Source organism: Canis lupus, chromosome 10, assembly GCF_003254725.2.
Source record: "Canis lupus dingo isolate Sandy chromosome 10, ASM325472v2, whole genome shotgun sequence".
Taxonomy (NCBI): Eukaryota; Metazoa; Chordata; class Mammalia; order Carnivora; family Canidae; genus Canis; species Canis lupus.
The window spans coordinates 55,169,633-55,241,721 of NC_064252.1; the positions used below are offsets into that span (position 1 = coordinate 55,169,633).

Consider the following 72,089-nt stretch of genomic DNA (forward strand, 5'->3'; position numbering starts at 1 on the left):
ACTGGTCCCTCTCCCCAGAGGGGAACATTATCATTAAATTTGGTCTTTAATATTCCAGATCCTTTGAAATTTATTTACCAACACAGACACATAGGTATACATACTATCATGCTATTGATATTGTTATGTATGTTAAAGGAACAAAAAATGTTGCACATTTGTGCAAATGAGCACAGTAAATTTACCTCATTCTTTTCTTTTTTTTTTTTTTTTTTTTTTTTTTTTTTTTACCTCATTCTTTTCTACACAGTATTTCATAATATAGATATACTGCAGTTAATTACATGATTCTTCTATTGGTAAACATCAGGATTCCCCAACCCACAAAAGTATCTTTATTACATATAATGCTTTAATAAAGGCTCTTGTGTATATCTCCTTATGAATTAGGAAGGTGTTTCTCTGGTAACAATATAGTAAAAAGGAATTTCTAGATGGTGAACTATGTGCAGTTTAATTTTAGAAAGTTATTTTCAAATTTTCTGAAGTAATTAAGTTAGTATATCCTCCCAGCTATGTATGAGAGATGACTGTCCCCACAGCATCCCTACTAATTAAACTAATAAAATTTTAAATTGTTCAAAATCTGATGGGTGAAAACCTACCTTATTGTTATTAATTTTCTTTCTTTGATTACTAATGAGCAGGAGTATTTCAGTGTGTTTGTTCTGTAAACTGCCTATTCACTACCTTTGGCAATTTTTTTCTCTTTTTTTAAGATTTATTTATTTGAGAGAGAGAGCATGTGTATGCAGGCAGGCATGTGCATGCAAATGAAGTGAGGAGGTGGGAGGCAGAAGGAGAGGAAGAGGGGCAGCTCCAGTGGCTCAGCAGTTTGGCGCCTGCCTTTAGCCAAGGGCATGATCCTGGAGTCCTCGGATCAAGTCCCATGTTGGGCTCCCTGCATGGGCCTGCTTCTCCCTCTGCCTGTGTCTGTTTGTCTGTCTCTCTTTGTCTCTCATAAATAAAAATCTAAAAAAAAAAAAAAAAAAAAGACAAGTTTAAAAAAAAAAAAGGTGAGGAAGAGAAAGAGAAGCAGACTCCACACTGAGTGGGGAGCTGAGCTGCAGGGCTCAGTCTTACAACCCAGAGATCATGAACTGAGCTGAAATCAAGAGTCAGACATTTAACCAATTGAGCTACTCAGGCATCCCACCTTTGACCATCTTTCTGTGGGGAATGTATTTTTTTCTTAAGGACTCTAAGAATTCTTATGTTCTGTATTACTATATTCTGTTATATATAACATTATGTATAAGATTATATATATTTGTGGGGCACCTGGGTGGCTCAGTGGTTCTTTGGCTTAGGTGATGATCCTGGAGTCCTGGGATTGAGTCTCCTATCAGGCTCCCCACATGAAGCCTGCTTCTCCCTCTGCCTATGTCTCTGCCTCTCTCTTTGTGTATCGCATGAATAAATAAATAAAATATTTATTTAAAAAAATGGTTACATATATTTGTATATACTATTATATAAGCATTGCCAAAGACTAGAGTTTCACAGCTGGAAGAACCTAAAGTTCTATGCCATTCCCTTTCCTTTTATATTTGAGGTAATTAAGATGACGAGAAGGAAAATGTGTTCCCACATGTCAATAGTGAATTTAATGACAGCATCTGAGATTGAACCTGGATTTTTTTTTAAGATTTTATTTATTTGTTCCTGAGAGAGACAGAGAGAGAAAGGCAGAGGCAGAGATATAGGCAGAGGGAGAAGCAGGCTCCCTGCAGGGAGCCTGATGTGGGACTCAATCCCAGGACCCCAGGATCACAACCTGAGCCGAAGGCAGACACTCAACCACTGAGCCACCCAGGTGCCCCTTGAACCTGGATTTCTAAATGCCTGGGACACTAAATTAAGCAGATAACTTTGAATCAGTTGAATATAAACTTAGTTATAGATTACATTTAATAATCTGTTATCTAAGCAATAGAAACTTGGCTCACACAAATTTTGAAGTTGCAAAATTACCTGACTTAAAAGGCAGGGCATTTAAAATACTTCTTGAAATTAAAATAAACTACAAAAGAGGAAAAAATCAAATGATTTTGAAGAGTCTATTTTCAATAGTTCAAAGTGTTTTATCAAGTTCTAACCTGATGTCTTATCCATTTAAAGGATCAATTTTATTCTATTATTTTCAAAGGAAGGAAAAGTAATTTAAAAGGGACTAGGACCATCTAGATTTTTCTCATACTCCATAGAGGTTAGAATAACCCTTAACCTAGCAGGATAAAGCTTGGAATTAAAAGTAGTTTATACAAAGGACAAATATTCTCCATAGATTCTAATTTCTTTTGAAAGTTGCCAACTTACTTCCACTAGAATTTCTTTCTAGCAGTATTGTTGCTCTATATTTTAAAGTAACTTTGGGGAAAGAATAGAAAGAAAGCTGCTTAACATTCACATTGTTAGTTCAGTGCGATAAGTTGCACATTGTTTTGTCTGTTTTACTGAAGTTAAAACGTAGTTTGAAATTTAAGGGAGTTTTGAAGTTAAAAGGTAGCCAAGTAAATGAATATATCCAATGGCTAATACTAAAGTTATCATATAGCTTTCACATAAAGTCAATTAGAGAACATACCTATCATCCTTAATCACTTCAGTGGTTCACATCGGTCACTTTACCAGAGATATTTTGACATTTCAGAAGCATTGTCATTATTAGATGATTATAATAATAATGCAAACAACAGCTCTTATTTATCAAGGGCTTTCAGTTTGCATGGCACAGTGCATAACATGGAAACTCAATCAACAAGCTACTTACTGTAATTTGTATCATCTATAGATATGGAAGCTAAGCTGAGAAAAAACTAATAAATAGAAAAGCATTCTCTCTGTTCCTTTTGAATTCTGCAACTTGTCTGATTTACTATTTCAAATATCAAATATTCAAATATTTATTTCCTACCTTGTAGATTTCTACATTCCTCTGCTTTCCTCAATCCCTCATTATACAAAAAGCTGCAAATAGAACATTGCATATTTAACAAGTTAAACTCTTTATATTTAATAAATTCCTTCTGTGAAGATATTTTATTTTTTTTAAGATTTTATTTATTTATTCATGAGAGATGGGGGCGGGGCAGAAATACAGGCAGAGGGAGAAGCAGGCTCCATGCAGGGAGCCCGACGTGGGACCCGATCCCGGGACTCCAGGATCATACCCTGGAGTGGCCAAAGGCAGGCACTAAACCGCTGAGCCACCCAGGGATCCCCTGTGAAGATATTTTATAGAAGATAATGGCTTTGTGTTAAATATAAAAATATTCAGTATTAATAAAATCCATTTCAAATGTTATAAAGACTATAGCATACGCTGATAGGATTTTGGTTTATTTTGGTAAAGAATATACTGGAAAAAAATAATTTCTGAATGATAGTTTTCTTGGTGAATATTGTTTTCAGTAACAGAATACCTAACATGCTAAGGCATATGCATATAGGGATTTTTTGGTTTTATATAAGAATTTATGAGAGGTAAGTTATTATTGTAATTGACTCCTGCCTCCTTGCAATGTCTTTGCTTCTCCTTCATGGTAAAGGGAGGAAAAACTTTCTCAAGCCTCTGTAGATGACTCTTACTTAGACCACCAAGGCAGATGGGAATGAAGAAACCCATTGTTATAACCTGTTTCAGCCAAGTATGCATGATCCATCACCTGGGGCTACACTAAAACCAAGCATGGTTCTGTTAGCCAGGAAGAAGTGGGGGGATAGATGTCTCTCAGAGAGTTCTCTTGTTCAGAGTATTCTGACTATATACCAGCAAAAGAAAAGCATTGTGATTTACAATGCTAAAAGTCAAAAACAAGACACATATTATAGATACCACACTGTACTAATACTATAAATACTGTACTAATACTATATACCTATCAGAGACAGATATTCTTGAGTTAAATAACTTTGGACAAACTGAATTAATCTAAATGAGCCATAGTATTTATAGAAACAAAAGTACTTGCCTTACAGAACACAGTATGAATCAGGTGAGCAAATACATATGCCATTCGTGGTATCTATTACATGTTTGCATTATTGAAAACCTAGATGTTTAGATGTTATAAAAGACTTTAAAATTGAATAAAGGCTCAAAATCAGTAGATGACGATATGGTGCTCGACTAAAAGTCAGATGTGAATATTCCCAGTCGCTATGACTTCTCCCCATGAAGAACCCATAAAGGACCATGTTCCTTTTATCATTTAGCTTTACCATCTAAAAATACCTTATAATCATCAGCATCTAGCTAGTACAAGGAAAAACAGAAGACAAAGAAGACCACTAACTTCCTAAAAATTTTAGCACCCCAAGTGATACAAATTGATTTTGACCAGAACTAGTTACATGGCTACACCTAGATGTACGGATTTTCTGGGAAATGTAATCCTTGCTAGATAGCCACCTCCCAGAACATATATTCAAGAAAAGGGAATACACATGTTGATGGCAACTAGTCATCTCATCTGTAATGCTTAGTAATTTTTAGTGGTTCCTTTAAGATGTATATTCCTTTCTTACTGAACTAGATTCCAATTGAGGCAAGCAATATGAACTACTAGGGATGATCACAGCCTGAGTCATAAGGGTAGCTAATGAATATTCACATGAACATAGTTTATTAGTAGTTTCATCGACTCAAGCTGGATTGCCTGAATCCGAATTCAGACTCTACAAATTCCTGGTTGTATGATTTGGGGAAACTTACTTAACATCAGTTTCTTCCCTCTTTAAAAATGAGGATAATAAAGTTACTTATTCTATATAAATTGTTGTGAGATTAAATACGGATGTATTTGAATAAAGCACTTAGAACAATAGTTATTGACACATATATACTGTATACTATTTACATTGAATTTTGTTCCATATATACCTGTGTATATACATATATACATTCCCTCACAGATATAAATATGTAATCAACAAAGTATGAGGGGAAAAAACAAAGTTTAAGAAATAATGAGAATCATGTTAAATAGTATTTGTCTAAATGTATTTACTTAGACGATGGGAACACAGAAAATCTTCAGACATGTGGAATTAGAATGTTAAGGACTAGTGCCTGCTAGACTGGAGGGGTCAGAAAAAGGTATTGGAGAAGGCGGTTTGTGACAGAGTACTCTGCAGCCAGCCACACAGAGTTGCCTAGGGAATGGGATATTATGGCAACAATCTCTTGAAGAGGAATGGAAAATAGAGATACAGTTTAAAGAAGAAGATATTGTTGGATATAAATTGGATCACATATGAAGGAAGTAAAATGCCAAAGGAATTTTTTTGAAACACTTTTCTTTTTTCACTGAAGGGAGAAAATAAGAGGATATAGGAAAATAAGAGTATATAGGAAAATAGGAAAATTAAGGCAACTTGTAATTAAGAACTACAGACAGTTATAAAGAAGCATTGAGGACCTAGAATTTGTAATTGTAAGTGAATGCTGAATGAAAATCTTGAAAACCACCTATAATTAATGATGATAATCTTAGTAAACTCATCATCTATAGTGAATATTGAGTAAAATGTATCTCATATAGGAATCACATAACCAGGTACATCTAGCTTTTAAAAAAAATAATTCACACAATTCTTTCTGCTGATAAGGAAATCAAGATCAATACTTTGTCTTCTCAATAGTCAGCTATTTCATATTAAAATGAATAAAAAGTAATTATTAAAACAAAGAATGTGAAGTCAGAAAAATCTGGCTTTGAATATTGAGTTCAAAACTTGCATATGATGTGGTTTGTTACTTAACCTACATATTTTTATGATCTTCTATCCTTAAATTATCAGAAACTCTTACTAAAAATGTCTGGAGCTAAAATGAAAATTAATTGATCAGGGCAATATTTTCAGAGAGAAAGTAAAAAGAGAGTCAAGTACCACAATCAAGGATCCAGATTCTCCTGAATTTTCTACTTAACCATCTTCCCAGACCTGCTTTTTGTCTTCAGACTGTCTTCCCAACCGTAAAGTTGATGTAGGTTTCCAAGGCTTTCATCCCCATACACCAATGTGAAAAGTTGGAAAGGAGGCTCTTTTCTTCTGATCACTTTTAAGAGTAAAATTTCCCAGAACTCCCCAGAAGTTTGCACCTAATGTCTTATAGCTAAATTATATCCCTTGTGCAACATCACTAGCAAAAGGAATGGTAATACTATGATTGTTGAAAAATAACTCAGTTTCCCCTGGAGCATAGAGCCACTAGATAACTAACATCAGGGCACCACTGATGTAGATCTAGGGACATTTGGACATGGCCACAGTCTTTTGACCTATAATACATTCAACTTCAAAAAATATAAATATTATAGCTTCTATAGTTGAAACTATAGTTTTGAAAATATATGGAACTCTCCATAATTTTCACTTCCTATAATCTACAGGAAAAAGAAAAAGAAAAATCTATTCTATACCTCTCCCCCAACCTCATACCTGTAAGTATCTTATTCAAAGTTCCTTTAAAGGAAAAGCAGTCTCTACATTTTGCTTCACTCCCAGGGAAGAATATGCCTTTAAATTATTCATCTAAATCTGAGGGAAAGAAAAGGGAGAAACGCACACCAGGCTTCCTGTCTAAGTTCAAATCCAGTGTGTAAATGTTTTTGATTTATACCTGAATCATGGTTCAGAAAGCAGGTTAGTAATAAATGCAAAGTAATTGCTCAAAGTAATATAATGCTATTAGCCAGGAAGCAAACCATGCTGTGGAAGAAGACAGTAGAAGCCTCTCCTGTTATCTTTGTGAGCAATATCATCTAGCTTGAGCAATTCTTCTTTCTAAAAAAATTGGATAATGATACTCTTAATTCCAATGCTTTAAATTATTCATCTGGAGAAGTGTATTTTTCCCCTCGTTTAGCAAACCCTTAATTGTCCTCTCCAATGGCAGCAGCAATATATGCCAGCTTTTTTGATGAAAATAGAAGCTACTTTGAAATTCTTCTGGATAATATTGAAGACTTTACACACATTTTGGATTCTGGCACCTGTTCTGTTCTTATGGTAGGTGGGTTTTGTGATTTGGAGTGAGTTCTAAGTGTTTGACTTGTCTTAATAGTCGGGATGACCTATAAACTGGAAGGTGTTTTAGGATGGCTGATATCTCCCTGTATGTGTGTGAGTGTTTTCAAGCCTGGTAAAATCCATGTGTAGGACTAAGGAGCAATGCGAAGAACAACCTGAAGAGCACTACAAAGACCTGCGTGTGTTTAGATCAAGAGTTTAGTTTCTAACCCCTATAGATTTGGGTGTTTCATGTCTTGAGGGGAAGCTATTGCCAAGTTCTCATTTTGATAAATTCATGTTGTTCTGAGCAACCTATAAAATGGCCTTGAGTTTTACCTGTGTTCCTCACAGGACAAAGAAAGACATCAAGCGCTGAAAAGGGAGAGGGCAGCAAATAGAAACAAATAAAATGTAAGCTATTATTTTATTGCCTTACAGAGACAGAATGTTTTGCTATTGTGTGGATTAAATATACCACTAACTCTTATCTTTGAGCTTTGCCTTACCACATGCCATTCTGAATCTCTGAATTATATCTGTTATGTACTATGTCCCTCAAAATTAGGATCTCCCTGATATATAAACTGGTATATTACACAAGAACATCAAAAGGACAGGGGCACCTGGGTGGCTCAGGGTTTGAGTGTCTGCCTTTAGCTCAGGTGGTCCCAGAGTACTGGGATTGAGTCTTTGGACTCCTCTCGAAGAGCCTGCCTCTCCCTCTGCCTATGTCTCTGCCTCTCTCTGTGTGTCTCTCATGAATAAATAAATAAAATCTTTTTAAAAAATCATTAAAAGGACAAATGAATGTGTATTAATACATTATGATCACCTGCAGAGGCAGATGAACCTTTCACCCAAAATTTGGTTTTTTGGGTGTCAGGACCTAGGGCACCACATACTCATCAAGAGTGACAAAAAGGTTTATCACTTACAGCATTAAAGTCTCTAGAGAGAGCAGGGTAGGCCTTGCAAAGAGATCCAAATGGCTTGAGAGAACAAAGAAAGGAGGCCAGTCTGGCCTCTTACTGTGGCTGTGGGTTGGAGCTATTTAAGAGATTACAGTGCATAAACAGGGGTTTTCATGGTTTGAGTCTATCACCAGTGCCAAAAGGGGAACCTGGGCTTACTTGCTAGATTGTCAGATGTGGGGCACAAGGGGAAGAAGAAAGAGTGACACTGAAAAGCTGTTTACATCAAAAAATGGAGTCAGACTCCTCATTGCACAATATAAATATGGAAAAAGATTGGTTCTCTTCCTTTATAACAATGAGGAACAAATAAATGGATAAATATGGTTGACCCTCATCATTCATGGTAGTCATGGTCTATAAAGTCACCACAAACTCTGAATTAGTGGATATTGAACCATTACACCTAGGGGAAAATGTACAAATAAGTTCCTGAGAGCCTCTGGTCACAACAGACTGAGAACTACACAACCTTGTTTTATGTGTTTCTGTTTAAAGACACTTTATTTAATATATATTATTGATACATTAATACTGAACTTGGGGCCAACAGTACTATAATGCATGCCTGAATTAAGCTTAGGTAACACATATATTTTATCCATAAGGAATATCACAGCCTTCTTGCACCTAGGAACACTACACAAAACTTCAGCACTTTGCTTGCAGGCCATTTGAAATAGCAAAACCACCAACAAAAAGTACACATTGTGAAAAATTGATATTTAATAAATCATATAAAGGACTAGTTCTTACGATGTGAGAGCTGAAATAAGGCATAGCATTGCCTTATTTGACCGCTGCTGGAAATCTTTGCGTCAGGCAACAAATTTTCCACCATTCTGTGCATGTCCACCAATAACCCCACACGCCCCATGTATTGAATTTAGGGTTACAAGTAAATTTTAGCAAATAGGCAAATTTGAAAATACGGAATCCATGAGTAGTGAGTTTTTAGGATGGCTCATGGTAATGAATGATTATATATTTTTTAATTGAGCCATTTCAGAGAAGATGCACCCATTCTTTCTTCTTTCCATTTGTTGTTGTTTTTGCTTTACTCAAGAAGTTTCAGTAATTCTGAATAAGCAACATGGTGAATGGAATCATTTCCAACTGGTGGGAGAAAAGCTTTTGAGTAGTTCCCATGTAATATCACTGAAATCATTCTGTAGGTCACTGGCAGTTTAACCACTGATGAGACATGGTGCAGATTTTGAGTGATAGTAGATGTATTAGAAAAAACACAGGCTAAAGAATAAGAAAAAATGGGTCTACATTGCAGATGAACTGTTTACCAGTTGTGTAATTTTAGGCAAGTTATTTAATATCTCTAATCTTCCGTGTTCTTACCTGTAAAATGGAAATACTACTTACAGTACATCTTAGTGTTTTTGTGAGGATTAACTAAGCTAAATTAACACACAATATAAAGGAGTTTTATCACAGAGAGGTATGTTTAATATTTTTAAGCTAGCTACATTAATTTGAGAAGTATTTTTCCACCCACATTTTCTTGGTGAAATTATTAGTGGCTCTCTCTTTCACTCTTAAAATGTCCTGGTTTGAATAATGCAATCACTTTGCTCTACCAAAGAACTAGCAAGCCTTGTTTGAGCTCTGTAAGAATAGTGGCATTGGTCAACTGTTAAGTAGGTCATCACCATGGCATAGAGAACACAAAGCACATTGACATGATAGGATTAAACAATTTGTGGTAGGTCAGATTTTCATTCTTTATTCCACGTTTATGAAGTCCAAACCTATGGAAACCAGTATAGTCCTGAGAAAACTGAGATAAGTAGCCACATGAAAGAAAATATATTTCCTATGACTAGATTCGTCTTTTACCAGGTTCAGCTTCTAGGAATTAATCAAAGTTGAAAGCTGTTTACGAGTGTTCAATTAAAGCTATTTTATAATCAGTCCTTCTGGAAAGAGAAACCGCATTGGGTATCAGAAAGAATCTTGCAGTTGATAGATTTTGTTCAATAGTATCTTTAGAAGGTAGGTAAAGTGTTTGGTTGTAGTGTCTTTTCTAGGTTTTACAATCAGTTGACTGTGTCTGCTTCAGAGGGGAAGTTTTCCATTTTTGTTGAACACTTTTCTTACCATACTGAGCCAATGAGTTTAGAGATTCTATAAAGATCTCAAGGCATTAATTATATAGATGAATCCTCTTTGGGGGAACATAGGTTTTGCTGTAAAGAAAGCTTAGCATTTTAGAAGCTTTTGGTTATGACATTTGATTAACATTTTTAGAAAATTATTCCATAACAAAAGAAAACAAAATATATTTCCAATTTAAACAGCACATTGGTCTCAAAAAAGTGAATTATTTTTTAAGATCAAGTTATTAAAGGGATCTGCAAAATGAAGAGCATCTAAAAATAGCAATAATAAAATGAACTAATACCAGCATATTTATTATATATTCCATTAGGAGGTCTACAGTTACAATGAAATGTTTCTATGCTATATAAATAGTGATAATTTTTAAAATAATGTAGAGGAAAATTGTGTATACAATGTGCTATTTAAATTACAACCCCTAAATATTATATATGTATTTTTCATGGAATCATATACATATTAGATTTTTTTGATAAAATACTTTCTAAAAACAAACTTAACAGGTAGTGTAGCTATCAAATAAAGACCATCTACCGACCTCATGGGAGAAGTTCCTTTGGAGAGCAGACCATATTGAGAAGAGAGGCAAAGCATTCTTTAATTTTAAGGTATTTATTTCGTTAATGAGTGGCCTGAAGCAAATTTGAAAAACTTACCTCAGGATTTGGAGGGTAGCACTACAGGATAGGTGCTCAGAACATTGAGGACATGGTACAGAATGAGTGCTCTCTCTAGTACTTCTGAAGGAAAATACTAAGGCTGGTACTAGAGTTGCTGAAATTCAGACACTCAAGACTGGAAACAGCTGTTGTTGCTGATACCGATAGGGGTAGCCAACAGAATGGACATCCTTTCCTTGTACCACGTTGCAGCCTTCCTCTGGGAGCTCCTCATGATAGAATCTAACCAGTGCTTAACTGGAAAATGAGTCTGACATGTGGCTGGATCACAGAATGACAGGACAGGGCAGACTATAGAAAGTGTATTTATTGCTGAGTGACAATGGATAATTGACTGGCACTGCTTTGTAACTCATGTTGTCAGGACTGGATGAGACAATGTGTGCAAAGTGCTGTCTCTGGCATATAGTTGATGCTTAATAACTCTAGGGGGTGTAACTAATAATGAAATACTTAGCAACTATCTATAATGCAAAGCACCTTAGTAAGTCCTGTGGCTGACACACAAGTGGCACATAGCCTATATTTCTATCGCTATTTAATAAACTACCCTCAAAATACAATGGCTTATAACAACAGGCATTTTATTATATCTCATGAATTTGTAAGTCTGGAATTTGAGCAATACCCTGATGACTGGCTCTTTTGCTCTACCTGTCTATTACCAGAGTCACTTGATGGTGTTCAGTTGGTGGGAAAACCATAAGATGATTTCACTTATTTGTGTGGCACTTTGACAAGAAATGTTTGTAAGGGAGAAAACAGTGGAGTACGAAGAACCATGAAGAAAATTTGGGGCATTATGGAAATACTGATTATCCTTATTGTGTTAATTATTTTATAGATGCATACTACTTCAAAACTGATAGCATGTTATATGAGTACACGTCATTGGATACTTTATTATGCTTCAATTATTCTTTAATACAACTTTTAAATAAAAGCTGAGAAATACTAGACATTACAAAATCCCAAACAATCATCAGAATCTCTTTATTTCTTAACTGCCTGACACATTTCACTGCTTTGCCCACATTTTTTGGCCTCACCACTCTTTGATCCTCCTTTTCATATGACAAACAATTTTGTAATATTAGTTTTTAGAAAGATAGAAAGCTAAGTCCGTGTTTTCTCTAGAATGGTTAATCAAAATCAATTTTGATGGTATAAAAGAATTTCTTTTAACTTCACAACTCATTATTAAGAATCTAAAATTTTTTACATTAATTGGCATATTTGGGGAGAAAACTTTCTTTCATCTGTAACTTCATGCAGACCTATTTGCCATTTTTAGAGCTGTTACAGGTTTGTGACCTACAAAAACAGAAGTTCTGACAAATCTATTTTGTGTGATTGTCATCATAAAGAAGAAAATATGTGGTGTATTATGATCACCTGTGTTGCATTATATGTATATTCCTGACAGAAGAGAATTTCAATTTTGACTGGATATTGATGAGGAACACAGGTGAATAGTCATCTTATAGTTTCACACATCTAACAAGTGGAAAAATTCTCCAGAGAAGGCAAGCTCCTGGGTCCCTAAATTTAAAACCTTTCTTTCTGCTCCAATAACACAGCTTTTGTTGCTAGACAGCATAGGGTGTCTTCATATCATAGAAAGACCTCTGGCTCTGCGCCTCCTTGTCTGGCACCTCATAATACCAGATGAGTTGACTCAGTGTGTGCTATGAATATTCCTGGAAATGATCTATGGAAACTATCATGTGAGGACTACTAATAACTTCGCAATATAAGAAAGTGACTGCAAACCCCATAATATATTCTGTTAAACCCAAGCTAAGTTTATGTCTATCACTTACTCAACTCTGATCACCAAATCTTAGAAACACTTGGGGCTACTCCAAAGTCATCTGACACACAAGGAGAATGGTGATGGAGAAGAGATAGATATCAGTGGTACCCATTTGTGGTTAAAATACCTTAATTTTGCAAGATTTACATATATATTTTATAAATGTGTGTATATACGTGTATGTGATGAATTATTTTAAAGCTATCTATTCTCACATACGTCTTAGACATTGTTCTGTATACTTTGAGAAATACATGTATCCTGGGCTGAACAACTGGTTTCCAGAATCCTATTGGACATAAGCTAGGTCAGATTTGAGCCATAAAAGGGAATGAAAAAGTTTGGATTGTTTTATGTGAGCATTTTATACACCAAAAGGCTTTAAAGCTTCCATTTATTCTTAGAAGGCCCTCTTTTGTCTACACTCACATACACATACCCTACTGCGGAGAGATATAGGCTCACTTGAAATTAATCTTTAATCAGACCTTATTTTTAAGCAAGAAAAATGTTGGTGGACTTAAGACCGTGAATTTCTTAAAAGAATTGACAGAACGGGAGTTACGCAGCAACAAGGACTATAGAGAACAAAGAAATCTGCCCACAGAATCAGGTGGTGCACACACTGCTGCTGCTAAGTCCTGCACTCAGCTTGCAGACCTGCCTTATCTTGTTGCCTAACCCTGGATACTGCTATTGCTGCCCTTGGAAATTCTTTGATGCTGCTGCTGCTATTCCTGTCACCTGCATCAAAGTATATTCCCCGTGGTGCATTCTCCTGTTTGCTGACTCTCTCCCAGTTCCAGGCTCAGAAGTAGTACATTGTGGGTTGAGTCCTCATACCTGTGATACAAAGGAAATGAATAAATGTGCATCTGGCATTTTCAACATCTGTAGTTAAAGGCAGTACTACTTTCTTTTAAGACTCATATGTGAGGAATTCCCCAAAAATAAGAACGGGATTCAGATTCTGGGCCACACAAAAAAAGATGATAAATATCACAAAAGCATGTAACCACAAATAAAATACTGGTTCTTGCACTTCTGACCAATGGTGACCTGGACACATAGCCTTTTCTTCTAGTAGACATAAAAGTTAAATGATCTGTAAAATAAAGGTAATCACAGACATAATCATAGAAGGGTTTTTAAATAAAAGTTTAAAGCCAAAGCTGAGTCTAACATTTGTATGGAAACAAATAACCAAGTAATCAAAACAATTAAAAAGAAATTATCTGGTAGAATTTACAGAGCCTGATTTTAAGACTTACTATAGAGCTACAGTAATTAAGATGGCAGTTAGCATGGTATTGACATAGTGATAGGTCATTGGACAATATATAGAATTCATAAATTGATCCACATATATGCACCTCAATTGACGTTTGACAAAAATAAAAAGTAATTTATTGGGGAAGGAGAATTTTTAACCAATACTGAAATAATGGGATAGTCACATGGAAAAAAAGACATTTCACCCCTATCACACTCCATATAGAAAAGTTAATTTGATATGTATCATAGTCTTAAACTAAAAAGCTAAATTCTAACATTCATTAAAGAAAACTGGGTGGCTCAGTCATTTAAGCATCCAACTCTTGATTTTGGCTTAGGTCATGATCTCAGGGTTGTGAGATCAAGCCCAGAGTCAAGCTCCGTGCTGGGTGTGGAGCCTACTTAAGGTTCTCTCTCTCCCTCTCTCTCTGCACCCCTCTATTTAAAAAAAAGGAAAAAGAAAACACAGAAGAATATTATTACAACTTGGGGTCAAAGATTTGAAGCAGGATTCAAAAGGCAACAACCACAAAAGTAAAATTGAAAAACAGACTTCATCAAAATTAGAAATGTGTGCCCATCAAAAAGACATCATTTAGAAATGAATAGGCAACACTTGTGCCAAGAAAACATATTTGCAAAACCTATATCTGTCAGATGATCTAGTATATAGGATACAAAAACAATTTCTGAAACTCGACAATAAGAAGATAAATAACCCAGTAAACAATAGGTAAAGGCTGGAAGAAATACTTCACGGGAACACATCTAAATGGCCAATTCGCATATGAAAAAGTGCTCACCAAGATTTGACATCAGGGAAATGAAAATTAAAAATTAGAACCAGAATAAGCAGTAGTATGTACCTGCTAGAATAGTTAAAAAGGGAAATGTCACTGTTATGAATTACTAGAGAGAAATAAAAATGTATTTCCATATAAACACAAAAGCATTTTAGAGCATTTCTTTCCATCATGGCCCCAAACTGGGTGGGATGGTGGTTTTTTTTTTTTTATGTGTCAACTTGACTGGGCCACAAGATATCCACATACTTGATTTAACATTTTTCTGGATATGTCCATCAGGATATTTCTGGATGAGATTAACCTTTGAATAGGGTAGCCTGAGTAAAACAGATTGCCCCCCTAACGTAGGTGGCCCTCACCCAATCCATTGAAGATTGACTAGAACAAAGGCTCAGCAAGGGAGAATTCTCGCTCTGCCTATCTTTAAGCTGGGACACCAGTCTTCTCCTGCCTTTTGACCAGGACCTGGATTAGAATTTACATTGGCTCTTCTGGTTCTTAGGCCATCAGACTCAGACTGGAACTATATACCATTGTTCTCCTGGGTTAGAGACTCAGGCTTGCCAACTAAAGCTGTGACTTCAGAATGGGAAAATCCAAAGGACAAACAACACCAGAATAGATAGATTGTGGTATGTTCATACAGTGGAATACTACTCAGCACTCTAAGGGAATAAAGTACTGATACCACAACAGTATAGATCAATTTCATATTATCCTGAATGAAAGAAGCTGAACATACAGAGTAAATACTGAGTGATTCCATTTATATGAAGCTCTGCAAGAGGCAAAGCTATAGTAAAGGAGGTCAAAACCAGGAAAGTTGTTGTTGCTTCCCTGGGGTTGTAAGAGTTGACTGGGAAGTAGTAGAAGTGATCAATAGGTTCCGTATTCTGATAGGAATAGGGGTTATACTCAAAGGTGTACGCATTTGTCAAATATCACTTAATGTTTGAGCATTTACAAAATATGTGTCCACTGACTATATGTAAATCTAAGAAACAGTTGTGAAAATCAGTCAGTTGGAAGATAAAAGGGAGAAACACCAAAACTAGAAAAGGAAATCCAGCAATGTTCAGTGATTTCTTTCCTAGAAATTGATATGAAATAGCATTTGTGCAGCATTGACTAACTTGAACTCTCGCGTAACCCTTAACCCTTTTACAATTTCCTTTTTATGGATTAAATTTCAGTATTCTTCAATACCAGGAGGTTGGAGTTCTAATTTAGGATCCGTCCACATTAATCATAATATTACTGAAGTGATTTTATCTTTCTTTGGCTTTACCTTGTTTGTTTTTGTTTAAAACTCAAGATCAGGTTTCCCAAAGTCAGTTCTTAGCAACAGGGATTTCAAGAAAATGTAGTACAAGTTACATTGTAGGAGGAGCAGAAGAAGAAGTGTTCTGAGGTCAAATATATTTTTAGGCATAAAGAAAATTATGTTTTTATGTCATCTCAGGCCTCGTCAGAACCTTTAATTCAGCAGTAAAAGTGGATCCAATCTACTTTCTATCAGTGACTCTTATAAATTCTTTGCACAAGTCAGTTTATTTAATTTTTGTAACATAAGGCTAATTGTCCCTGTGTGTATGGTACTTACAGCATCTTAAAAACAAGAAGGCTCAGGGAGAATGCAGCAAATAATTGTCAGAGGGCATTATTGCTAGTAAAGAGAGTTGCGACTTAAAACCTAGCAGTTGGACTCAAGCCTGTGCCTGTAAGCACCATGTCTCACAGAAGATGTGGCAAGAGACAAGAAGAATAATTACATATCAAACAGGAGAAAAGAGGTAGCCTTGCCAACTCTTGAAAGGAAAACCAGCTTTCACTTACTCAAAGGGGAAATGTTTTCCAACGGTTGGACAAGTTTTCTGTTGAGGGTTGGCAATGAACAAGAAGTTCAGGAAAAATCTTGAAAATGTACTAAAATCCAGTAATCTTAGAACAGGAGTACCAGAGATCCAGAAAAAGTGTTTGGCAGTGATGTGGGGATAGCAAAGGGGATTGGCTCAGATTGGGAGACATCACAAGCAGGACATGATGGGCGTCACCTGGATGGCTCAGTCAGTTGGGTGTCTGAATCTAGATTTTGACTCAGGTCATGATCTCGAAGTTCTGGGATTGAGCTCCATGTTGGGCTGCCTGCTCATTGGGGAGTCTGCTTGAGGACTCTGCTCCCCCTCTCCCTCCCTCTGCTTGCTCTCTTGTGTTCTCTCTTTAAAAAGGGGCGGAGGGAGACATCATGGGAGTTTCAGGGATAATAACAACTGAGAAGCTTGACCCCTGGGTATGATTGATGAAACAGGTTGATGAGGCTTGTTGGGAATGGTACAAAAGAACTCTAAAAGGAGTGGACAGTGACATCTGGAGTGTAGATCCAGAATCCTTTGCTCACTGAGATGGTGGCAGCAGGTTTCCTTAGACCAAAGATAGTAGGAAAGGCCAGCTACTCCCTCAGGCTGTCTGGAGGATGGAGAAGATACAGGTGATACCATCCAAGGAATACAATCTTGGCAGAATGAAAGGATACAAATACTTTGGCTGGCAGAGCAGAGTTAGTTGGAATGGAAAAGAATAAAAAGAGCTGCCCTCACAAGTAGCAAGCTTTTCATATTGAAAATACTGTAAAACAGTTGCCAGAAAAGAAATGTTTTTGTGTGGAACTCTGAGAGCAGACAAGGTTATGTGGGTTTCTTAATTATTCAGAAAGCACAAGAGAGAATGTGATAAGTGAGAATGGAGAAAATCCCTGAGAGTTGGAAGTCTATGAGGCTAAAACAGGGTTAGGGAGGCATAGCAACACAGCTGCTGAATATTCAGACTTAAAACAGTATTCATAGGAATTCTGAGCTTCCTAGCCCTTTGGACTGAACTCCTCATAAAGAAAAAGGGAAGGTAAAGTAAGGCATGTGGAGAGAGCTGAAGCTCAGGCATAGCTGTCTCCCTTGTCCTACTCACTCCAGAACCAGTTTCAGTCTACAGAGAGTGTTTTCCTCAGTCAGCTCTAGACTGGGCTAAAGATTCTTGGGGGATCTGAGTCAGTCTGAATTTCTCCTGAAGATCCTTTCTAGGCTTACCTTGATCTGGAGACCTCTGAAACTCATCTGATTTCTCCCAGAGTCACCCAAACTAGAAATGCATTAAGGCTAGTTAAAACCCTTTGAAACTCCATGGATTAAATTTAGATACTCTTTTTTTTTTTCTGTTCCCTAACCATCAAGAGTAATGAACTGAATCTTGACTTATTATCTCTTTCCTACTTTTAAGACCAAGATTCTAAAAAACAAAAATCATAGAAGTTGGATTGATATTGACTTTCAGAAAATTAATGCCCTAAATATGTTTCAGAGGATTTGATATCTTGTAGGAAATCTGTTTTCAAAAAGTGAAACATCTTCAAAATTACGCTAAACCCCCAAGCACATTTATTCAACTAGAAGAGATGCAAATTTTCTTAAATTGGGTTCAATCTGAATGTTAGCAGAAGAGCATGGGAAAGTAAAATGATCTGATTTAAATTGATGAATAACTGTTTTATTTTTAATCTAAGAAAGTTGATAGGAAAAGAGATGGATTGAGAGTGAATAGAAACAAGTTAAAAGGATAATTAGGGATGGAAAAAGATATGTCATTCAGACCAGATTCTTACGAAGGAAAAGATATGTATTTGAAACATACATGAAAGAAAAATAGCCCTAGTAAAATTGAAGAGTGGAGAATTAAAGAGAATTTATCAGGAAATGGGGGGTTTTATATCACTATTTCCTTTTTGCATTTAATGTGAAGTCAGGAAAAAAAAGAGCTGCCTAGGGCATAAAGCATATTTCTTAGCATAGCTGTGGAAGAGACCATTGTAACAAAAAGATTGGAACATCCTAAGGCAAAGCAAGTGTAAGTACCAAGTCCAAATAACTGTGATTCATGACTCTGAAAGGACAAGAAAATAGGAAGAACAAAGTCATGCTTTGAATTAATTGCTTTTGCCATATCTCAGAACCTGGATGAGTACGCTACCTGGCTCTTTTACAGTGGAAAATGACACAAGAAAATTATTCTTAATTGGCGTATGAGAAGGGAACATGAAATTGCAGATTGGAAGTGGTTTTTTCTTAATTCAGTGAGGTTAGAAAGAATCTCAGGATGATGTTACAGGAAGAAAATAAGAAACAGATTGGTGAGAGGGAGAAGCCAGTGGATACCTTGCTAAAAATGACATAATTTTATAATTGGAAAATGCTTTAGAACTTATGAACTCCAATTTTCTTACAGTTTCTCAGAGAGAGCAGAGTTCAGAGCTCTAATCTGGTTCCTTGGGCTCTCATCTCATTGGCCTCTGGCCACTCGACTACTTTCCCTTCTATCCTGAGGTCTCTGCAGAGGTAATAATAGGGTTCTTTGTGCAAGAAGATGCCTAGAAATTATTGTTAGAACATAGGTGTTCCAAAGCCTATCCCTCAGCCCTTTTTGCTTCTACTCTTCAGAGCAAAGTTAAATTTAACTTTTTAAACTTAATTAAAATTGAACACACCCCCAAATCCAGTGTCTTAGTCATAACAGCCACATTTCAAGTGTGTAATTGCCAAATGAGGCTGATGATTACCCTATTGGCCAGTGTAGACAAAGAGCATTCTTGTTATCACAGAAAGACCTGCTGGAATCAGACAGCATTGTGTAAGTGACTGTGGTTATATTCCAGCCTGTGTGGCTTTTACGTGTAATTTTTACCTAAAATTAAGGCATCTCTTCTATTTTCCAGAGAGTTGTCCATAGGAGTCAGCAAATGTAAACATTAGTTTTTCCTCTACCATAAAACAATGGACTAGTGATGTCATCTGTATTGATCTCTATGCTTTGTCTTCATCATCCGTAAAACAGAGAAAATAGATGTTTGCTACTCTCACAGGTCTGTTGAAAAGGCCGACCAGAAAGCTGAAAAATATCCTATAATAACGAAATTTATTACTATTGTGATGATGATGATTAAAGAGGATGTCACGTTTTAAAACCCATTTAAAAGAAAACGTGGGCTTGGCTTTTCTTTACTCCACTTTAAAAAATATTTGCCATTTTTGGAGTCCTAGGTACTCTTGTGCTGTTTTTAATAATGTTAAGAGTAAGCAGTGATGCAAGTCTTATATATCCATTTCTTTTCTGAAAAAAAAATATATAAACTAATATTTAGGTTAAGGATAAAGGCCAGACAGAGTTGAAAACTGAGATCTGACTGGAAATTTTGGAGTTGACACACAAGGTTAGATTATAATTGAAAAGGCTCTGATCTCACAGAACCACATTAATGACATATTTGTTCCTCAAACCAGCAATTTTAATTAAGGAAAAGCACAGACAGGGAAGCTCACTTTTACCTATGTAGGTAATTGGTAATGCAGCTAGCCAATTACCTGCAAAATACTGGAATAGTGGACCCTTGATCCAAAACATTTGGAAGCTACCGGACTCTGGAAAATTGGCTTAAAGGCAGCTTTTAGCTAAAACTACAATCAGATACTTTGAAAGGCTCTCTTTCTTCTTTTCCACTCATCCATCTGACATACACCATCTGTCAGATCATGCTGGGTCGCCTCTGTCAGCCTTCCGCTCATCTTAAAAGAGAGACAGCTTTTGAAGGTTTTTATTTCTCATGAATTTCCCCATGAAAATGCAGAGGGTTTCTTCCTGGTTCAACATTACATTTCTTTCTATAGAAGATGAGGAGCTAGTGTCTATCCACAGGAGTAGTGACTCCCTCAGGCTAACCAATCCATATGATTGATCATAGACATACCCTGCGCCATCAAGGACCTGCTCAGGAGGTCTGTATTAGTGCTTCTCAAAGTTTAATATGCATAAAATCTCCCAGGGATATTGTTAAGGTGCAGATTCTGATTCGGCAGGTCTAGGGTGGGACCTCAGGTTCTGCATTTCTATTTGACAGGTGACACTCATGCTGCTGGTCCATGGACCATATTTTTAGTAGCAAGAGTAGAAGGTGTTAGAAAAAGTTTAACCATTTGAAGTGATTTTAACAACAAATAAAAACAGTGATAATCATGTAATTTGTTTAGCTCTTTAAAATACGATTTTACATGTGTTATCTCAGAGTTGATAACATAGCTATCTTTATGCTGAAATTAGATGCTCTGGCTATATTGCTGTTTACTGACCTAAAACTTAGTGGCTAAAAATAATGACATTTATTTATTTTATTCACTGACTTGACATTTGAACAGGGCTCAGTGGGCACAGCTTGTCTCAGCTCCACAAGACATCACTGGGAGAAGCTCAAATGCTGGGGAATGGAGTCATCTAAAAGCTTGCTCATTCACTTGTCTGATGCTGGAAGACAGCTGTCACCTCAGCTAGAACTGTGTCCAGACCATCTACACATGGCCTTTCCATGTGGCTTCTTGACTTCTCCATAGTATGGCAGCTGTGTTCCGAGGATGGGATCTCATGAGAATCAGGTGGAAGCCTAGTAACCTTTAATCTTTTAGCCTCAGAAGTCACATAGAGTCACTTGTGCCATAGTTACAGACTTGGCCATATTCAAGGAAGAGAAAGACCACTCCTCAATGAAAATTAGTTAACATTGCATTTTAAAAAGAGGGGGTTTTTTTGGTGGAGTGTATTGGTTTGGCCACCTTTGGGAAATGTAATGTTGCAGCAAGTAACATGATTCGATTTTATTGATGACTTTGACCATTGACAGAGATATCACTCATTACAGGATTCGGTTGACATAAGACAGCTTAGAGGTGTATTTAAATATGTTACTTGGATTTTTTAAAAGTATAGAGAGGCATACATAGGTATATATAATGAAGTGTAATATTTAAGAATGTGGGTTTGGGCCCCAGCTTCCCTATTTCCCAACTTTATACTTTTGGACTAGTTGCCTAATAATTATTATCTTTGCTTCCCTTTGTTAGTAAAATGTGGATTTTTCTGTCTGAAACAGTTCTTGGCAGGCTTAAATGAATTAAAGTTTGTAAAGCACCAAGTCTCCTTCCTGACTGATAATAAGTACTTAAGAAATGATAACATTTTTATTACCATTGTCATTTCTACTGCTATTACCATTAAGAAAATAACAAGGTTTCTTTTTTCTTTTTTCATTAAAGTAAATGCATTTTTGTTTGTCTTTCCCTTGCCCTTTATCCCATTATGATTAAATGGTATCACTGAAAAAAAAATTTGACTTAGGTTAGAGCTAGCTATTGCAGGAAGAAAGAAAATATGACAGCGTCAATGTTCTTTAGTGATACTTGACATTTATGGAGCTTCAGAGAAAATGCAGTTTTAGAATTGACTCCCAAAATGCATATCTGTGTATTAATGCCTTGATTTGATTTCTAGATCTTGCTGGCGAAGACAATGAAATTATTTCTTTATTCCGTAGAACCTAGTGAGTGATCTGCATAGGTTAAGTGATCAGTAGATTTTATACATGGATTAACCGATTTTTAATTGCCACTCATTCTTGCTTTTTATAAAGGAACTCTTTAGTAGTGTTAGGTAAAGAAATAAGTAACATAAGGGTGATTTTCCATAATCGTCAAAAATCCAATACTTCATTCCAGAGTTAATATTATGTCACACTAGTTACCTGATCTTTTGGTTGTGTTCCTGGTTTTAATTATGAAACCAGTGAATGAGGATGGGTTCAATTAGCATCCAGAAAAGAGATAATGCATTTGAGTGAGGAGAATTGCTTAGTTTTTGTTCACAGGTTCTCTAGTCTCTTCCAAAGCTACTGATAGCAAATTATGTAGAGTCAAATTCCTTGAAATAAAATGAGCATTGGTGATGTATATGGAGAATCTGTAATATCTGTGTATGTTAAAAAATACCTCATTTGATGATAAATTCACTGTGGTGGAGGCATATCTAATATCACTGATTTTTCTCTGGTCTCTTACATTTTCCTATTGGCTTATGAGCAAATTATTTTGTTCCCAAAGAAGAAAAACAAAAAATGACTTCCTTTCTCTCACAAACACATAAATGAACTCATAATTGAAAACAAAAGAAAAAGAAGAGGTGAAAACTAGCCAATATTATTGTTAGCTTCTTTTACTTGTTAATGTATTATGATATAAAAAAGTGCCTCTGTGCCACCTACTTCATAGTGAAAATTCCACTGTAATGGACTCTAAATGCACAGATGCCTGGCTGCTGGACAGTATTGCACTTGCCAATTCAGTGAAAGAGATTTTATTTTTAAAAAATTGTTGTTTCTGACAAGTTGCAGGAGGCTGTGAATGCTAGATCAAGTGTTTTTGCTCCTCTTACATCTGTATTTTCACTGGTCTCTAGCTGAGAACAATATATTAAGGAGTTATTTAATTTCTGTTCAAATCTAGATAAGCAAATCTAAAAATCCCCCTAAAAGCAAAAGTATTTTACTCCTCTTTGTTGCATATGTTTTCTATATACAGCTGAACCAAATGTCAGGACATACTGGTATTCCCATAAAAATTGAGGAGATTTAGAAATCATCACTTCTGAATTTTGAGAAATGATTTATTCCTTATTTAAAAACCTCTACTGTTCTCCCTTTCAGATTATTTCTTTCAATACATCACTTTGTCTTTTTTAAATGGTTAAATATGTATAGTTTTAACCCATATTTCTTTTTTTTAATATTTTATTTATTTATTCATGAGAGACACAGATCGAGAGAGGCAGAGACACAGGCAGAGGGAGAAGCAGGCTCCGTTGCAGGAAGCCTGATGTGAGACTAGATCCTAGGACTCTGGGATCACAACCTGAGCCAAAGACAGACGCTCAACTGCTGAGCCACCCAAATGTCCTGTTAACCCATCTTTCTTTTTCTTAATTTACAGTTTATTTACAGATTTTATATTTTCTTCTTTTTAACCCATCTTTCTTAAAATGTGTTCTAATGAATATAGATCCATTCTTATATTCATGTTATGTGGAGAAAAAATTTGTTGAGTTAGTGAAGTTGAAGAGTCAGTAAATAAATAAATGAATGAATGAATGAATGTAAGCAGGACTTATGCTGCAGTCCGTCTTGAGGCTTTGTTGTCCTCGAGTATAGTAAGAACCTCCAAGAATCTTTGTTATACATTGGCAACTTGGCCCTTGTCTCTACTGACATTATTTTTGGGGAAGGTCACCACTGGTTCCCAACCTGCCAAATCTAGGGCACATTTTTAAAGATGCCATTATTGGAGTTTAATTGACACCATTTGTTATTCCTGATTATTAAAATTGTCTATCCCTTTGGGTTCTTGGTACCAAACTCTTCTGATTCTATAGTATATCTTACCCTTATCATGTCGTAATTATGTATGTCTTACCATATCATGTATACTTACTATGTCCTACCATATCTTCTTCACAAACTCTCCTTGTGTTCACCATTAACTAGAGCTGTTTTATCAGGCTATCTCCTCAGACTACTCACCCTCTTTTTCTATACCCTCTTCTTGTATCTTCTCATCTGCTATAATTTCAACATCTAACTACTGCTTATATTTTTATCTTAATTCTAGATGTCTTGGTTGCACTTCACATTCATTCCTAGCTTCACAATCAACTCTCTGTGGTACATGTTTACCTTAATATGTTACAGAAATTGCAAACTCAGCATGTCTAGAAATGAATCAGTTAGCATCTCATTCTAAGTCCTATCCTTTATCCAAATCTACTAATCTCTGTATTTTCTATCTGAACATCACTGTCATCCCAGTTGATCAAGTTAGAAACCTAGGACATAGTCTTGACTTCCACCATTCATATATATCCCACACCTCATTGAATTTCAAAATTGACTTCAATTAAATGTGGTTGATTCTGATGCAATGTGCTAAGTATTATAAAATAATAGCTAGAAGGCTATGTGTTACAGAGGAAAGAAAGGCATTGTACCTTTATAAGGCTTTTCTCTTCTTCTTTCCTATGTCCATCCTAGTTCAGCCCATCTGTATCTCTTATCTGGACTAGTAGAATAGCTTCTTATCCCTTACTTAACTTTGTCCCACTCAAACATATATCTGACCATGCCACTGCCCAGCTTAAAGCTTTACAAGGGTTTCCATCACCTAAACCTCCTGATCAAGAGCTCATCCTGGTCCACCTGTCCATCTCTTCCCCTTATGTTCCATTAAATGTGAACTGCTTGTTATTTGCCACATTCGGCACACCACTTCTCATCTTCATGGTGTTGTTCATGTTTTCTCCTTTAATTAGAGTGTTCTTTCTTCCCACAGTCTCTCCTTCATCTCTCAAGACCCACTTGAGCAATCTTTAATAGGGCCTCTCCCCAGACCTTCCTTCCAAAGACTTTACAAGCAATCCCTTTCCTGTTCTTCTATGTGCATAGCTGTATTAATAAAATTATATTTCAGTAATTATTTCTTAATACCTGTCCTTCATAGTGGATTATAAGGTCTTGGAGAGCTGAGCTTGCTTTTTAGCCACTTTTTCTTAGTATCTAGTACAGTAAAGAAAATTCCATTTACTCGTTCATTCATGTATTCATCCAGCATTTTGTATTGAAGACATAAAAAAGATGCATTAGAGTCCTCCTTTCAAAGAGTTCACAGTCCAGTGGAGAGTCAGGAAAGTATACAGATGTCTCCACTACAATGTGATAAATGCTGTAGAATGGAACCTAGAAAGCTATGTAACACAGAGGGGAAGAAATCTAAAACTGTCACTAACTTGGCCAGACCTATCAGAATACAGAAATAATATAAAATAAAACAAGTGTGCGGAGACAATATAAAATAAAATAATGTGTTAAAAATCATTTTGTATAATTTACTTATTTTTCATCTCATTCTCTCCTCAGCTCCTTTTATTTGATTCTTAATTATAATAAATTAAATAGAAAATGGTGTTCGTAGAACCAGGGGAGATGAAAGCCTAATTTATAAAGTGCTGATTATAGCCTGGGTACATGAATCACTTTCTCTTGGTTAAAATTCCTGGCGTGGCCTACTATAACATCTTCAAGGAAGAGGTGATGGCATGGTTTTCTGTGGTGGAGCGCATACAAAGCTACCCTTTAAAAGGAAGCTCTATGTTTTCTCCTTTTACTATGCTTTATGCATTGAGAAAACAAATTGATCAGTTTTAGCTAAGTATGATCCAAAATGGTTGCTTAACCACTTACAAATGGACACTTTGTAAATTGTCTGAAAAGTTGAGTAAAGTATCAGCACTAGAGATTCCAGGGACTAATCATGGACTAATCATGCCCAGCAAGGATACTGGTATGTGAAATAACTGTTTTCCTGTTTGAAAGTTTATGTTCATATCCAGTTGGGAAAACTGAACCTAGAGAGTATGTAATTTAGCTTTTAAAAGAGCACCAACTCTGGGAAACGAACTAGGGGTGGTAGAAGGGGAGGAGGGCGGGGGGTGGGAGTGAATGGGTGACGGGCACTGGGTGTTATTCTGTATGTTAGTAAATTGAACACCAATAAAAAAAAAATGTTATAAAAGAGCACCAACAGATCTTGGAAAGAAATACTTTTTAAGCAAAGAAGAGAAAAAATGGAAATAGAAAATAGGTGATACTTTCATCACAGAACAAGCGATACAAGCATGACTTGTTTAAGATGTCAGGTTTTATGAGTTCCAAAATAGCACTATTAAGTGTTTAATGATCTTCTTCTGAAGACAGAAATGAAATGTCCCATCAACACATGGATTTGAAAGTACTTGTTCATTTGTACGTAACATTTTGTGTCTATCACTTAGTCTCCTCTAGTTTTTTCTCTAGCGTGAAAAATATAAAAATAAGCCAATCAAGCAGGATTGTTCAATTAGTTCCTTTTGTATCTTTTGTCACAGTTTGAAGATCGACAATTCCATTTCTTTACCTGGTAGCTTGTCAAGTTCTGAGAATTGAATTCCATCTCCTCGTTTCAGAATGTTCTGAAAATAAAAACAAATGTGTCTTCACATTGCAGATGTTCATATCTTTACTGTATTTGTCAAATCTGTTGACTAAATATTTTCTAATTTTTACAAAAAATAATTACATATATTCTTGACTAAAAGAGAGAAGAGGCCTCCAGTAATTTCTTAAAAACTGTTAAATATCGTTGAGTAAATGCCTATAAATCCAGCATATAGCATATTTCTCACGACTTTGATTTTAATAGTGTAAATGGAGGTACTGAGACTGTGGGAATACAACTACTCTTGGTTGATAATTTGTCACATCTAAATACTGGCTTTCCCAAAGCTAAAGAATTTGGCCAAATAGTATGTTTAAACCAACTCTAACAAACCTTTTTGTCCAGGGCTCTTTTATTACAGTGTTTACAATTTCTTTGTAGATATAATAGCCATAATTTTCTCCTCACCACTTACTTGATTCCTACCCAGATACCATTATTTAAAACATCCCCTCAAATTTTCCATTGAATGTTTCCCTGTAACACAATAATAAAATAAAAGTTCAGAAAAAAATAGGGTTCCATGATCAAATAAATTTGGAGTATGCTGCTAATACATACTACACCTTTGAAAATTCATAAAGCAGGCTGCCATATTATATGTTCTAACACATTTTATAATAAAGGAAGTTTTTAACTTATTAAGTCTCAAATTTTCCAAAATAACTTGATGATAGAGTGTTTATGAACTTATCCTGGGGAGATAATGATCAATGAAACACACTTTGAAAAACAATGCTATATCATATATGAGATAATTGTAATTGTCACCAGAATTAAGAATTTGCTCACCATCAAAGCTTTCTAATTTCTCATTTTTAGTGGTCTCCTTTGGTAGAGATTGAGTCAACATAAAATGTATACTGATCCTTAATTAACAGCATATACTGGTTTCAGAGGAACCAAAACCAACCTTTCAAGGTGCTTTCATAGCTATCACCATGAGTGGATCTTCTATAAGCCATTTCCACTTTTCATAAGGTCTGTGATGTCTGAATGATTGACTATATGCTAAGGTTTGTGAATGCCGTGGGTATAAACCCACTCCTTACTACTTTTCCTGTTAAATTCCCTGGCCAGATACAGGATGCTTTTAAATACCCTAACACTGCAGAATCATTGCTGGCAGAGTATGGTAGGCAAGGAAAGTGTATACATATCCATAAGAAGTATCTAGCCCAGGAAGAACAAGTTTTCTTGATAGACTCAAAAAAAATAATGAACTTATGACCAGGTCCCCTTGAGTCTTGATTCCATCTACACTGATCTCTAACTTTGGTAGAGCGGGCATTGAACAGTAATAGTGGTCCGATCAGCTATGTTATAAAGAAGTCCATTTCATCAAGCACTTGTAAACTTAGATTTCAACCATCATGACCACTTTATTTATGAGCTTTTGAACCAAGGACAAGAGTGTCCATTTAAAGAGATTTACATCCAGGAATAGATCATCTATCTACCCGACTGTTGAGAGTCTCTTCTGCAGCTGGTATTCTTTGATGAACATTCACATGGGATATACATATCCTTACATTCTATACCCATTCTAAGGAACTTATTACCAAGTGACTTTTGAAGAATTTTTTTTTCAAAGCTTCAATCTCATTATTTCCAAGTCCCTGACCAACCTTTGGCAAAGAACAATCTTATGTGTTGCAGTCTTCCACTTCCACCTAGGGAGAATATCATGTGGAACCATTCAGATATGCTTTTCTGGTTCAGATATGCTTTTCCTAGTTCACTAGTTTTAAGGAACTTAAAAAAGTGAAGGAAGAAATGACAAGCCGAGTGGGTGCGCTGGTAATATTAATCATCTGTTCATAACACTTTGTGGTGCCTTCTTGAGGCCTAAATTGAGCCTGACTGGGTATGAATCATAGCCATTTGATGATGGGGGTATGGTTGAGCATGTTTTAGCATTTAGAGAATCAAATAATACACGTTATGTCACAGAGCTCTGGTCTCATGAGCATTTGGTGCCCCAAGGGCAGACATGGAGTTTCTACCAGGATCCAGTTGTAATAATAGAAAATATGAATATGGTATTGTACTACTTGTCAGACACTTTCACAAACACTTTATGTATATTAATTACTTAAACCATCACAGTGACACTATGAAGCTAGTGCTATTATTTTCCCTATTTTTCAGGCACAAAATATGGCATGGTTTAAGTATCATGTGGGTGGTCATACAGCTATTAAGGGAGAGATCTAGGATTCAAACTCAGAGAATCTGACTCCAAGGATTACACACTTAACTCCTCATTGCACCATGCAGCCTCACTTCTAAGCCAGGAGTGATTTATTGAAAGCAACTAGTTATTTGAAGAAGCAGGCATGACTTTGCTTTAAAACCCTCAAGGTTACTCTTGTGATTGTCTTTTTAGGGCCTGCCACAGATTCTCTACAGTATTCCCTTCTGTCACAGTCGCTTTGAGCTGGGTCATAAAGTCCAAGTGGTATTAAATTCTAAGTATCTGGGATTCTTATGATCTTCCAAGTAACTCTTAAAAATTTAGAAATCAAGCATTAAAACTAAATAACATTATATCAAAATAATATTGCTCAATAAACTATCACTACATATATTTCCTTTAGGTAATTGTCCAATTTTTTTCTATAATTGCTTATTTATTAACCAAACCATGGCCTTGATTTCATTAACTGTAACCTGCCACTCTCATTTCTTTGCCTCTGAATTGATAACAAAATGCAAAAAAAAAAAAAAAAAAAAGTCTTTATCACAGGAAGATCTTCTCTCTCATATTCTCTTTTTAACATACTGTTCTCTAGTCTGCATTAGGATGCCATGGCTGACAAATGTCTCATACAATAACAGACTCTTTGCAAATCTTAGGGGCTTTACACTCAAAAAGAGGATGAATATATTGCTCTAATTTTGTCCTTTTGTCTTTAAAATACAGCTCTCTCTAACTTCCATAAGCAGGACAAAAAGTGGACAATTTCTATTACTTAGGACAACTACTTAAAGCCCTCTCCCTCAGGATTCAGAAAGAAGTTGATTTTTTGAATTTGAGAACAGGGTGTGACCGTCCAAAATGTTTTCAAGGAGCTCAACTTTCTGGTTTCTTTTTATTTCACAGCTTTTAGCAGTTTAATTTCAATAAGAATGTAAATATAGAATATCACAGCCAAAACTACAAATTTGTTGGATTATCTTAGCAGAGCTTTCTTACCATTGATTCGCTATCAGTTTATCACCCTCAGGATTTTTCCCACCATGGCCAGTTGATGCTAAGTCATGGTGCCTACCCTCAGCCCTGTCTTGATCATTGAATCAGTCCTCACTAGTATTTCATAGTCTTGGAAACCAAATCATCAGACATTTAATCTCACAAATTGATCAAATTACATTACAGATAGTTGTGCGCATGTCTTTTTCACTATATTTTGAGTTATCTTAAAGTAGAATCATGTCCTAGTCACCTTTGAAATTCCTACAGTTTCATATGTGTTAGAACATCATAAAAACACAATTAATACTTATTGAATTAAGAGAGACCTGGAGGCAAAACCCACACCTTTATAGATCATTTAATCAACAATAATAGAGGAGGTGATTCAGTCCAGTGTTGGTGTCATTTGGAGAGACCTCAGAATCTTCCCCCTGGGCAGTTTCCTGCTTGCCATATTGTCAGCCAGGCATGTAGAGACAAACATTGTGCTTATTTGGTAATTTGATGCTGAATTTTGTGAGTGAGGTGTTGTGATTTTGTATCAGAGTTTGATTTTCAGTTGCCTTGGAAAACAGTGCTTACAGAATGTCAGTTAAGATGTGTATAAAGCTTTTCTAGTATAACATCTTCTAATTTTTGTGGATCTGTTCTATGACCTCTTGTCATACCAAAAAAATCGAAGACAAATGATCCTTCTTGCCTTTTTTGAGATTTATTCTTCTAGTTAAGGTTGTATTAAACCTTGGGAAGAAAATTTATTTTCCCAAGATCAATTATTCCTTAATTTATACATCTCTTTTTTTTTAATTTTATTTATTTATTTATTTATTTATTTATTTATTTATTTATTTATTTATGTGAGACACAGAGAGGCAGAGACATAGGCAGAGGGAGAAGCAGGCTCCCTGCAAGAAGCCTAATACAGGACTCAATCCCAAGACCCCGGGATCATGACCTGGGCCTAATGTAGATGTTCAACCACTGAGCCCAGATGCCCCTATACATCTACTCTATAATGAGCACTAATAGGTAGTAGATGCTAGAAGGGCAGGATGGAAGTACAAATATTAATAACATAAAAATTTATTTTTTCCTAATCACCTCCGAGGAGCTTTTGCTTTAGTAAGTGGTAGACTATAGACTCTGGCTCTCACTGCTCCAGTTTTACATAATTTTCAGATTGGATTTTTCTTTGGGGGAAGGGTGCTATGTTTAGTGGAATACTCATGCACTCGTGTGACCTGTATAGAATTAGTGGGAAATGAATGGTAGAAGTAGATTTGTACAGAATTGTACCAAATGGTTCTATTCTAGAACCTCTTTGTCAAGATGTCAAAAACAAGACTGGTGCCTTGCATCCCTATTTTTATCATGGTAGGTTACCAGAATAATAAAATATAAACTATAAATTAATGGAATTTGGTATCCAAATTAAATGGTCACATAGTCATAGAATTAAACAGTATTTTTTAACAGAAATGCTGTTCTTATCAAACATTTTCTTCAGTGAGTATATAGTCCTTTCTCATTTATTCAAAGTTTGTTGCAAGCTCATCCCATCTTATTATTTGTACTAATGGGGAAATACTGTTAGATTTGTGATCTTATGTTGCTAAGTTATAATATCTACTGCATTACCACATCTCCCATGACATATCTGAACTCCTTCTGAGTATTTGAAAAGCTGCTTCTGACATTGGGACTCTTACTGAACTACTTTTTTCATCATTTTTTATCCTATAATACATGCCAAATCATGGATTTTAAACAGATAATCTTTACTGTAAACCTTGTCAATAAAAAGATAATCAAGAGTAGTGAATTGTCACAAGAACACATCAAGGTTGAAATTTCATGTTGGTAAAATATTGTTTTTTTAATATGATAATGTATTATACACAATATTCCTTAAGTGTTTTTGAAGTCTCGTTATATACAAAGTTTATTATCTGTGAAAATAAAATAATTTGACAGGTTCAAAAATATAATACTGATCCATCAGCCAATTACATGTTATATGATCAGAACTAATAATTACAGAACAGGATTATAGTTGAGGGAAGAAAACTACATATTACCCCTATGTTCGCCCATCTGATTTTTTGTAAAGCACTATAAATGGAGATGAGGACATGAGCAACCTGAAAGAGAACTGCAGTCCAAGTTGGAAGAAGAATAAGACAATAGAATTTAAGTATAATCCACTTAACGGTTATTAATCTAGCTTATACTAAAAGGCGCTATGAGGAATACATAAAATTTCTATCAACAAGTAGTTTACGATTTAATTGAAAAGTAAGTTAAAAAACAATTTAAAAGTGAACTATGTAAGACAACATAAGCTCAAGAATATCTGCCAGTGATCCTGGACTCCAAAAGAAAAAAACTACAAAGAGAGAGAAAAGCTCATTTTCTTTTAGAAGACTTTTACATTTTAGTGGGAATAGGAAGATGGTACAGAACATTTAGGTTTATTAGAACTCACCCACAGGGATGAAATATTTCAGGCTTTGTGGTAAAAATGAAATGATCACTTCACTCAATACCTATACAAACAGTACGTTCCTTTGGCACTGTTAAATTGAATTGCGCGTCTACAAAACTGGCCATACAGGAAGCGTAATCATTCACTAGGACAGCTAATGCTAGTATTACATTTAATTCTAGTTCTGCCTCCTTCAAGTAATATACATTCTAAAGAACATCTCACAGACATTATTAAATTGCAGGAATAACAATAAAGGGAATTTGCTTAGGAGAATTAAGTGAAAAGGAAATGGGGTAAAAAGGTAGAAATCTGGGCTAGTGAGAATTTCTCACACCTGACAATTGGGAGCTAGTTTTTTTGAGACAGAAAGTGAAGAATTGAAGGTAAAGAGCCTCCAGAGAAGAGAAAGGCCTTAAGTCAGTTCCAGCAATCTAGCTTTATGCATGTGACTTTATACCAATAAATGCTCTTGACTTTAAGCTGCTTTTCTTTTTTTGTTCCTCTGAAATGTAAAATTCATTTTGTTCTCCTCTGTCCATCAGCCAACTGCTAGAATTGCATTTCCCCATGGACTTTATATACATAGATATATATTAAGGCTGAGTGATGGTGTGTTTAGCAGCTGAAAATATACTAGGAACAACCACATCTTCCATGCTCTCATAGGATCTCTCCTGAGGCAGATAGTTCTTTTCATCTCATTTGGATAGCCAAATTGAGAGAGAAAAATGCTAACATTGGCTGGATTCTCTCAAATATTACCTCTGAAAACTTGTTACTTTCTGACCTGTAGACTTTATATTGAAGTGGAAAGTCAACATTGTGCTTTTTGTGAGCCTTTTCATGCCTTGTCCATGAGGAATGCAGATGGTCACTCTAATCTTTCATTACCATCATTATTCTTATGGAGAAGAAGTAGCAAATGGCACAGGTTTAAGTGTACATAAATCTAGTCCAGCCTTCTTGTGAAAGCACTACAGCCAAATGTTCCACTCGGGCTAATTTGTTATGTTACAGGGGAGAGGTGAATCGAAATAGAATACCTTGTGATAAATTGGAGACAAGGGTCAGAGTGCTATCCTTTATGATCAAGGGAAAAACTAGATTCTAGCCATTAGTCTTCCTGGTTCAGGATGGCCTTGTAGCATAGCACTGCAGGGTTCTTCCATAACCTGAATGTAATGCTAAGTAAAGATGCTATCACAGACCAGAAAATCTTAATCCAGAAAATCTGTACTTGGGTAGCAGTAAGGGATATAATTTAATTGTTTCGATTTGGTTTTCTGAGTGATCTCAACAATAGAATAGGCCATAACTTAAGTTTCCCTTTTAAGCTTCTAGAAAGAGTGTATACAATGGATAGTTCATTTGTGTTTCTCACATCTTTTATATATCTTTAATGGCATAAAATGGTCTGCAAGTTGAAATAAAAGCAAGCAAAAGTAAAATTGTTGCTTTGTGCAGCTAATGTATGTATATATGAAAGGCTATCAGCTATTTTGTGGCATTGCCTAACTGATGCTCTTAAATGGTCATTCCTCACCCTCACAAAAGCCCTCTTCTATATGAAACATGGTCACTGAGCATATTTATTCGTGTATAGACAATTTTATGGAATATAAAACAGTGAAGGAAAACACCAACTGTTGAGTGCTAGCCAGGTACCTAGAACCCATATGTACTTTATTTGCTTTTTTCTGCTTAATCAGCTTATAACTTCACTCTGTGAAATGTATTTATCGTTCACAAATTAATTTTATTCCTCAAATGTGTATGTGATCCTATTCCCTATTTTTTAAAGTTTTAGATCTTTACATATGTTTGGTTTCAGTTTCGATGTGATATTAGTAATTGGAAGATTCTACATATAACCAGCAGCCAAAATACCACCTCAGTGAGAGGTTCTATAGGTAGAAATTGGAAGCTTCAATATTCTAAAGCCTGAGTAAGGCAGTAAAGTTCCTTTTCCTTGTCTTCTCTTTAAGCATCGAGACATGTTTGTTCAATTTATGTGGTCATTGTTTTTTTTTTAGAACTGTGTCTGAAGGAAAAGAGATGATTTAGCTAATCTTTAGACATCTCATTCTGCTGAAAACATGAGGTCTAAAGAGAAACTTGATAGTATTGTAAATACTAACTTTAAATATTTCAGAATTTTCTCAAGTATTTTAATCTACACAAATTTGATTTCATTTTGTGATTTATGCCTGTCTTTATAATTCAACTGATATGGCATTAGTAGAATTTCATTATGTAGTAGTTATTTTGATAAAGAAAATAATTAAATGTAACTCAATCAAATATTAGATTGTATTCTAGTGTTTTCCCTGTTGGATGTTAATATAAACAAAATCTCTCCTAGTGTAGTGAGCTGAAAAAACATAATGAAGGCATAATAAAAAGAATAAAGGATAGAGGCCTGGATGGCTCAGTTGGTTAAACGACCAACTCTTGATTTCAGCTCAGGTCATGATTTCAGGGTCCTGAGATAGAGCCCCCTGTAGGGCTCTACAGTGGGTGTGTAACTTGCTTAAGATGACCTCTCTCCCTTTCCCTCTGTCCCTCTCCTCTCTTACTCTCTTTCTCTCTTTAAAAAGTGAGGGGATGTTTCTTGAATAAGGATGATATGAAAAGCTGTATGACTTCCTGAGCTAATTAATACTGGGTGGGAAAAATTTCCTCTATTGCTAGGAAAAATCAAGGCCCTTTTTCTATTCAGATGGTAAATGTTGATAATATGCTTGACCTTCATAAATACACAGCATTATGTCACCAAAAGACTTCAAAGATGTATGCTTCTCTAGGAGAATTCTCTGGGGGCATGTTTCCTTCAGTGATGTGGTCATAGCAGTACTTACTATTGGCCCAAGGATAACTATATGATGTCTCATTTCATCTCCAGTAAATAAGGACGGTAGGCTAGTTCTCACAAGTGATCCGTCTCTAATATTCTACAAAATGCACAACTCTCTCTGGCTGAATTGATTTTAGCACTAAAAGCACAGCAGAGGTTAGTGCAACTCCATTCATCTAGCAAATGCTGAGTCTGTACTGTGTGCAAAACTTTGTTCTAAGTACTAAAGATAGGGATCCCTGGGTGGCGCAGCGGTTTGGCGCCTGCCTTTGGCCCAGGGCGCGATCTTGGAGACCTGGGATCGAATCCCACATCGGGCTCCCGGTGCATGGAGCCTGCTTCTCCCTCTGCCTGTGTCTCTGCCTCTCTCTCTTTCACTGTGTGCCTATCATAAATAAATAAAAAAAAATTAAAAAAAAATAAGTACTAAAGATAACATGGTAAATAAAAGGATGAGATCCCTGATCATGGAGGTAACATTGTAGTGGGGAATAAAGATCATAAAGATGTACATAATAAGCAAATTAATTATTGATTGCGTTAAGCGCCTTGAAGTGAACAGAGCAACAAGTAAAATAACTGAGGTAAATCACTTCAGATAAGGTCAGTGAGAATGCATCTCACAAGATGAGCCACTTAATCTAGGATCTGAGGGATGTAAATAGATGAAGGAAGAAAATTCCAAGAGAGGAAGTAAGTGCAGAGTCTCAAAGGCTCAAGCGTGCCTACCTGTCTGAGAAACAGAAGGAGGTGGTGCCCCCCTCAGGTACAGTGAACCAGCAAATGGAAATGAAGAAGCAGCAGAAGATATAGGACAGCCAATCTGGGCTGTGGCAAGGACCCAGGCTGTTCTAAGAGCAGCGGGATGCTGTAGGATGCCATGGAGGGATATTAAGCATGGCAGTAATGTGCTAGGTTTTAACTTTTTTAAAGATCATACTGGGGATCCCTGGGTGGTGCAGTGGTTTGGCGCCTGCCTTTGGCCCAGGGCGCGATCCTGGAGACCGGGTATCGAATCCCACGTCGGGCTCCCGGTGCATGGAGCCTGCTTCTCCCTCTGCCTGTGTCTCTGCCTCTCTCTCCCTCTCTCTCTCTCTCTCTCTCTCTCTGTGACTATCATAAATAAATAAAAATTTTTAAAAAAATCATACTGGCTTTTCTGTAGAGAATGCCTTCCTCAAATTTTATGATACCCTGCTTTGAGCCCAATCACTTACAGAGATTTTAGCAAGACAGCACTTAAAGGTACTACTTTAAACCCTTCCTTTGCTTTAAAGAAATAATTGAGTAAATTCCACAGAAACCTAATATAAGAGCCAAGAAAGCATACTTGATGAGGCCTGGTGTCTGTGTGTTCAAGAAAATTTCTCTGCCACAGCCTCTCTTGTTTTCTAAAGGGAGGAAGCAGAGGGGTTCGGTAATGTTAGCAAGAGCAAGGAGGAGCATCTTCATCTCAGTTTTGGCTTCTGAATTGGAATGAAAATGAGTGTTTTTCCCTAATGTCTTTCCGTACAAAAGATGAGCATTAAGTCTCCTCAACTTTCCAAGCACTCTCTGTCTCACATTTTTGAGTTTCAGTTTCCCATGGGTGCTTCCTCATTGCTTGAGTTGTGAAGGTCCTCCAACCTCTTCTAACTAGGTAGAGACCTCAGTGAAACTAGGGTCACCCAGCAGAGGAGAATGCTGTCTTGTCTCTGTCTCTGTCTCTCTCTCTCACACACACACATTCATGAGTGTGCACATGCATCTATTCTTTATCCCCCAAATTTTAAAAGTCAAGCCACATTTTTAACCCTCCCTGCAGACTTACCACTCTCACTTTCCTGCATTCCACCAATACGGGCCTCTAATTGCTTCAACACCCTGCAGAGATGGAGGTGTTTTTGTTCTTTGTGGGTTTTTTTTTTTTTCCTCTACTGGCCTCAAGAGAGATCTTTTCTGCTACATTTCAGAGTAATTTCACTGATCAGTATTTGACAAATATTAAAAGAGAAACAATTGTCCTTTGAGTGCTTCTAAAGTTAGGTAATGAATCAACGGACATGAGATTTGATTAACAAGGTCCTACCTACAATTTTATTGAATCTAGTAATTGATGATAATTAGTTATTTTAATATTTAATCTCAAGCTTGCAACATTTTATGAGAGGTGAATCGGTAAGGTTTCAAATCTTCACATTTTACAGATTTTAGAACTGGAGGATTGAACCGAGTTTTCCAAGGCCACAAATAAGTGTTTTGGAGAGCCCAGGCACCCTGCTGCTAGAACTGTGCTCTTGTGACCACATGCCACAAAATAAAACTGCTTCTAAATTGGTTTTCTTCTCATCTAGAGGTTCAGAGTGACTGGGACTTAGGAAATTATTATTTATCATACATTCTGACAGCATGTTGCTGCCATTCTTATGATTTACTATGGAATGGAGAAAACATTGCCAACCAAGCATGTCAAAGCCACATCTCATTATACATTCCATTTGCTCTTCAGAGCATGGCTCCTAGTGTATATGTACATGTGCAATTTCTATTGTAGCAATAAAATAAAATAAGCCAGTTTGGCTCTTTTACCTATTGAAGGCCTTCAAATGTATGCGACCTCTGGGATACATCAAATGCTTGCCTGGATTATAGCCATTTTTTGGATTACAGGATCTTCTGATATTGACAAGGATATAAAGAAACACAAAATAAGGAATAGTTGCTTATTGATGCTTTATTCTTGCTGTCTCTCCAGAGCCCCAGATTCATCTAATGCCTGTCTTTAGAGTTGAATTATATCTCGATTTCTGGAGAGACTTCCTCCACTGAAATGCTTAAGAGGATTACCACTAACAGTACTGTGCCCACCCTATGTGTTTTGCAAGTACAATGCTCAAGTAGGAGTTTTCCTTTCTTATTTTTAAATTTTACCCTATCAGTTCTTGCTTGGCAAAGCAATGCTCTTGAAACAAGTGACTACTTGGAAAGAATACTCCGTATTAGAGAAAAATTAAGTTTATCTCAACAAATACTCTGTTCTGGCCTTTAATGTCAGCTACTGATTATGAAAATAAAAGTATATTGGATACATTTATAGGCAGTTCTTTGGGGTACCTAGAGTGCTCAAAAGGCTTCTGTGTACAGGGATAGAGAGCAAAGCTCGTAGTCATTGTGGCTTCATTTTACGCTCAGTACCCGTGATTCAGCATATGATGTTGCTTCGCCTTTTACTATTTTATTGCTCTGCTACTGAGCATATTATGCATTAGCACTTCAACAGGGAAATTTAAAGAGTGTTATTCTATTTATTTTAAGTGTCATATAATTATGAATTGATTTACTAGCCATTGTAATGCTACAAATGGTAATTAATTTATTTGCATAATATGTAGTTTCATAGAAGTTCAATTATAATAAAGCATTTGCTAAATGCACCATGAAAATAGTGTTTCCAGAGAGAGCGAGAATCTGAGCCTGAAATCTCTTTAGTCAGTATGTGGTTGTCAACACGGGCAATCCCTTCATTTCAAGATGGAAGGGAGGTTTCCTTAGCCCCATGGCTCACTTTCTATATTTTTTCCTTATTTTAAAATAAGATATCCAAGACCTTTGAGATATGCTAATAAGTACACGAAGTAATATGAAGTTCAGCATATTGATGCAGTTAATAGCCAAAATCCCTTTAGTCAAAATTGAGATAGAGATACATAATTGGTTACCATTTTGCCTGAACAATGAGCTAGCAGAGGGCAGCCCTGGACCTTGTACCCATGTCTGCTTCCCGTGGATTGCTGGCTCCCTCCCTCAGTTAAGACATGGGGGAATAGAAGGTGGGGTGCCTATAATCCTCACTGTCTGGAAACATGGAACCAGCACTAGGAAAGTGCACATTCCTGGTTCCCAGACAGTAACTAAATGGTACAAAAAGCCAGACTGACTCATATCAAAGAGTTCTTGAGGACTCTCCCACTAAAAACAATGCTTTCCACACTTACCCATGAAAAAGAAGAACACAAGGGAGAGAGGAATCCCTCTCTTGGTATATGGGTATGTCTTGCATGTCAGTCACTACCTTGACCCCAGCCTGCCTCTCTGGGAAGGAGGGGAGATGAAGAAAGAACCAGTGCTTTTCTTGTCTTACCAATAAAATCTTGTTAGTAGTTCCTTTTCAAAAAAAGTCTTTTCCTCAAACCATAGCATGTGACAGAGTGGAAAATGTCCTGAACTGTGATAAAAGACATGTGACACAGACCATGGCCTTTAAGAAAACTACCTGATTAGTCAATTTATTATTTATTATTTGTCTCTACCTACTGCAATCAAAGCTCCATGTGACAGAAATCATTTCACTGAATCTCCTAAGTGTGGTATGTTGCCTTTTTATTTTCATTGATCTTAAAGTCTTTTCTAATTTTCCTAATGATTCCCTCTGGATCCAAAGGTTATTGAGGAGTGTGTACAACCTAACTAAAGTGGAGTCACTTACGTCAGGAACAAAATAGAAATGATCAAACCAAGCACATGAAGGAACAGAATCCTTCCTTATGAGAGTTTATAGCCCTTCTTAGAAATCAGCATAGGGTACTAGCCAATTCCCAAATGCCAAAGCTATCCATGTCATCTGTGGACTTCCTTGTTCCCCTGATTCAGTGACCCTGATCCAAATGAGAAAGAAGACCCCTAAGCAACCAGTCAGCTGAAAAAGCGAAATAACTTTCATATGTATTCCATAAAAATCCCTTAGTTGGTGAGTAACTGGGAATTAAATGACCCATAGCCTGGAGTTTCCCTGCTTGCAGGTCAAAAGCCTCACATTTAAATTGAGCTTTCTGCTTTGTTTTATCCAAGTGCAGACTTTGCTTTTTGACAAGTGTATTATTTAATTTCCACATATTTATGACTTGTCCAAATTTCTCTTTATTATTGAATTCTAATTTACTTATATTTTGGTCAGAGAACATAGTATGATTTCAATTATTTTTTTAAAGAGTTTATTTATTCATGAGAAAGAGACAGAGAGAGAGAGAGAGAGAGAGACAGAGATGCAGGCAGAGGGAGCAGCAGGCTCCATGCAGGGAGCCCAACATGGGACTAGATCACAGGTCTCCAGGATCAGGCCCCGGGCTGAAGGCGGTGCTAAAGTGCCGAGGGCTGCCCCTGATTTCAATTCTTTTAAACATATTAAAACTTGTCTCATGGGATAACACATGGTTTATCTTGGACTGTGTTTCATGTGCACTGAAGAATATATATTCTGCTATTGTTATGTGGAGTTTTGGGTAGCTGTCTGCTAAGTCTAGCCGGTTTTCATTAAGTTGTTGATCTTCTGATTCTTATTATCGCCAGACTCTCTATTATTGAATATGAGATACTGACACTACCAACTACTGAATATTTTCTCTCTGTTGCTGTGTCGGATATTACCACATGTATTTTGAAGCTGTGTTGTTAGTTTCATATATGCTTATACTTCTATGTCTTCTTGATGGATTGATACTTTAATCATTAGGAAATGTTTTTTTCTTTTTCTCTAGTAGCATTTTTTTTGTCTTAACATTGCCTGGTATTAGCATAGCCATTCTAAATTTCTGTTTACTGTTTGGTAGATAGGTTTCATTCTTTCGCAGTTATATTTTTTAATCCATTCTTTTAATCTCTTCCTTTTGATTGCAGTGTTTAATCCATTTCCATTTAGGAGAATTATTGATATGATTTACATCATCCATTTTGCTATTTATTGTCTATGTCTTATGCCTTTTGTTTCTGCCTTCATCTATTAATGCTATTATTGATATTAAAGAAATGAATTTACTTGAATTATTTTAATTTCCTTGTTTTATTTTGCTGTATTTTAAGAATTATTTTCTTTGTGAATTCCAGAGGATTAATACCTAGTATATACCAATTTAGTTTAGAAAAAAATATATATGTATTTTTTATCATCTTTTTCCTCCTAATTTAAGAGATCTATATAAGGTGATAATTATAAATCCCAGTAGATGGGCACACAATTTATATAGACAGAATCTGTGACAATAATAGAATAAAAGAAGGAGAGGTCAGAGCTATACAGGAACTCTGTGATGGCTGGCTATGCCTTCTCCACTCTACGAGGCAGTTCACAGTTCCACCTTAGGTTTCACTGCCTGCTCACACAGAGCCTCAACATTATCCAGAGTTGAGAGTTTAGGGCCTCCTTAGATGTTTGTAGGGCATACATATAGCCCTGCCCACGTGCAAGGACTTCTAGATTCCCAACTATGAGCCGGATTTTTTTTTTTATAGCACCTTTTGAACATCTCTATATCCAGGTAATTATGACAATTTTTCTAGTATTCGCATGACTTTACAGAGAGGTTTCCAGATATCTTTACCCCAACATTCCTATTGATATTCTCTAACATTCGATATTTTAACGTATAACCAAATGGTTATGTGCTGCTAAATTACTTAGGTAAATAGCAAATTTCTCTCTCCTTCCCCCCCCCCCCACTAAATGGCAATGTAACTGGAATGACTATTTCTTATCCTTCAACTAAAATACATGCTAGATCTCGACATCTAAGTGCAAAGTAAACGATGGTTGAGTATATACAGGATTTCAGAGAGACATTCCTGTAGATGGAATGTAGAACCTACACTCTGATTAATCTTAAAGTTCCTTCAAGTGCCTATTGATTAACCAAGCCCATTGCAATGCTCGGAGTCTTTAATCTTGTTTATTACAAGAGCTAATTTGTGCACTTGGTGACTCTATATTTATGGCAGCTTCACATGTTCCCTTTAAAGGAAATTTCACATGTATGAGAAATGCTCTGAGTAGTTGAATTCCGCCATCATTATCTGAGGTTTAGTTATTCTCTGTCAATGACATATTTCCAGTTAAATCCTCATTGTCCTCAGGAAAGACTCCATCAGTCTCTTAGCATGTAACTTCACTCAGTGAGTTAGAAATGAATTAATGTCTTTTCATCAAATGAAAGTATTGTGTGGTTACCTTAATGATCATTTAGCTTGATCTGCATTCTGGAAGCAACGTTGTTATGACAGAAGACTAACAAAGCTGACACTGCTTAATTTGTTTTGATTTGTCACCATTCACTTTATTTTGTGATGCAAGTCTATGCTACAGAATTTATGAAGTTGGACTTCATTCTCACAGCAGCAAATTTCTTTTAAGTAAGTGGGATGTAGCTAATTTCCTCTGACAAGGAAGTTGGGGTACCCCTAAAAATAAATATCCCAGGTGGCACCCTTAGTAGTAGCTCATATTCCATGTGGTAGTAGCAACTGAGAAAAGGGATTCATTACTGATGAAAGTATTTACTGGGTATGTACATATTGTTTCCATAAATGATAAAATGGCTATATTTACTACAGAGCAACCATTACCCTACATATAGGCTCCATCTGTCAACATAGTGTGATAATAAACTTGGGGCAGCACCGAATGGAGATTAAAAGTAGGGTAACCACCTGCAGAATGGGAGAAGATATTTGCAAATGATGTATCAGATAAAGAGCTAGTTTCCAAGATCTATAAAGAACTTATTAAACTCAACACCAAAGAAACAAACAATCGAATCATGAAATGGGCAAAAGACATGAACAGAAATCTCACAGAGGAAGACATAGACATGGCCAACATGCATATGAGAAAATGCTCTGCATCACTTGCCATCAGGGAAATACAAATCAAAACCACAATGAGATACCACCTCACACCAGTGAGAATGGGGAAAATTAACAAGGCAGGAAACCACAAATGTTGGAGAGGATGCAGAGAAAAGGGAACCCTCTTACACTGTTGGTGGGAATGTGAACTGGTGCAGCCACTCTGGAAAACTGTGTGGAGGTTCCTCAAACAGTTAAAAATAGACCTGCCCTACGACCCAGCAATTGCACTGCTGGGGATTTACCCCAAAGATACAGATGCAATGAAACGCCGGGACACCTGCACCCCGATGTTTATAGCAGCAATGGCCACGATAGCCAAACTGTGGAAGGAGCCTCGGTGTCCATCGAAAGATGAGTGGATAAAGAAGATGTGGTTTATGTATACAATGGAATATTCCTCAGCCATTAGAAACGACAAATACCCACCATTTGCTTCAACATGGATGGAACTGAAGAGTATTATGCTGAGTGAAGTCAGTCAGTCGGAGAAGGACAAACATTATATGTTCTCATTCATTTGGGGAATATAAATAATAGTGAAAGGGAATATAAGGGAAGGGAGAAGAAATGTGTGGGAAATATCAGAAAGGGAGACAGAACATAAAGACTAAAGACTCTGGGAAACGAACTAGGGGTGGTAGAAGGGGAGGAGGATGGGGGGTGGGAGTGAATGGGTGACGGGCACTGGGGGTTATTCTGTATGTTGGTAAATTGAACACCAATAAAAAATAAATTAAAAAAGAAAAAAAAAAGTAGGGTAACCATTTATCCTGGTGTTCCTGAGATATCTCAATTTACACTTACTGTCCCAGTGTAATTATGCCCAGGGCCCCCTTTAACTCTCAAAATTATCTCAATTTGGGTGGTAAATTACATATAGTCACCCTAACTAAAAAGCACAGTCTCTGAAAATGACCACTGTGGATTCAAATTCATATTCTTTTATCTAATGCATATGTGATAAAACAGTTTACCTTTAAAAAAATAATTTATTTATTTATTCATGAGAGACACCCAGAGAGAGATGGAGACATAGGCAGAGGGAGAAGCAGTCTCCCTTTGGGGAGCTCCATGCGGGACTTGATCCCTGGACCCCAGGATCACAACTTGAGTCAGAGGCAGATGTTCAGCCACTGAGCCACCCAAGTGCCCCAACAGGTTACCTTTTTTATGCCTCAATTTCCTAATTCATAAAAAGATAATGGCAGTAGCATCTGCCTAATAGGGTTATGTTAATTAAATGGAATAGTACCCAAGTGCCATATCTAATAAAGAATCTCCTATACCACATGCAACAAATACAATTTCTAGGCTACATTCATTAAAAAGATTTCTCTTGTCCCATGAAATTGATTTACTCCAAATCCATTTTTAAAGAGAGAATAAAGACCAAGGGTCCACCGACTGATGAATGGATAAGAAGATATGGCATATTACTCAGCCATAAAAAAGAATGAAACTATGGCATTTGCAATGACATAGATGGACCTAGAAAGTATTATGCTAAGCAAAACAAGTCACTCCAGGAAAGATAAACACCATATGACTTAATTCACATGAGGAATTTAAGAGCCAAAACAAATGAGCAAAGAGAAAAGAGAGGGAGAGGCAAACCAAGAACAGACTCATAACTATAGAGAACAAATTAATGGCTACAAAGGGCGGGGAGTGGATGGTAGATGGTTGAAATAGGTGATGGGGTTTAAGGAGGTCACTTGTGATGAGCACTCAGTGTCATATGGAGGTGTATTATACACCTGAAAGTAATATTACACCTTATGTTAACTAGAATTTAAATAAAAACTTTAAAAAATAAAGAATAAAGACAGAAGGGAGAGGGGAATCCCCGGGTGGCTCAGTGGTTTGGCGCCTGCCTTTGGCCCAGGGCACGATCCTGGACTCCCAAGATCGAGTCCCATGTCGGGCTCCCAGAATTGAGCCTGCTTCTCCCTCCTATGTCTCTGCCTCTCCCTCGTTTTCCCTCTCTCATGAATTAAAAAAAAAAAAAAAAAGACAGAAGGAAACAGCACTAACAAAGTATAATAAAATATGAGTGAATTTACTAAAAAGAATAAGACGTATTTTTTTTTTAATTTTTATTTATTTATGATAGTCACAGAGAGAGAAAGAGAGGCAGAGACACAGGCAGAGAGAAGCAGGCTCCATGCACTGGGAGCCCGACGTGGGAATCGATCCTGGGTCTCCAGGATCGCGCCCTAGGCCAAAGGCAGGCGCCAAACCGCTGTGCCACCCAGGGATCCCAAGAATAAGACGTATTTTTGTGAGCAGTGCTGAACTATATTTTCCCCTCCGGGATAGAAACACTTTAAATTAAATATCAGAGCAATATCCTAATATTTTTGTTATTAATTCACAAGTTTACATCTATCTGGATCAGGTGCTATCACAGGCTCTCCCAAATTTGCCATAATATTATCTGAAAATCTTAGGAAATGAATAGCACTATTCCTTTACTTGGAAACCTCTGAAGTTAAAATTGTGCCTTCTGGTCCCTGGAGTACACAATTTGCATTCTACTGATTATAGTAACACCATTGTACTTAAAGCTTCCCCCTTTGGGTGAATGTAAATCTCTGTCTATTTGATTCCTTGCAGGGAGCTTTTCATTTCAATAGAAAATACAAAAACAGTCTTTTACCTAAAACACACACACTTGGAATAAGTTAATACAGAACTTGGAGGAATGTAACTCAAGAGTCTTATTGCCTTGCCTGATCATAAGTGAAACGATACTAAAGTGTATTTTTTTATTAACTTGCATTGGAGAGATTTTTTCCTAATTCGTATATTCGGCTCACATTCTAAGGATGCAAAAGTGCCTGCAACAAGGCTTCAGTAACTTCTCTCTCTAATACATCAATGCCAGTCAAGAATGTGGCAGTAGGCAACAGCAAAACTAACTCTGCATTGCAAATTGACAATAGGATTTTGTCCTTTTAGAAGTAAAAAGGGAGTCCGCTATTCTCATTAAAGACATAGCTGATATGTTCATTGAGTGAGAGGTAATTTTTAAGATAAAGTGACAGAGCTCTACTTCACTAATTTACCTTGGTTAAGAATTCATGCATGATGTAGGCATTGGTGCTAGCTCAAGAGAAGTAGAGGAGGTGAAATTAAAACTGCTATTCAGTAGTTTGATTATTTCCTTGCCCAGTCTTCTTGGAAATTCCTCAATTCTCCCTTTTGTCAATAAGACTTAAGATGGTGCAAAAAGCAGAAGTTTATCTTTCTAACCTTTGTGAATCCAGAGTAAACTGGCTACCTAATGGTAATAAAGACAGTAAAGATAGGTAGTAAATGGTAGTAAAGATAGGTACAAGTGGCCTCATCAGAGACATATAGGGCAAATGGGACATGAGGTGATGATGGATGTCCTCACGGACAAGGCCTTATACTTTGGGTAAATGGTGTCAGAGAAAGCTTCGGGGTTCTGTCGTTGTTTAGGCTGAATGAAGTCCTAGGCTCTGCACTGTATTTTGCAATGATAGCAACAATGACCAGTGCAAGTGTGCCAAGGAGTATGTGTACTGAGGAGTATTGTATAATAAAGGTATCTAGCACACTGCTTCTTGAATTAACTGCTATTTGAAAAAAATGAAACTATTTAAAACAATTATCTGACATGGATCTTAGAGCTCCTATAGAAGACGTTTAGACAGCAATTTGTAAATTAAAGATATGTGTTAGATGTCCTGGGACAGCAGTGGGCACTAGACTAAGGGACTCTCTAAAAGTGAACAACTGTTCTTCCAATGAGATAATGATATATTTACTTTATCCACCAAAGAACTGGTTGCCTGATCCAGTTATACTATGTGATGGTCTATGGTATTCACTGTACATTAAAGATAAGACAATAGTCAAGGGCAGTGAGGAAAAGATCTTGGAAAAAAAATAATTACATATAATTTGCTCTATACAACCTGCAGTGACAAAAAAGGTAACTCCCCATTTCTTCTCTCAGTTGAAACAATAATCAATTGATTGTCAAAGCAGTATGGTATTATAAATAAAAGCATGACCCTTGGATTTAGGCTTTCCAGATTTATGTACCATCTCCATTCTTAGCAGCTGTTTTTTTTTTTAATTCAGTTTTTGTATTTTAATTCCAGTATAGTTAATATACAGTGTTATATTAGTTTCAGGTGTACAGTATAGTGGTTCATATACTGCTCAGTGCTCATTGTGATAAGTGTACTCTTAATCCCCTTCACCTGTTTCACCCATCTCTTACCCGCCTTCTCTTTGTTAAGCTTCATTTTTAACAAAGTGCCCTCAGTTAAAGTTATTTTTTTCAACAAGAATGTTGTTTACTTGAAGCACATTTCAGAATACATGGTTCTAAAAGGTCTATATAAAACACTGCATCCAAGAAAAATAGAATATACATCTTTTTCAGGTACACAAAGAAGATTTCCCCTCGTTAAATCACATAAAAAGAGATATAACAAATAATACAAATTTAAGAAGACTGAAATCATACCAAGTATATTTTCAACCACTGTGATATAAAACTAAAGGTCAACAACAAAACAAAGCTGGAATATCTACAATGAAAATATTAAATATTTAATACATAAACAACACACTACTGCACAAGCAATGGGCCAAATAAGAAATCAAACAGCAATCTCCTTGTGGTATTAAGTGGTTGATTTGAAATTTTTCTCTTAATACAAGCATTTATAGCATAAATTTCACTCTACATCTGCTTTTGCGGAATCCCACAGGTTTTGGAATATTGTGTTTTCTCTTTCTTTTGTTTTGAGACATATTTTGATTCACCATTAAGAGCTATTTGATCTTCAGCAAGTTACTGCAACTCACTGTGCCTCAGGTTCCTTACCTGTAAAATGCAAATAATCTGAAATACAAAGAGATGCAAACATTTAATCTTGAGTATTACATCAGCTAATCCACATAAAAACACTTAGAAACATACATGTTATGAAATCTCCAAAAATTAGCTTTTAAACTTTGATCAGGCTCATTATAGACTATGCGTAACAAAAATGGCAATATTACCTGTTTGTATGTACAGATAAGTCACAGTATCCCAGTGTCAATGTTTCCAGTCCCCAACTCCTTATGATGCAGGCAGGCTGGGTCGAAGGACCTGGAGAGACATCTCACAGGATCGGTCAAGAGGGTCTTTGGCTTCATGCAGGATACAAATCAAATGTGAGCCAGAGAAAGTGAAAGCAGAGTTTATTGAATAGCATATGTGACACAGAATAGCAGTAGTCCTGTCTGGGAGACTCAGAAAGGAAAGGAGAATGAGTCTTGTGGTTGCTGAAGGGTTTGGAGTTTTTATTGGAAAGGGATCTAGGGCACATGTTTCTTCAGGAATCCAGGGTAGGGTGAGTGTCATGTAAATAGCAGGTGTCATTTCATTAGTCACTGAACACACTATGGAATGTTGAAACCAGCATCAGGCAACGTTTGTTCGAAGCTAACATCCTGGAACATGTTTGGAATCTGGCTCTTCTTAGATGTTATCAGGTGTTTGGAGCCTAGGACAAAACTCAGAGAATGATTAACTTTTGTTTGCTTTCCCCTTGAAGTGGGAACATAGTTTATTTGTCCATTCAGAGGCAAAATATAGAACATGAGTAAATGGCAGAAAACAGAGATGGAGCCTTTCTAAAATGGAGTCCTTTCAGCTTCCCTACCTCACATCAACAAGGTGATGATTTTCAGTGATATCTGAGAGAATACCGAGAGTCAGATGACATACATAATTGCACAACTCTAACGCTAAAGGTTTTTTTCAAGGGTGTAGGATGTGCAGAGTTTTCTGTGGGGCTCTACTGCATGGAGCCCAAGCCTGTCCCCATCCCTGCCTGCCTTTCCTTGACCCCTGAACACAGTATCTTTCCATAGTTTCCTAGGAGTGAGCATCTCTTGACCAGCTCTTTCTAAGAGTATTCTGATACCATAGTTGTTTTGTTTTGTTTTTAAGAATTTATTTACTCATGAAAGACAGAGAGAGAGGGAGGCAGAGACACAGGCAGAGGGAGAAGCAGGTTCCATGCAGGGAGCCTGACATGGGATTCGATCCCTGGTCTCTGGGATCATGCCCTGGACTGAAGGTGGTGCTAAACCGCTGAGCCACCCAGGCTGCCCCTGATAGCATGGTTGTTGAATCCTAATAACATAGTTGTTTCCTTTATGACAAAGGGCTTTTCCCCCAGAGACCACATGCAAAGGCAAGTTGAGTGTAGCCCAACCTCATAATGTACTTGGAATGTTCCCTGCTCCTGCTGACCAGCTAGGCCCTAAAATAATCTGTCTAGCCCATTCTACCACACTATTTTTTTTTTTTATCTTCAGTTTAGTTCAAGAAACTCTTGTGTATTTTCTTTCAGTCCTGTCTCTTTTGGGGTCCTTCAGCCCATCAAACTAGTCTATGCATTATTGACCAGTCAAACCCTTTCCCCCTGATCTAACCCCTGACATGTGTTTCGGGGTTCCTTATCATTTTATAATGTTAGGAAGTAACCTGAAGATTCTAGCAATTAGGGGGTTAGTGTACATAGAGTACACAGAATGCTTTTAAGCGAGTGCCCAGCTCCACTTGTCTCAGATAATCTAACCTCTGACTCAACCCAAATATTTGGTCTAAGTGAAGCAAAAATAGTGTGCTCCATGAGTTTTCATCAATAGATATAGCTGTATGTTTTATGTGTTATCCAAAATGACTGAAGCGAACGAACTGGGCCAGTGAGCAGAAGGCCAAACACTTGGAGTTGGGTGTGACTCCTGGTATACACGTGAGCCTAAAGAGAGATGGAAGCAAGCTGGAGGTGATGTGATGCACCCCCTGGTGGATAGCAAGAATGGAATATTGGTGACTGTTAGAAGGAAAGACACTGGGGAGGACTAATGAAGAAATGGTAAATCTGTGAGAATAAGCAACTAATGACCAGGAGCTGTGGAGTATGTATTTATATCTCTTCTCATCTGTAGAAGAAATACCTTTGTTCATAGTCATGTAATGATAACGTTAAACATGTGGATGCAAGATATACACATATTTATGAGATATGACTCATATGTTCTTACATATATTTCACCAAAATTAATAGGTATTTAAGTGAAGATATCATGTTAATTCTATTTTTTCATCTTTTCCCTCTTAAATATAGAATTTACTCATTTTAGTGGCTGTACCAAATGATTAATCAGATATCCTAAAGGGAAACTCTATATCTGAGAAATCCCTGAGGAAATTCAAGATTTATTTGCGCTAATGAAATTTATATAATAGCAATTTTTAAAATAATGAAAAATGCTGCCTTGTCTTTTTTAAAAAGATGGTGATATCACCATTATCATTATTAATAACATCCTTTCTCTCTGCTTTTTTAGGAAGAGATAATAAACATTAGTTCATGAAAAGATAGAATAAGATCTATTAAAAGTATTATCTAATTCCTATTATTCTTTTTCCTGAGGTTTTTATGAGCCTCTCACATTTATTTAGTTCTAATATAAATAATACATTTGATCATTTAAGAATATCAATCATCCAGCTGACATCACAGAAACAAGTTAGAGCCACAGTAGACCTAGAAAGTGTTTAGTCCAATTCCCCCACTTTCTAGATAAAGAAATTAGCTGAGAGAGAATGAGAGACTTGATTAGGGTAATCCAGTGAGACTGTTGGTACATTCCTCCCTCATTTCAATAAAGTAGTTCACTCATTTGGAGTTAATAAAAGAGCCTGAAATTTCCGATTCATGGTCGTGTACTACAACTAATTTCTCTTCTCCACTGCTTTAAAATTGTCCCATTTTAAAGATTAACACAACTGAAGACTGCCTCTAGAAAGAAAATAATTCTCTCAAGAAATCAGGCCAGGAATAATTTCCACTTGATACCAATACCTGAGTATTCCTGCTTTTTTGAGCTGTGCATCTAGGGAAATTAAATGTAATCAGTTTTTCCCTGATTATAAGGTTTTTCTTTTTCTATATAGCTGATTGCCAGTGATAATTAAATTGCCACTTATCACAGGAGAGGTTGGGGGTTTGTTATTCTGCTCTAGTTTTGCATTTCCCGATCTCACTATACATTTAGGGACTAACAGCTTGAGTTCCTTCAATTCTTCCTTCCATTATTCTACTGAAATTTAACTTTAAAATGTGAAGGGCACTGATTCAGGCAATGAAGATTTGTTTTATACCAATTAGGTACTGGTTTCAGAATCATCTTTGATACAATACATCTTTCTTTCTGGCTTTTCATGTCCAGAATCCAAATCCACTGAGTCTCCATTTAAGAAACACGTTCTGATAAATTTCCTCTCTATTTCTACTATCACTACCCTAAACTGGTTTTGTTTGTTTTAAATCACAACTAGTGCTCCAATCTTGTTTTCCTGATTCCCGGGTACTACACCAGACTTGATCATCTGAATTCCATGGGTTGAGCCTGGTCATTCCTTTTTCTGAAAACATCTTTGTGCCATTTTGCCATTTTAAGTAAGAGCATGTAATTATTAAAATATTCACCGAATTGTTTTCTTCTCCAAGATTTGCCCAACATCAACTCATTCTTTACTTTCTATCAGAAATACTGGGAAAATCTCTAGTGACCATAAACTCTTACTCATCATGCTTTTTCATGTTCAGAAATTTTAGGATGGCTCCATTAGTAAATGATCAGTTACGAATTCCATAGCTGAAGCCCTTTGTTTCATAGTAATGTCAGATCTTTTTCATCCAGACTTTTGCCTCATTACTCTCCAGCATTCGCTTTTAATATACTCCTACTTATCACATGTATTTTCTCCATATGTTGTCCCTACGGGGGCTTCTTACCTCTGCCACCTCTCACCTCAGCTCTGTGTATATTTTCTTCTTCCAGCAAGACATGAATCACTTTTTATCTTTTGAAGATAGGAACCATATTTTATACCTTTTTTTATCTCCACCATTCTGAAAACAATGTTATATCCAGTAAATCCTTGTTAAAATAAGTATGCTCTCAAGTCAAAAGTATGGACAGGCCAAAGCATGTGGATTTAACTAATTAATGAGTACTTTTATATTATTCTCAATTTCTCAAACACTGATTTAATTCTTCCTTTTGTCTTCGTACTCATTAAATCTGTACCTATCTTAGTCCCCATCAAATTGTGGTTTGTTAACAGACAATTGATGAAATCTATGTTAATTATATAATGTGATATACAATTTCCTATAAATATGAGCAGTTGCTAAATGAAATCCAGAAAGATATGTTATCATTCTAACAAAGGTGAGGGTAAAATTCCTATGTTTACTGCTTATTTTTTTTTATTCCTTAATGAGGCAGTATACCTGGGAAAGCATCTATTAATAAGTGGTAGACAAAATAATAAAATGTTACTTTTAAAACTAGGCCAACGGGAATTAAGTTCTTTAATATGAGATGGACTCTTAGTAAAATTGCTAAACTATTTGATGAAATAAGCAAGTGAAAATAATTCTTCCAGTGTTCTTGTGTTCTGAGCTTTAGGGCAGAGCCAACGCCTGAGTGTTTGCTAGAATGATCATGAAAGAGACCCTTGGGCATCAGGATTTTCCCTGATTAATAGTAACTTTCCTTCATCTAAAGACACAAGGAAAAACATATTAGTGAGGAATAAGGAAAATATCTAAAGAATGCAACTGAGTCAGAAATGAGATTGGTCTTAATCCAGAGGCAGTGCTGCTAGGAAACCAGGGAATAGACACACTGGGTACATGCTATCACACTGATGACTTTTATCTGTTCCCCTGCAGTGTTAGTACTCACTCCAGGGATTTTAAAGATCACGTGTCCCCTGGCCCCTTTTTCCTTAAAGGAACTGTCTTAAATTCTCTAACTTGGGTTTATTAGAGTTTCTAGAGAGCAGCGCAGCTAGAAAGGGGCAAAGATGCTGAAGTGTTGAACAGGTGTTTACTACTTTGGAGTGCAAAGGCAAAAGCTGGATTTTTTTTTAAGATTGTATTTATTTAGTTATTCCTGAGACACACACACACACAGAGGCAGAGACACAGGCAGAGGGAGAAACAGACTCCATGCAGGGAGCCTGATGTGGGACTCAATCCCTGAACTCCAGGATCATGCCCTGGGCCGACGGTAGGCACTAAACTGCTGAGTCACCCAGGCATCCCTAAAAGCTGGATTTTAAACATGATATCTAATAAGTTTTGGGGACTGGGTATTAGCACCCAGTAGTAAATGTTTATTTAAGGAATATTTGACATCAGTCTGAGGGGAGGACAACTTTGAATTTCAGGATAAAAATAAAAATTGGTAAGTAGATACCAACTATGTGGAGCTGAACTTCTGGTTACAGCAGAATAAAGAATTTGGAGCAATTATTCAAATTAGGACAAATTAAAACACCAAAGAGCCTTTTTAAAAAAAATAAGGAATTAGGTGCCTAGATGGTTCAGTCAGTAAAGCATCCAACTCTTGATTTCAACTCAGGTCATGATCTCAGAGTCATGAGATAGAGCCCAGTGTAGGATACTGTAGGAGTCTGCTTGAGATTGTCTCTCTTTTCCTCTGCCCCTCCCCCTGCACTTGTGTGCATGTGCACACATGCTTTCTCTCTCTTTCTTAAATAAATGAATAAATCTTAAAAAAAAAAAAAAAAAAAAAAAGTAAGGACTTAACAGGCCAAAATCCTGGAGCAGATGAGAAACCAGAGAGCAAGGTCAAGTGACCTTTCCCCAAGGACCATTTTCCCTTTTGGGGAAAAAAGATGGCTAAGAAATTTAAGGCTAAGCTTTTGCTTTGGTGGTCTAATCAGTCTAAGAAAACATAACTTGAAACACAGGGTCTCCCTAAGTAGAGAGTCATCTGATATATCAAGCTTCTGAATGACAATACTGTCCAGAGAAACTTAAACTGGAAATAAACTTACATAAACTTGAAGCCAACATGCTCACACTCTAGATGAACTGGGAAGTGTCCATACAATGGTAAAGAGCCCTAGACAGATGACAGAAGTAAACAGTAATCTTCTCGGTAACAATGGAGTTTTATTATAAACCTCAAAGTATTCCTATGAATAATTTTCTCAGTAACAATGGAATTTTATTAGAAACTTCAAAGTATTCCTATGAATAATCTTTCAAATAAAAGGTGACTGAGCTCCTGAGTGCATACAGAAACAAAAAGCAAGAAAAGCAGCAGAAAAAGAAAGAGGCTAGAATGATTGGACACATATTAAAAATAAATGATAATATCTTTAAAGGAATCAAAGACATGCTTCAAAATATTTGCAGGAAGTTATAAAAAGTAAAATAGGTTTGAGGAATAATGGAACAAGTTCTGGAAGTAAAAATCAAAATAACCCAAATGAAGGACTTAATTGATGGATTTCATTCCAAATTAAACACTGCTGTAAAAAGAATTAGTGTATAGAAAGATAGGTCAGAAGAAGTAATCTAGAGGCTTGCTGCTCAAAGTATAGGTTAGAGGCATTATTTAAGATGAATATGGCTGAAATGTTACAAAAGAAATGAAAGATACCATTCCAAGTCTTCAAAAACTCTGTAGAATCCTACTCAGGATAAGTAAGCAGAAATGCATACCTAGGTATATCATAATATAAAAGTGCAGAAAACTAAAGACAAAGAATATAATCTTAAAGCAAGCCAGAAAATCAAAGAACAGAAAATAGAGGTAACAATGAATTGATTCAACTACATAATTATCATTCTACCACACATGGTTTTAATTATTTATATGGTTTATTTTAAAGGCAACATATGGCATCTGAAAAGTTGGCATATTAACACAAGAACTGGAGTCAGAGTGCCGGAGTTCAAAGCCTTGATTGTAACAAACCAACCGCATAACCTTGAGTCATTTACTTAGCCTTTAACTACTATCAGTACTTTCCTCAGAGACTTACATGATCATTTAGACGTGGCGACGCAAATAGAACCCTCACCACAATACCTGGCATACAGAGACTACTCAATAAATGTTAAGTATTATCATGAGTATTATTTCATAATGTATTTTAAACAGTATTCACTTGCATTTTATAGTGCATAGAGTTTTATAGGTGGTTCTTTAAAAAAGGTAAGACATCTAACTTATTTTTTCCAATTTGTACATTAATGAAATATTTTATTTATGAGGGATATTAGCATGTTAAATATATCCCTGGTGGACATGTGAAAAGTGCTCTGAAAACCAAATCACCATGAAAATCCTAGTTGTAACTTAATTTATGCTACATAAAAATTGCATGCGTGGTAAGGCTTGATATGATCATTACACGGATAATCATAACAAATGCTTACAATATGCTCACCATGTGCCACGTTCTGCTCTAAGTGCTATAAATGTATTATTTCATGACAAACTTATGATGTAGGTACAGTTATCATATCCATCTTACAGAGCATGAAATTTGAAGCACAGAAAGGAGTCCGCCCATGTTAGAGCTGGGAGTTAATCTTTGACTGCCTGGCTTGAAAGTTTTTGCACCTTACCTTAAATGAATAAACTGAGCCCTAGAGAGTCTTCCTCGGATGTAGTGAATTAGGATTTAATTTCTGTGCTTTCAGTATTCCAGGAGTACTCCATTACATCTTTCATCTAACGGCTTATAAGGGGTCACAGTGAGCCTATTTGGCTTATGCAAAAAACTTATTACATAAAATACTACTAAATTAGCAATTCAAAACACTTAAATTGTTTTATACCTACTTCTTCCCCTTTCATGTTTCCCAAATTATGTTTTAATTCAAAATTTGAATAGGCCCTGGTAAAATGTGTCTGCAAATAGTTATGAATTAGATAGGGTACTATTTCACAGTGATGTCTGAATATTGCCTTTCCAAGTTTGATGGAATTTCTATGTAAAACAATTTTAAAATACTATTTTCAAAGTCATTTTAGATCATTGGATATACAACTTAGGGCAGCCTAAAATGTTCCTTCGTCTCTTGTTTAGAACACTACTATGCATATGTAGGTAATTATGAATTGTATATGGATTGGAGAAGTTGGATTTAAAAGAATTAGAATGAGTGAGAACATGATGAAGGTGGCCAAAAGAAGAAACCTACCAAAATAAAAAGCATCAGGAAGGAGCCCCAGAAAAATGGCAAGAATGTATCAAAAGAACCAAAAAAAATCAAGTTAGATGTGTGTTAATGGTGTGAAATGCTACTGAAGCACTTTTCTTGCTTATGATTGCTAGCTTTACTATTCATTAAGTAAGTTCTTATTTCTGACAGAGTGTGATGATTCATTATCTTCAAATGGCAGGGATGGCATCAAGCCTGACATGTCCTGGGCAGTGAGAAAGCTATCATTTCCAAAAAGCTAGTTAATCCCTCCCAGGCAGTCACCAGGCCATTAGACAATGGGAAAAGCAATACTTTCTGCTCTACTTGGCATCTATTTTGCTTATTCTGAAAGGAAAAATGTTAGCTAAATTATAATCTGACTTGGCCTTTATTTAACAGTTTGGGGAGTGGGGTGGGTGACAATAGCTTCAGTGGTAAGCACAACTGATAGATTTGATAACTGTTTTTGCAGGGTTTTTTTTTTCTAAGTCATTAGTGAGTGAGAGCCCTTAGGAGAAAATACTAGAGTATAAATTTAAAATGGCAATGATTCATAAAATTTCTTTCTCATAAAAAGGCCATGCTTTTGTGGAGCTCTCATTTTGCTTTCATTTATGCCTAGTTAGCAAACCATTATTGAAACATTCTTTTGAAGAAGGCAAATGCTCACAGTATCAAGTGTGGCAAAAAGAGAGGAATGACACCTTGTCTTCCTTGTCATGGAGTCTAAATTCTTAAGAAAGGGATGATTAACAGATACTCCAAAGATTCACTTATACATCCAACTTCTTCAGTTGTGTATATTTACCTTAGTTAGCATCTATTATATGCTTTGCACTTTGCTATATACTGAGGTGACAATGACAAATGAGACATATGACACTTAATATAAGAGAATTCACAGATGAATAGTGAAGCTGCTGTGTAAGCAAGCAATTGAGATATAGCGTGATCCAGTATGTGGTATGTGCACCGGCAGTAACGGCCAAAGGAGGATGTAATCAACTCTCCAAGGCATGAGGAATAGGGAGGGTAGGGATGACCTGATAGAAAAGGAGGTGTCTTCTGATGGTCCCCTAAAACATGATTTGGAATGTGTTTGCAAGATAAACAAGGTGAAGTGGGGAAACATCCGAGGCACAAAGAAAAAGCTAGTCGAGGCAAGAGAGAACATCTGGAGGTCAAGGCAGAGTGAGCAGTGCAGTATGGCAGGAGCAGAAAAAGTCAGGGAAAATAGGTTGTTAGGAGAAATCACAGAGGGTGACCTTGAAAATCTGTCTGGTTTTGAAAAATAGATGGCAGACGTGTTTATTTTTAAAAGGATGTTCAAGAGAAAACTTGAGTCAAGGTAGATCTAGGATGTTTCAAAAGGTACCGAATTTTTCCTTTTAGATCAGAAAAGATTATTTTCATACATTCTCTTGAACATTCTTCTGTCCTGATATTCCCTAACCCCAGTCTACCTATTCTTAAAGACTAGGACCCCTAAAGCTTGCTGAATATCCCAGCCCACACTTTTCTCTCTTCTCTGAACCGCTAATTGTCTGAGACAATCCTTTGATACTTCAGCATCCTTGTACTTTTAAACAAGCTTCTAAATTTGTAGATCAAGAAAATAAAGCCTAGAGAGATGAAATCACTTGCTGAGAGTTTTTGATATTCTGCTTTACATTTCAAGTTAACATTTTACATGTGTAAATCTTGTGTCTCCAACCAGATTATAATCAATAAAGGGCGGGCTTCCATTTTTTGAATTTTTACTTTCCCTTCTATGAACTCAACTAACTGTCTGGATGATAGGTTGTCAATATGAGTTTGCAGATTGATGGGCAGGGACACTTGCTTTCTTGAATACTGTGCTTTTAAAATTGAGGAAAAGGGGCTTTGGCCATTTAGAAAAAAAAATAAACTAATATTTACTATTAAAAAAATGAAACTCACCAAACTTTAGTCTGCCTCTCTGCCTTTAGAACCTCCTTGTCTTTGTTCCTACACTAAATAAAAACCATTTTCTTTTGGAAGGAAAAGACAGGGGACTTATGCAAGCATCCATTAACCAGAAAATTATTGTTGCCCCTCCCCAGCGTACCTCTGCCATGAGACATCATGAACACAAACATGGTTTCAAGACTATCCATTATCCATCTCTAAGGTGTCAGTTTGCAGGCTCTTGCTTTTACACATACTGAATTTCATGTGATTATTCCTACACCTCACGATTTCTAAACTGCCCAGATGATCTTCTGAGTCTCCCATATCACTCTTCTTGACTGAAATCTCATCTAAAAACCTTGACTCACCTTTACATCTATGCTTTTCTCAAAGGTATCTTACACATGAAATTAGCCCCCCAGTCTATATTTCATCATAAATATTAAAGCATTTCTGCCTTAAGAGTTTTGCATTATGTAGTTGTCTTGTTCATTAGATTTTGAAACCCTTGGAACAGGAGATTATCAAGTCTACTAAAATCAGCATGTACTGATATTCAGGGAATGATTTTCTTTGAGTCTTAACTTCATTAAGTCTGTTGTTTATTTCTGAGTCTATTTTCCTAAATAAGCTTGCTACTAATAGATTTGTTAACATTTCTTCCTTCCCTGTAGATATAGACTTAGAATCCATATCATATTGTCTTGCTGGGCATTAACATTTCTTCTATTTTTCTTGACCACAAAACATGAAGTTTTCTTGCTAAGGAGCTTTTATTTTGAAGAGTTAATCCTCAAACATGGATGGATGTTTAAAAACCAAAAATTTAATTAAAAGTCTCTAGGAAGAACTAGCTAGATGAAACTTCTTTAAAAGGTCTCCCTTTCCTACATTGACTTGACTCTGGATTTTAGATTGACAGACCTATACACCTGATATTGTCATTCACTAAGAGTACCTCCTATCTCAGGGGCAGACTTAAATTAAACAAGCTCACAGACCGATGCATAAAACCAGAATGCCTATTTATTGATTTACAATGAGAAAAATAGCTGTTACGTGGACTGGAATACTAATGCCAACATTCTATTCCAGAAAACCATATAACAACTCCTACTTGGGAAGCTAAATTATAACGTGAAGATTGCTTAGTGAGTATGAGATCAGAACAGGGCAAGATGAAGACCTTTTGAGGCCACAAGCATTTTAGCATGCCTCCCCGCTTCCCTTACGTTATTCAAAATTAAAACAACACAAAACTACAAAACTGTGAAATGTCCAACGAAGTTTCCATTTACCCCGTGATGAAGACTTTCATACTCTCATTGAAACATCAAATATGACATTCTTTCAAAATTAATTTTCTTGTGATCTTGGTTTTTCAGTGTCCTCAAGCACACAATTGGTCATCTGGGCTCAAAACAAGAGGAGCTAGCTCTAGCACTTGGAGTTTTGAATGCAACAAGCCTGGATGCAACTGATCAAAACTCTCTCCTCTAGACACTGCTTAGATAGATGCTGCTAATGTTTGCAGAATGACTCTTCTTTATGCTTGCATAGCCTGATTCATCTTTTTCTGATTGACACATTCCTTAAGTATGTTAATGTATTCAATCAATTTATAGTCAAGGAAGGCTGATCTGAGAATAGTCTGTCTAAGAAGAGTTTGCATATCTCTGATCTGCTCCATTGTGCATGGATTTCATATTGTAGAGCTCATTCAAAGGGCAGTGAATTCCATCCACCCCGTAACAATCACTACTGTAAGGGGAGAAAATACACTATATCCTCATAGCACAAGCAAGGCCAAAAGACCTGTATAGGGTAACTAGTCCCATCTACAGGTATTATGCAGGGTAGGATCAAATTTATATTAGCCTGTGCGAGAACACAGGCAACATCACAAATGACCACCAGCCTGAAGGCAGGATTTTATGAAAAGGGTCCTAAATAATTAACATACTCATTGAATGAAAGATAAATGAATGTTAAGAAAAATACTTAAAAGCTTTCAAATAATAAGAACAGTTAAATAACTACCATTTTTTATGCATTGCACATTTAACAACTTAGATAAAAATGTTAGATTTAAGAAAGGCTGAGGACTTGTGTCCATAAAATATTAGTTACACAGGGAATAATCATAACTTCAGTGTGGAAAATCTGGCAGACACCACTCTAATGAAGTAAAGTCACCTATGAGGAGACATAAATATCATATTCCTCCCAATATGATACAATGAGGACACAATATAGCATTTTTAGTACTCTTGCCAAAAATGCATAATCTTAATCTAGTCATGATTAGACAAATGCAGTGTGAGAGGCAAAATATAGAGTAGTTGGCTCTTCAAAAGCATCAAGTTCCTGAAAGAGAAGACAATTGAGGAACTGCAAAAAAAAAAAGAAAAAAGAAAAAGAAAGAAAGAAAGAAAGAAGAAAGAAAGAAAGAAAGAAAGAAAGAAGAAAGAAAGAAAAGAAAGAAAGAAAGAAAGAAAGAAAGAAAGAAAGAAAGAAAGAAAGAAAGAAAGAAAGAAAGAAAGAAAGAAAGAAGAAAGAAAGAAGGAAGAAAGAAAAGATGAAGGAACCATGACAACTAAATGTAATATGGGAACCTGGATGAATTCTGAGCCAGAAAAAGAGGTACTAGTGGAAGACTTGGTGATAGTCAAATAAAATTTGTAGATTAGATTTAGTGAAGCAGTGTCAATGTCCTGGTTTTGATGATTGTACTATGGTTATATGACATACTAACATTTAAGGAAGCTGGGTGATGTGTAATATGGAAATTCAGTGCTATTTCTCTAACTTTTCTGTAAATATAAAATTACTTTAAAATAGTGAGTTAAAAGAGAATAAGACAAATTTCATAGATAAACAAGTTTATGTATAAGTGAAGTAAATGTACCTAAAAAACTTCTTTTGGGAATAACATCTATGAGATATTTAAACTCTATCACCCAGTAATGACGAAGAGCTTTTCCTCTACCCAACACAAGCAGTAGCTTGCAAAAGCTTTCTCTACCTCCACTCTTTGAGATTTGTAATATATATATTTTTTCAAAATATACTTTTCTAATTGTGGTTAAACTGTACATGATTAAAGTAAATCACTAAAGTTTTTTAAAAAACAGTATCTTATTATTTTATTATTTCAAGTTTTTATTTAAATTCTAGTTAGTTAAGAGATAGTGCAATATTGGTTTCAAGAGTAGAGCTTAGTGATACATCACTTGCATGTAACACCCAGTGCCTTCCTTAATACCCATCACCCATGTAGCCCATCTCCTGCCCACCTCCCCTTTGTTTTCCATAGTTGTCCATGGTTTGTCTCCCCCTCTAATCCTCCTTTCCCTATGTTTATCTGTTTTTTTTTTGTTTTAGATTCCACACATGAGTGAAATCATAAGGTATTTGTCATTCTCTGGTTGACCTGTTTCACTTAGCATAATACACTCTAGCTCCATCCAAGTCACTGCAAATGGCAAGATTTCATTCTTTTTGATGGCTCAGTAATATTCCAAAAGATAGACGGATAAGACCCATTTATCAGTTGATGAACATTTGGGCTCTTTCCACATTTGATAATGGTCCTATAACATCAGGGTGCATGTAGCCCTTTGAATCATTCCTCTGGGTAAATACATAGTAGTGCAATTGCTGGGTCATAGGGTAGCTCTATTTTTAACTTTTTTTTAAAATAAATTTATTTTTTATTGGTGTTCAATTTACCAACATACAGAATAACACCCAGTGCTCATCCCGTCAAGTGCCCCCCTCAGTGCCCGTCACGCATTCACCCCCACCCCCCACCCTCCTCCCCTTCCACCACCCCTAGTTCGTTTCCCAGAGTTAGGAGTCTTTATGTTCTGTCTCCCTTTCTGATAAGTAACCTCCATACCATTCTCCAGAGTGGCTGCACCAGTTTGCATCCTCACCAATATCGGTTGTTTCCTGTGTTGTTAATTTTAGCCATTCTGATAGGTATGAGGTAGCATTTCATCATGGTTTTGATTTGTATTTCCCTGATGAGTGATGTTGAGCGTCTTTTCATGTCTCCATTGGCCATCTGAATATCTTTGGAAAAAAATGTCTATTCATGTCTTTGGCCCATTTCTTGGCTGGATTATTTGTTTTTGGTGTTGAGTTTCATACATCCTTTACAGATTTTTGGATACTAACCCTTTATTACATATATTTTTTTGCAAATATCTTCTCCCATTCCATAGGCTGCCTTTTTGTATTGATTATTTCTTTCACTGTGCAGGAGATTTTTATTTTGATGAAGTTCCAAAAGCTTATTTTTGTTTTTGTTTCCCTTGCCTTTGAAGACCTGTCTCCCAAGAAGCTGCTGCGGCCAAGGTCAAAGATGTTGCCGCCTGCATTCTCTTCTAGGATTTGATGATTTCCTGTCTCACATTTAGGTCTTTTATCCATTTTGTGAGTCTATTGACAGGATCATATGGTTTCTATTCTTTCTTTTATTAATATGGTGTATCACGTTGATTGATTTGTAAATATTGAACCACCCTAGCAACTCAGGAATAAATCCCACCTGATCGTGGTAAATAATTCTTTTAATGTACTGTTGGATTTGAATTACTAGTATCTTGTTGATTTTTGCATCCATGTTCATCAGGGATATTGGTCTATAATTCATTTTTAGTGGGGTTTTTGTCTGGTTTTGGATTCAAGGCAATGCTGTCCTTGTAGAATAACTTCAGGGAGTGTTTCAGAGTGTGTACTCTGCTGTTGTGTTTTGGCTGCCCTTTCTCTCTTGTCAGCCCGCTGTGGAGTTTCTCCTTGCCTAAGGGGGGAGTGTTTGGCCTGTGTACACTGTGTGGCAGGTTTTCACTAGATGTGTTTTTAGTGTCCTTGCTAAAAGAGGCTGGATCCTCTTTCCCCTAGAGCTGCAGCTTTGCAGCACTCTGTGACCAACAGATTTGGTGCATTTGAGGGGTTTGTGCTGGTCTTCTAGGGGAGGGGCCTGTTGTTCCGTTCTCAGGCTGGTTTGCCCTACTAAGATACACTTGCAGAGTGCAGGGGGGATGGGGCTTGGTGTATGGGCTCCAGCCTCCACCGGAGGGTGCTCAGTGAGCTGTGTTACTCACTGAAGTCTGTCAGTGATGATGAGCAGGGGGGACAATGGTGCCTCCCAGCTCTTTCGCTTCTAGAGTAGGGAGTTCATGCCTCCCACTGTTCAGGAAGGCTTCACAGAAGAGTGAATAATCTCCCCCTTCTTGTGTTCTGGCATTGGTCAGATCCTTGCCTTCACCCTGTCCATGTCCAAGCTGTCTGCCTGCCAGATGGCACAGTACTCTTGTGTTTTATCTCAGGCACACAGCTGGGTTTCAGAACTCCAAATTTTAGGGAGTTGGTGTGGCATGGACCTGAGCTGATCCTCTGGGGGAAGGTCTCACCACGCTATGGCTGGTGCTAGTTAGTCTTGGAAAAGCAGTCACATGACCAGTCTATGGTTAAGCACAGCAAAAAAGTTAGCACCAAGGTTTGCTGCCCTCAGCAGGTGACTCTATTCCTATGCTAATGAAAAGGTCAGCATGTTGGTCCCTGCCAGCTCTTTTGTCCCCTGAGAGGCCATGCCACCCCTGTCACGTGCACTATAAGAAGGAGAACCGTCTCTTCCATTGGGACCCAAAGGATTTTCGAACCTTGCTGTCTGCTCTCAGGCCTCTTTCTTCCTCTCCAAATGAACATCATGATGCCCACCAGGCTCCACCCGGTGGTGGTAGGGACTTCTAAAACTTCAGACTTTGAGCTCTGCTGCTTATAAAAACTTGTGATAATCAGCCCCTCTGGTGTTCGCAGTCAGTGGTTTTGGAGAAGTGTTTGTCTTATACAATCCCTTCTATGATGGCTTCTCTCCGTGTCTCTGTCTCTTGCTCTCTCTTCAAGGCTCCCCTCTACAGTACCCACAATTCTTCTCCCCTGAATCATGTCTTTGCACTTCCTACCTTCCACGAGGTGGCTTTTCTCACTCTGGTTCTGCAGTTTGTTCTTTGAGCATTCAGAATGATTTCTTGGATATTCAGAATGATTTGATATATATCTAGCTGCATTCAAGAGATGAGGCCAACATAGGGTCCCCCTATTGCTCTGCCATCTTAACTCCTCCTCCCAAACTACTAAAGACTTTTCATGGGGCACCTGGGTGGCTCAGTGGTTGAGCATCTGCTTTTGGCTCAGGTTGTGATCCCAGGGTCCCAGGATCGAGTCCCAGATAAGGCTTCCCGCGGGACCCTGCTTCTCCCTCTGCCTATGTCTCTGCCTCTCTCTGTGTCTCTCATGAATAAATAAATAAAATCTTTAAAAAAGATTTTTCTTCATAAAAAGTGGTTTTCCTTCTGCTTCTGTAAGCTTCCATCATCTCCCAGACTTCATCACCAAATGCAATTATTTCACCTCCTGCACCATTTTCTATAGATAGTCCCTTCTTATGCCTACAAACTATGTATTTCACAAAATTTTTATTTTAGCCTTTTAAAAAAACTGTGGTATAAAATGTTATATTAGTTTCAGATGTATAACATTATTGATTCAACAATTCTATATGTTATCCATGCTAACCATAATAATTATAGTCATCCTCTGTCAATACACAGTATTATTACAATATGATCGACTATTCCCTTTGCTGCTGTTTTCATCTGTGTTTTTTTTTTTTAATTTTATAACTGGAAGTTTATACCAATTAACCTCCTTTATCTATTTTACCAACTCCCTACCCATTTTCCCTTTGTAATCACCAATTGCTATCTGTATTTAAGAATCCATTTTCTGTTTATTTCTTTGTTGTTTCATTTTTTAGGTTCCACATGTAAGTAAAATCGTACATTATTTGATTTCTTTCTCTGACTGCTTAGCACAATGCCCTCTAGATCCACCCATGTTATCTCTAATGGTAAACCTTACTTTTTTATAGCTGAATAATATTCCATTTTATACAGATATACACACTACCTCTTCTTTATCCATTCAATTATCAGTGGATACTTGGTTTGCTTCCATATCTTCAATATTATAAATAATGCTGCAATAAACATAGTGGTACATATATATTTTCATATTGGTATTTTAGTTTTTCTTGGGTAAATGCCCAGTAGTGGAATGCCTGGATCAGCTTCTTTTCCTTTTTGAGGAAACTCAATAGTGTTTTCCACAGTACCTACACCAATTTACATTCCTACCAAGAGTACACAGGGGTCCCCTTTTTTCACATGCACACCAACACTTGTTATTCCTTGTACTTTTGCTAATAGCCATTCTGACAGCCTAAGTTGATATCTCGTGGTTTTGATTTGTATTTCCCGATGATTAGTTCTGTTGATCACCTTTACATGTGTCTGTGGCCATCTTTATGTGTTCATTGGGAGGATCCTCCACCTATTTTTTAAATTATTTTGGTATTTAGTTGTATAGGGATTGTTTTTGTTTTTGTTTTTACTTTTTGTTTGTTTTTGTATTTTAGATATTAACTCCTTATTGGATATATCGTCTGCAAATATCTTCTCCCATTCAGGGTGCTGCCTTTTTTGTTTTGTTGATGCTTTCCTCTATGGTGCACGAGCTTTTTATTTTGATGTATCCAGTAGTTTATTTTTGCTTCTGTTGCCCCTGCCTGAGGAGACATATCTAAAAAAAATGTTAAGATTGATGTCCAAGAAAATGCTGCCTATGTTTCTTCTAGGAGTTTTATGGTTTCAGATTTCACATTTAGGTCTTTAAAGCATTTTGAGGAAGTAGATTCATTCTAGATTCATTTTTTTTTTTTTTGCATATAGCTGTCCAGTTTTCCCAGCACCATTAGTTGAAGAAATTATCTTTTCCCCATTGTATATTCTTGCCTCCTTCATCAAAGATTGACAATATATATGTGCATTTATTTCAGGGCTCTCTACTCTGTTCTATTGATCTATGGAGTCTATTTTTGTACCAGTATCATACTGTGTGATTACTACAGTTTTGTAGTATATCTTAAAATCTGGGATTGTGATAACTCCAGCTTTGTTCTTTTTTTTTTTTAAGTGGCTTTAACTATTTGTGATACTTTGTTATTCCATACACATTTTAGGATTATTTTTTCTAGTTCTGTAAAAAAATGCAGTTGGTATTTTGATGGAGTTTATATTAAATCTGTAGATTTCTTTGAGTGGTATGGACATTTTAACAATATTCTTCTAATCCATGAGCACAGAATTTACTTCTATTTGTATCATCCTCAGTTTAATTCATCAATGTTTAATAGTTTTCAGAGTATAGGTTTTTCAACTCCTTGGTTAATTTCATTATGAGGTATATTATTCTACTTGGTGCAATTGTAAATGGGATTGTTTTCTTAATTTATCTTTCTGCTACTTCATTTTTAATGTATAGAAATGCAAGACTTCTTTTTTAAATTTTGTATCCTTCAACCTCTTTAGGATTTCTTATATATAGTATCATGTCATCTATAAATGTAGTATCATGTCATTTACAAATAATTTTATTTCTTAACCAGTTTAGATGCCTTTTATTTTTCTTTCTTATCTGATTACTATGGCTAGGACTTCCAGTACTGTTTTGAATAAAGTGGTGAGAGTAGATATTGTTGTCTTGCTCCTAATCTTACAAGAAAAGCTTTCAGATTTTCACCATTGAATATGATGTTAGCTATAGGTCTGTCATATATGACCTTTATTATGTTGAGGTACATTATCACTAAACCCACTTTGTTGAGAGTTTTTCCTATGAATGGATATTATATTTTGTGAGATGCTTTCTCTGCATCTCTTAGGATGATCATAGGATTTTTATCCTTTCTCTTGTTGATGTGATGCATCGCATTGATTTGTAAATATTGAACTTCCCTTGAATCCTAGAATAAATCCCACTAGATCATGGTGAATGATTTTTTAAATGTATTGTTGAATTCATTTTACTAATATTTTACTGAGGATCTTTGCACTGTGTTCATCAGGGATATTGGTCTGATTTTTTTTGTAATATCTTTTCTTGGTTTTGTTAACAGGATAATGTTGCTCTCACCCAGAATGAATTTGGAAATTCCCCCCCCCCTCCTTTTTTTTTTGGAATAACTTGAGATGAATAGATATTAACTCTTCTTGAAATGTTTGGTAGAATTCACTTGTGAAAACATCTGGTCCTGGACTTTTGTTTGTTGAGTGTTTTTGATTACTAATTCAATTTTATTACTAGTAATCAGTCTGTTCAAATTTTATGCCTCTTCCTGGTTAATTTTTGGAAGATTATATCTTTGTAGGAATTTACCCATTTCTTACAGGTTGCACAATTTTTTAAAGTGATTTTCATTATATTCTCTTAATCCTTTGGATTTCTGTGGTGTCAGTTGCTTCTCCTCCATTTCTGATTATATTCATTTGAGTCCTCTTTTCCTCTTGATGAGTCTAGCTAAATGTTTATCAGTTTTGTTTATCTTTTTAAAGAACCAGCATGTAGTTTTATTGATCTTTTCTATTGTTATTTTCATTACTGTTTCTTTATTTCTGCTCGAATTTTTATTATTTTCTTTCTTCTCGCTTTGGGCTTTGTTTATTCTTTTTCTAGTTTTTCTCAGGTGTAAAATTATGTTGTTTTAGATTCTTCTTGTTTCTTGAAGTAGGACTGCTTTTGTACCATTATGTTTTCATTTTCATTTGTGTCTATTTTTTAAATTTCCTCTTTAATTTCGTGGTTGACCCATTCATTGTTTAATAGCATGTTTTTTAGCCTCCATATATTTTTTCCAATGTTTTTGTTTTTTTGTTTTGTTTTGTTTTGTTTTGTTTTGTTTGCAGTTGATTTGTAATTTCATACTGCTGTGGTCAGGGAAGAATGTTGATATGATTTCAGTCTTCTTTACTTCATTGATACCTGTTTGTGACCTAAATGTGATACATTCTGGAGAATGTTCCATGTGCACTTGAAAAGAATGTCCATTTTGCTGCTATGGGTGGAATGTTCTTTATATGTGGGTTAGGTCTATGTGGTCTAATGTGTTGTTGAAAGCCACTCTTTCCTTATTGTTTTCTATCTGGATTATCTACCCTTGATATAAGTCAGGAGTTATAAAGTCCTCTACTATGATTATATTACTGTCGATTTCTCCCTTTATGCCTTTAATATTTGTTTTATACATTCAAGTGCTATGTTGTTTGCATACTTACAATTGTTATATATGCTTGTTGGATTATTCCCTTTATCATTATCTAGCATTCTTCTCTGTCTCTTGCTATAGTCTTTTTTTTTTTAAAGATTTTATTTATTTATGCATGAGAGAGACACAGGCAGAGGGAGAAGCAGACTCCATGCAGGGAGCCTGACGTGGGACTCGATCCCAGGTCTCCGGGATCACACCCTGGGCAGACGCTAAACCACTGAGCCACCTGGGCTGCCCTAATCTTTGTTTTAAAGCCTTTTTTGTCTGGTAAAAGTATTGCTACCTTGGCTTTTGTTTCAGTTTACATGGTGTGTTTTGCCAGCCTCTCACTTTCAGTCTGCATGTCTTTGGGTCTGAAGTGAGTTTCCTGTGGGCAGCATATAGATGGCTCTTGTTTTGTTGTTGCTTTAATCCATTCAGTCTTTTGATTGGAGCATTCACACCATTTACATTAATTGTTAGTGGGTATATACTTATTGCCGTTTTGTTGTTTTCTGGTTGTTTGTGTAGTTCTTTGTCTTTTTCTTCTTCTCTTGTTTTCTTGTAGTTTGATGGCTTGCTTTAGTGTTACATGCTTGGATTCCTTTCTCTTTATTTTTTGTATGTCCATCATAGGTTTCTGGTTTGTGGTTACCACGAGCTTCATATATAACATCCTATGTTTATAGCAATCTATATTAAGCTGACGGCCACTTAAGTTTGAACGCAAACTGTACTATATGTTTGCTTTTACCTGTGAAATTTTTTCTTTTCATAATTTCCTCCTAGTTATAGGCATTTCTTTCCTCTCAAACAATTTTATTTCACATAGATTCTCCTCTTAGGTGTCCAAAATTACATAGTATCATACAGGTAAGTATATTTATTAATAATTTGGTACTTAATATAATCTTTAAACCTGGAGGAGAATGTTCTCTCTTTTATTATTTCTATGATATAATTCTCCTCTCCACTTCTATTTTCCTTTACTGGAATCCCTACTCTTAGCTATACCTGTTTATGCTTCTTTATGCCTTTATTCAACACCTGCTCTCCATATTTTTTAGGTAATCATCTTAATTTTCAGTTCTAATGAGTTTGTTATTTTGGTGATTAGTTTTACGTTTCCAGATATACTTCTTCTTCTCTTGTTTATATCAGATGGCAGCAAGATCTTAATACTATATGGATAAAATATCTTTTATCTTTTTGGATCACTCAGTTCTACATTTAGTATTTTAATGCCTAAGTTCTCTATATATCTTGATGTATCTCAGCTTCATGGGGTCATTCTTCCTTGTTTATTCATATTAAATCTTTTTTAATGTATAGGCTTTCATCAAATATTAGGGGATATGAGCTTATCTGTTCATATTTGGGAAGGAAACAATGAAAAAGCTGACTGGGGGGATCTGTATACATTTGCAGGGCTTGTGCATTTATTGGCATGCTTTAAATTACATAGACAAGAAGCTATTCATGATGCAGAAATCTACAATGCTCTATTAGAGAGGTCTTTCTTTTCTCTCTAGGGCTAAAATTTCTTAGAGGGTTTCTTGTTTGTTTAGCCTTGGTAGAAAATAGCTGTGGTACACTATACCTGGAGGGTTGAACAATTTAACTGTGGTTGAATTAATATCTGCCCTATCTTCAGTATCAATTCTCACTCTAGCCTTCCATAGTACCTTTCACTTAGGAGTGCCAATGACCTCTACGGTTTTAGCAATTTGATTGTCTCTCTCATTAGGTGAATCTTCCTCTGGACATTGTCTAGGCTTCATTTTCCTCTATCTCCTTTACTCATTACCTTTCTTCCTTTCGATCTTCATTTTATCTAAAAATGTGTTGAGATTTCTTTCATTAATAGCTCCCTTTTCATTGTCTATACCATTATTTTAACATGTGTGTCCCTTTGCTATTATCAACTCTCATTTATAAAGTTTAAAAGGCAGTGGGGTGGAAGAAATGTGGCCTATCTCAACTGTGCAAAAATTTGCCCTTCTAGCCAGTAATGAAAAGCAGTAAAGAGTTCGTTACAAAGTATCTGAATCACAGGGAAAAGTGGACTTGGCCATAAAAGAAAACACAGCAAATGGTGGTAGCTAACCGAAAGCAGTGATTCTTAAGCTTTTCTTTTCATTAGGGTCTAGGGGAGTTTAAAAAAAAAAAAAAAAAAAACAATGCCCAGACCAAATTCCATACCTATTAAGAAAAAATGCCCTAGGTCCTGGTCTTTTTTATGCTCACCTTAAAATATCAAATACAGTATACTTTTTAAACAGTTTTTGGTGACTGTAATCTGCTCACTCCTTAGCCACATGTTTATTGTACTTGGTTCAGTGCAAATAGAGGTACTTGAAGATGCAAAAGGAAGGTGACATCTTCCATGTTTCACCAAATAAAACATGAGCAGATAGACAAGTCAGTATTATTTTACATATTACCAAACTTAATTGTTCAACAAGGAATGTAGAGGTCTTTGTTTTTTTTATTTCTCCTTAGAGGTCTCTCAGAGGGTATGAACTCAAAAGGAACCCATCTATCTTTAACTCACTTGGATTTTTGCCCTTCGAGTGCCAGGGGAAAAACTCAGTCCCTGAAACCATAATGCATCCTGACCTCTATGTCCAGCCACAACATGCTAGGGTGCCACTATGAATACAGAAATTGGTAAAGGACATCTGTCAGGAAAGATGATAAAAGGAATACAAAACAGGGTACCAAATATAAAAGTAATGATTTTCAGATATAAAAAGAGTTCTTGTCTGTTTTTGTCCTTGTTTAAGGACGGACCAGCTATAGGGAGTTATGCAATATTAAAGGTTTTAAATTGAAAAATAGTATGTATTTGCGTAGCACTTCATAATGAAAGGTTTTCATAGAAGTACCTGTTTTCAGCATTAAAAATTACTTTGAGGGGCATCTGTGTGGTGCGGTCAATTAAGTGTTCAACTGTTGGTTTCAGTTCAGGTTGTGATCTCAGGGTTGTGAGATCAAGCTCCATACTCAGTGTGGAGTCTGCTTAGAGTTTTTCTCTCCCTCTCCCTTTGTTCCTCTTTACCGACCTCTAAAATAAGTAATGAAATCTTTTTAAAAAAATCACTTTGAAATAATGACAAATTTTTAAGTTACTTTTTATTTCACAGGTCTAGAAACAAGGCTCACATTTTTTTTCCAAGATTACATACATTTTGAAGGGTAATATCATAATTCAAAGTATTCATTCTGTCTTTAAATGCTGTACTTTTTCCATCATGTAACATTGACTCCTCCTATCAATTCCTTACCAGTTCTGGGGGTCTTCCGACCTATCCTGCTGGCAATGATCTAGCTAGTATGAAGCAGGCATTTATTTTCAAACTTTCCAAATATGTTGAAGCTTAAAGGATCAAATTTATAATTAAGTCTAGAAGTTGGAGGGTCAGCTCATCTATTTAAAATGCCTGGTTAATATTCTGCAGATTCAATTTCTATAAAGCTCTTAGTAATAGTTCCTAAATCCAATTTGGAATCCCAAGTTTCAAAGCATCAAATTAGGTAATTTCAGATAAGTTAGACCACCATAACATAGTAAAGCTCAGGACTCTGTGACCAAGTGAAGTTGTAGGATATCTTGATCTTTGCTCAAAATTCTCTAAAATTAGGAGCAAGTCACTCTGATAAGTTTATCATGATACTATCAGCAGTCATGGATTAAAATAGACAATGTTCATTAAATGTTACTTCTCAGGGGAAACGAGGGAATAGTATTTTCAATATCAAAATAGACATCTTAGATCTACATAATTTTCAGATTATTAAAATAGCTCTCACTTGATACAGAAAAAACATTTGCTATCAAATAGATTTTGGATAAGTATAAGAAAAAGCCACTCGACAATGAAATGGGCTGCCTTAGGGAAATGGGGAACTTTTCATCACTCAAGATATTCTCTGAAAAAAACTTTAGAAAGGTTAGGTCTAGTGTGGAAGGTTTGGTTAGATCTTTCTAACTCCGACATTGTGTTACCAATATTGTTGCCTTCATGCTAAGTACCTTAATGACTCAGAAAAGTGTTATGCCCCTTCTATCT

General features: G+C 36.3%; 1 long non-coding RNA gene across 1 annotated transcript; it reads right to left on the reverse strand.

The window, feature by feature from the left end:
• Nucleotides 1-10,527: 10,527 nt before the first annotated feature.
• Nucleotides 10,528-48,513, reverse strand: LOC112672163 (uncharacterized). Its single transcript, XR_003144076.3, has 3 exons — nt 47,887-48,513; nt 26,563-26,617; nt 10,528-13,463 (listed from the first exon to the last, which is right to left on the reverse strand). It is a non-coding gene; the product is annotated as an uncharacterized LOC112672163 (long non-coding RNA).
• Nucleotides 48,514-72,089: the final 23,576 nt, after the last annotated feature.